The sequence below is a fragment of the Vicia villosa genome, unplaced genomic scaffold (assembly GCF_029867415.1).
Source record: "Vicia villosa cultivar HV-30 ecotype Madison, WI unplaced genomic scaffold, Vvil1.0 ctg.003020F_1_1, whole genome shotgun sequence".
NCBI classification, from domain to species: domain Eukaryota; kingdom Viridiplantae; phylum Streptophyta; class Magnoliopsida; order Fabales; family Fabaceae; genus Vicia; species Vicia villosa.
The window spans coordinates 209,690-281,778 of NW_026706094.1; the positions used below are offsets into that span (position 1 = coordinate 209,690).

General features: G+C 31.9%; 3 protein-coding genes across 3 annotated transcripts; 1 reads left to right on the forward strand and 2 right to left on the reverse strand.

Annotated features, from left to right (window-relative positions):
• Nucleotides 1–32,504: 32,504 nt before the first annotated feature.
• LOC131640264 (NAC domain-containing protein 21/22-like) lies at nucleotides 32,505–41,419 on the forward strand. The gene is made up of 3 exons (XM_058910675.1): nucleotides 32,505–32,797; nucleotides 35,424–35,689; nucleotides 40,666–41,419. The coding sequence occupies exons 1-3, from the start codon at nucleotides 32,629–32,631 to the stop codon at nucleotides 41,116–41,118; spliced, it is 888 nt and encodes a 295-aa protein (XP_058766658.1). The 5' UTR covers nucleotides 32,505–32,628; the 3' UTR covers nucleotides 41,119–41,419.
• A 12,547-nt stretch (nucleotides 41,420–53,966) lies between these two features.
• On the reverse strand, nucleotides 53,967–55,228 carry LOC131640262 (uncharacterized). Its single transcript, XM_058910672.1, has 6 exons — nucleotides 54,995–55,228; nucleotides 54,767–54,887; nucleotides 54,510–54,680; nucleotides 54,381–54,422; nucleotides 54,214–54,273; nucleotides 53,967–54,122 (listed from the first exon to the last, which is right to left on the reverse strand). Exons 1-6 carry the CDS (start codon nucleotides 55,156–55,158, stop codon nucleotides 53,967–53,969), a joined length of 714 nt encoding a protein of 237 aa, XP_058766655.1. The 5' UTR covers nucleotides 55,159–55,228.
• On the reverse strand, nucleotides 55,206–56,981 carry LOC131640263 (uncharacterized). The gene is made up of 6 exons (XM_058910673.1): nucleotides 56,856–56,981; nucleotides 56,081–56,348; nucleotides 55,906–55,996; nucleotides 55,684–55,811; nucleotides 55,488–55,578; nucleotides 55,206–55,401 (listed from the first exon to the last, which is right to left on the reverse strand). The coding sequence occupies exons 1-6, from the start codon at nucleotides 56,979–56,981 to the stop codon at nucleotides 55,206–55,208; spliced, it is 900 nt and encodes a 299-aa protein (XP_058766656.1).
• Nucleotides 56,982–72,089: the final 15,108 nt, after the last annotated feature.

The window sequence follows — 72,089 nt, forward strand, 5'->3', positions numbered from 1 at the left end:
TTTGTATGTACGGGTTGAAGAAGATATCATATGAAGGTTCGTCATCTTGTAAGTTCAAGTTAGTCATATGTGCAGGAGGTTCGTACACATGACCTGGAGGCACCGATATGTCCTGCTCGTCTTCAGATTCTTCATTGACCATGTCGTCAACTTCAGTTTCCTGTTCATCTTCTTCTTCGTCTATAACATCCACCTCTACTTGCTTGTCGACGGGTGGGACAATAACTTGTGACTGAATAATATGTGATTGTTGTATATCGACCTGAATGGTAACATACAGCTCGATGGATTCATACCCAGAATATTCGTGATTAGCAAACATGTTTTGGAGGTCTTCGTCATTTTGAACCTCAACCTGGTAAAACTTAACCGGTTGTTGTCACGAAAAAAAGGATATTGGTAGAAAATTTGTGCAATATGACCCATTGCAATCTTCGCCTCTAATCTCTTACGAAAGTATGAAAAATTGGCTTTTCTGCTTAATAAAAATGTAACAACTTCAGTGTTTCTCATCAGAAAACCTGCTGTTTCACATATGTATTCTCACCGTTTAGATGGGCATTGACTATGTATTGGGGTAGGGATGTCTTTGTTTTGGATAAGTGGTTGGCTGTGTGTGTTGGATTGTAAAGAGATATTGGCCTTCTTAAGTAGCCTAAGAGAGTACTTGTAATACGATGGGAGAACTGACTTTTTAAATATGCGGATAGCTATAGTCGCCACCGAATTTTATTTTATCCAATTAGGAAAGACAAAAAGAACAGGAAAGACCTTTGAAAGATTTTGAGTTCGAGGGGTAGGTTATACAAATGGAGGGTGTAAGCACCCTTTGTATCCATGGTTATCCATGGGCTCTTAATTGCCTAGCTCACTTTGTTTGTTTGAAATGTTTGAAAGTGTAATGTGTGTTTAGAAAAACAGTTTGTAAAGAGCTTTAACTTTGTAATGATCTTCGTACGGATGTATACAAAGTGTAGTCTTTGGAAATTGTTTTGAAAAGGAGGTATGAAAAGTAGTTTTGAATTTATTTGAATTGAGCAAGCAATTAAGAGTAACATACCCTAAGTGTGGGTCTTTCTTGTTCTTAAAGTCTTTCGTTTAAGGGAAAGATACTATCCACACCATTAGTTAATGGGAAGTCCTTTCATTGGATGTATTTGGGACATCGAGGGTCATCGTATAGTCATAGGGCTATCCATACCATAAAGAGGGTAGGAAGTCTATGCATTGGATGAGAATAGTCATAAAGGCAACAAGTAAGGATACCTTAGGCAAGATCATTTATATCGTAGGCAACATCAAAGGGACCATGATCTTTATGATGATTTTTGAATCGAAGGCAATAGGCTAAGGTATCCCTATATTCGATGGACTTGACTATTTAATCGAAAGGAAGCATAAGAGAGATTACCTTAAAGGTGAGTGTGTGAAACAGAGTGATTGATTTATTTAATCCTAAAAATTAGGGTTATTCTAAGTTGATTTTAGTTTTGTCATACAATCCTATTAATCATACATTTAAAGAGTTATATCAGTAGAAAATAAAGGCAGAAAGTAAAGTCCTACGCTATTACAAGGCTATCATTATTTAATCGAGGGACAAGATCATTTATATCGTAGGCAACATCGGAGGGACTATGATTTTTATGATGATTTTTGAATCGAAGGCAATAGGCTAAGGTACCCCTACATTCGAGGGACTTGACTATTTAATCGAAAGGAAGCATAAGAGAGATTACCTTAAAGGTGAGTGTGTGAAACAGAGTGATTGATTTATTTAATCTTGAAATTTAGGGTTATTCTAAGTTGATTTTAGTCTTGCCATACAATCCTATTAATCATACATTTAAACAGTTATATCTGCAAAAAATAAAGGCAGAAAGTAAAGTCCTACGCTATTACAAGGCTTCGGGGAGGGGGATTACATAACCAAAAATGGGGAGTGCGGAAAGTAAAAACCCTAGTTAAAACTAGGGTTAATATCTATTTTCACCCCTGCCATATGGGGTGTATTTGAAAAAACCCCCTGCAAAAAAAAAAGTTGCAATTATTACCTTAACAAATTTTAAAAATTTCAACTTAGACCTTTAGCCAGCCACATCATCAAAAAATCTGATGTGTCAACTTTTTTTAATTTATTATTATTATTTTAATTTCGTGGCAGGCTAACGTGGCATTATTATTATTTTTTATCTAATTTAATTCCACGTGGCATTTTTATTATTATTATTATATTGTTTAGTTTTTAAAATGTTAAATATCAAAGTTTTTTTTAATTTATTATTATTATTTTAATTTCGTGGCAGGCTAACGTGGCATTATTATTATTTTTTATTTAATTTAATTTCACGTGGCATTATTATTATTATTATTATTATTATTATTATTATTATTATATTGTTTAGTTTTTAAAATGTTAAATATCAAAGTTTAAAAAACTGGTCCCATGGATTGTTGAACCCAAGAACTAGGGGTGACAAAACGGGCCGGGGTCCGCCAGGCCGCCCGCGCACCCGCCAAAAATTGGCGGGTTGGGTTGGGATTTTAGGCTCACCGCTCGCCAAAGCCCGTCCCGCCAAAACCCGCCGCCCGCCATACCCGCCCCGCCAAAGCCCGCCGCTCGTCAAAACCCGCTCCTCCTCCAAAATTCACTCTTTTTTTAGTTAATTCTAGTAATTGCAATTCTTGATGGTTTATTTTATACATTTATTTATAAATATATGTAATATTTTTTAGAGTAAATTTGTTAAAAAATTACTTTTATAAAAAATTGTTTTAAAAAATAAGAGAAAAGTTTAATTAAAAGGTAAAAAAGCATATTAATCTATTAAAAAAAATAAATAAAAATAGGCGGGTAAGCCCGCCGCCCGCCATCTTGGCGGGGCGGACATGATTTTGATGCTCATTTTACTTGGCGGGCATGCCCGCCCCGCTCGTTTTTTGGCGGGCATAAGGCGGGGCGGGCGGCGGGCTGGGCGGGCGGCTCGTTTTGCCACCCCTACCAAGAACCATAGCATCTATGTCCAACACATTACCACAGCGCTGGGCTTCACATTATGTCATAGAATTGACTTAGCTATTTTCTTGTTAACGTTTCATTATTAGTTTTGATTTAATTACTATTTTCACTATTATTTAATATTAATATTATTATTTAATAATTAATAGGTAATATTGTTAATTAATATTACTAAATTATAAAATAATGATTAATATTTATTTTACTGTTAAAGTTAATTAAATTATAAATTAAATTAAATTAATATAAAATAATATTAATTAATAACGTTAATAGTAAATTAAATTAAATATAAATATTAATATAAATTGTTTAAATTAAATTAATTAACTTAAATATAACGTTAATAGTAAAATAATATTAAATAAATTAAATTAAACTAATATTAATTAGAAAATATAAACTAAATTAACTTAATATAAACAAATATTAATTAATAACGTTAACAGTAAAATAAATTAAATTAAATTAGATATAAACATTTATATAAAATATTTAAATTAAATTTATTAAGTTAAATATAATGTTAAAAGTAAAATAACATTAATTAAATTAAATTACATATAAACATTAATATAACCATTAAATTTAATTAAACTAATATTAATTAGAAAATCTAAACTAAATTAAAATAATATAATTAAATATTAATTAATAATGTTAACCGTAGAATATAAACTAAAATAGTATTAATTATAAAATATAAATTAAATTAAACTAAATTAAATTAATATAAACTAATATTAATTAAAATTAGTTATTTTTGTTTATATTTTATATTTTAATTAAGTTAAACAGTAAAATAAATATTAATTATTATTTTATAATTTAACTAATATTATTTAATAACATTAACATTAACTCATAAATATTAACTAATAACTAATAATTATTAGCTAATAATATTAATATTAATTAATAATGTAAACATTAAGTATTAATTTTAATAACGTAAACAATAGTTAGTAAATATTTTCTAAGGGAATTATGCATCATAAAACAAGTTGCAGCGCAGTGGTTTAGTGGGAGAGATGTATGCTACTTCTTTGGTTCAACACCCCTTGGGATCAATTTTTAAACTTTGATATTTAACATGAACTAAACAATATAATAATAATAAAAATGTCACGTGAAATTAAATTAAATAAAAATGTCACGTGAAATTAAATTAAATAAAAAATAATAATAATGCCACGTAAGCCTGCCACGAAATTAAAATAATAATAATAAATTAAAAAAAAGTTGCCACATCAGATTTTTTGATGATGTGGCTGGCTAAAGGTCTAAGTTGAAATTTTTAAAATTTGTTAAGGTAATAATTGCAACTTTTTTTTTTGCAGGGGAGTTTTTCAAATACACCCCATATGGCAGAGATGAAAATAGGTATTAACCCTTAAAACTATTACAAGGCTTTTGCAGTTACATAATGAGATTGCTTGAAATAAAATGCAGAAAATAAATCCTAATTTAATCTATTACAAACCCCATATGGCAGAGATGAAAATAGGTATTAACCCTTAAAACTATTACAAGGCTTTTGCAGTTACATAATGAGATTGCTTGAAATAAAATGCAGAAAATAAATCCTAATTTAATCTATTACAAACCAGGATACAGCTACAAAATAATAAAATAAAGTCGAGAAATATATGAGAATTAGGAGAGAAGAGGGGTGGAATTAAGGTTTGAAGAGAAAGAGAATTAGGGTTAAGAGTTTTAAGGTTAATAATTAAAATTAACCTAATTGACTAAATTAACCAAATTAATTAAATCAAACCTAATTAACTAAATTAGTTAATCCTATTTAAATTAGTTAAGACCTAATCGTCTAATTAATTAAAATCCTAAAATTAGTCTAAATCTTAATTTATAAAATTATTCTAAATGATAAAATCAAATTAAAAGAGAAATCAATATTTTTGTGTTTTTTTTTTTTGATTTTTAATGAAAGAAATTAAATTGAAATCCTAATTCTAAATTAATACAATTAATTAAAAATGATTATAAATGAAAAAGAGAAGATTGATTTTAAAACCTAATTCTAATGGTATAATTGTGGTTAGTAAAAAATAGTTTTTTTTAAAAGGGATAAAAGAAATAAAAGGAAAGAAGAAAGAAAAAGAAAATATAGAAAAAAATTAAAGAATACAACGTCAGATCTGGTGTGAAGAGCCCATGAGGGTCTATGGTGGGCTGGCGTTTTTTGTCCTTTAGATTTGACTTCGTGTGAATCCATTGGCTGGTAGACAATGGTATACCATGGTCACGCGTGAGGCACATGCGTCGGATCTGTGAACAAACCATAACATACGTTTATTAAAAAATAAAGCGTCAAGGGTAGGGTTCGAACCCAGGCCCTAACGCTTATCACCAAAACTCCTTCGCCAACCGCAATGCACATGATAGTTGAAAATAAACGCAAATAAAATCATAATTAGGGAAACTGAATATTTGAAATTTGGGAAGCGCGCGCATCACTGTTCACCGTCCCCATTCTTTTGGTTTTCTGCAAATAACTATTACCCACGGTTTTTGCCGTAGGCATAGAATTTTACCCACGGTTTTCACGCGTGGCTATAGTGCACCATTGATCAAACCTGCAAATCCTTATGAGAAAACAACAAGCAATAGCCTAGATCAAACATAATTAACCTTGCGAACCTAGTGGGACCATTAATTTGGTCTGAAATCGTTTATAGTCGAAATTCCCAAAAATCACAAACATGAACCCTAACAATGGTGTATCACCATTCACGTACCAAACCTTGCAATTGACAATTCAAAAACACTCCACACAATCATATGAACATATATGTATGCTTAAAAGTCATTTAAATCGCGTGAATTAACAGAGATGTGTTTGAGGAAAATTGTGCAAACCATGAGTCCAAAAGGAGCGTTTCTGCACGTTCTGATTGACGGAATGAATGTGGTTACGCTCAGAAAACGTCAAGGAATCGATTGGGATGCTTCTATTGACCTGAATTGAGCTGAATCTTGATCTGCAACTCAACTTTGTTCCAAGGTTTTCTTAACTTTGATTAGGGTTCTCCTTCAAAATTTTCGTGCCCAATGCATCGGTTCAAGATGTGTTTATATAGCCAAATGATTTAGTTCAACAAATTGAATCCAATCTTGTTAATTTGTGTTGATTGGAATTTGATTGAAAGAGATTTGAAAATCACATAGAAACTTTCTATTTTTGCATCCAATCATGCCAATCATATTCCAATCATTCTCCTTAACCTTTAAGATCAATATTTGATTGATTTTGATTGTGAAAATCAGATCATGCGCCTCACTCTCCTTACTTGGCATTTACTTGATTTATTTTGATTTAATTTGAATATGAAATAATGAAATAATGAAAGGATGGGCTTGGAGGTCGTGGACCATATTAGAAACAAGTTTCAAGCATAAAAAGCTAGGCCCATTTGAAGAAATTCCAAGATTGTACAATCTTTGCTTCAAGCACTTTCTAAAAATTGGTCAACTTCAAACATGCATAACTCTCTCAATTTCTATGGTATGGAAGTGTTCTAGGACTTTTTGGGAAGCCCCAGATGTCTTCTACAAGCCACTATGGAACCTTTTTGGCATTTGGAGATTTTATCTTGAAGATATGGCCCCTGACAAAAAACAGCTTCTTGTGAACTTATAGAAAGACCTGTAATGTTTTGGCTCCCATCTTTCAAATGGTGCATTTCTTGAGCTTGGGCCCAACATCAAAGTTGTAGAGGATGAAATTTTCTTGAGAGTAGGCTTTGGTTGGACAATTTCTGATAAACCATGTGATAGTTATGACCAGTCAAAATTTAGTTGACTTTTAGTTCAAAAACCCTAATTTGGAAACTTTGACTTTTGTGACTTTGGAGCTTTTCTTGATGAATCATGAAATGTTCAACTGGAAAGAAAGTTTTGACATTTAATTTTAATTTTTAAAATCCAACTAGAAATAAAATGGTCAATTGAGACAGATTGTCATTCAATTTCTTTAATATCAGCATATGTGAAGTAAGCAAAATATTCAAATATTAAATTTGGTTTATTTTCAACTGCCTCCTATTTAAACTTATTTATTGCAATGTTAATTTAATAGTTTTATGGTTGAAATGTAAACTCCTATAATATACACATATTCATTTATGATTTTCCAGCAAGAAGAAACCTCCAAACATTTGTTTCTCGACTGGAGCTGTTCTATCAACCTTTGGCGTTGGTTATCTTCCAACTTCTTATCTTACATCTCGTCCAATTCTTTGTTTTGGGATTCTCGTTCATGTGATAACTTCTTAACAATGAGCTTGTCCATCTCTTTCATTTGCAATTTTTTACTCTTTCTCGATGTACTAAAGAATAATCCCAGGCTGATGCCTTATCCAACACCGTGTACACGTCCACCATGATTCGTTGTTCTAATTGCTTCTATTGATATATCTTGTCGTAATTGTGGAACAAAGGAACCTTGACTGGCCATATCAACTAAGAAATCATACATAACATGAATAAGATATCATTAACTAAGTGATTTAAATTACACATTACAAATCCTACACACAACAAAACTTACATTTAATGTTCTAATTAACAAACGTATCTATATACAATCTTCTCAGCGACTGCATGTGAGGCATCTCAAGTGAACTCTCCACTTGGTATTTTTAAGCCCTTTTCCAATTCTCATGTCGTAATGGTAGGGATGAGTTGCGGTCAAAACTTATTGAGGCCTCATATCCTAGTTGTTGATTTTTCATTAATAAATATTCCTCAATTTTTTTGTAACCCCCACGAGACAATCTATCAGGGTATTTATGTTTTTTTCCTTGTTTAACTTTCCGGATTTACTTTTAATATATTATAAACATAGTGAAAATATTAATTTACATGGTTGTATCTAAAAAGCATAAGTATAAAATGATTTTTCAAAAAATAAGATTACTACTAACCAAGAAATCAGTAGAACTATGAGACTTAAAAAACTTCTCCCAAAAATATTTCTTAATAAAATTATATTTCACAATTGAATGCTCAAGATCATACTTAGATTTCATAATGTAATCTCACGTGAGGCATGACTTCAAGCCGCTCCAATACTCACCTGCATAAGAGGTTAACTTTTTCTTCAACTTATCATCATCAGTAAACTCAAAAGTTTACTTTAGTTACATTGATAAGTATGTATTAGTAATTAAAAAAATACTATCAAATCATGTATGTTAAAACTAATACATTAATGTTTGTCCATATTATTTCTTTCAAATATTGTGATACCTTGGTCCTATCATTTATCAAAATACTCATTTTGTTATGTCAAATGAACGAAATATAACTCCTAAAAAGGGAAGCATTCATATCATAATAAGTCCAAGTTTTATTATTAAACTTGATCGATAATCTATCACCCGAGTTGTGAACTTTGGTTAATTTAGTCATCATTGTAGTACCTCTATATTTTCTTTTTTTTTGGTTCCCTCTATAGTAGAACACTCATTTGTATGAGTGTTGCTAGATGAATAGTTCAGCTATATTCAAAACAACCATATAATAAAAAAAACACCATAACATTAGATCAATCCACTACTAAAAATATGACATTCCCATAAAAGATTTTACATCAGGTATAAAAATATATGATGTGAAAAATATTTGTCAAACAATTTTACATCAGGTATTTGTTTTCAATGATATAAAAAGTATAAGAAAAAATATACGGTGGCATAATTGTAAATAAAACTGAATTCTTTTATAAGGGATTTTACATTGGTTATATATATCAACCGATGGGAAAAGTAGCACAGTAGGCCTTTACATCGGGCCAGTCTAAAACCGATGGGAAATGTTACAGGATTTTTTCATAAAGGAAATTTTTTAGAAGGGATTTTACACGCAGCCCTAGTTCACGTTTGTTAACCACATGCCACTTTCATTTCTCTTCCCCGCATGTATCCCTGATTGCTATCACCCTCTCTCTAGAACATTCGCCTCTCCTCTCGCTCGTCTGTCTCTTAATCGATCTCCCGCCTTCTCATCCTCCGCCGTTAATGCCGCACGGTCCACCGTCAATCAATGGAGCCACGGTGTTCTTTGGAGGTCGCCTTTCTCCCTTCGCCCTCAGATCAGAGTTGTCTCTCCTTTCATTGATATGAAAACAATGAAAAGGATCGTGGATCAGAGCTGTCGCTCCACGGTATTCCGAACAAAAACAATGTCTTCTGGAACGGTAGAGGGGATTCAGGGCCAACCCTTGGAGGTTATGGTGGTTTCTTGCGCGAAATTGAAGGATACTGAATGGATTTCAAGACAAGATCCCTACGTTTGCCTTGAATACGCTTCTTTTGATTTATTTATTTGGCTTGTAGTTCTCTTGAACTTTTTATTATTAAGTTTGATCTGTTATGTTTGAGCTTATCCATTTAATTTTTGGAGCAGGCTAACATACGTTTTCGATATCCTCGAAACCCTATTATTGGCGACAAATTTAGCATTAGACATGGGCAGAAAGGTGTTTGCTCTCAATTGTGGCCAGACATTGACATGCCATTTTCTGGAATTACTGGAATGTGCCCAGATCTCATTATAAATCCTCATGCATTTCCTTCTAGAATTACGATTGCTATGCTTTTGGAATCTGTTGCGGCTAAGGTACTATAACTTGTAGAAAGTAATGAAGAAAAGATGTTCATATTTTATTTTGTTTTGTACTATAGGACTGTTCATATATGCTAAAATATAGTTAAGTGTTGCCCTTGAATTTAGTGCTGATGATAAGCAGAAATAAATACAGATCAATTCTTGTCTGAATAAAATAAAGAAAAATAAAGAAAAATAAAGAATTAAATATTATTGAACCATGGGTGATGCATATATTATCTTTCCTGATTCTGCTACGTGCCCTCTCTAAGTTGGTGCATAGTCATGTCCAACTTGTTTATTAACCACCCAAAGTTAGGCCTAACTATGTCTATGTCAGTGTGTTTCTAACCATGGTTAAGGAATTTAGTATGTTAATATTATATCAATTTCATATGTTGTATCTAAGCCCAAGTTGGTTTCGCAGATGAACTTGGTGATTTATTGTTAGCAAATGTAATTTTGGTGTTGTCTTCAGAAGCTACAACTCATCTTCTCGTGGATGCATGTTGGTATTTCAAGTGCCCAGAAGGACTTAAATGGTTGGATATTTGTTGTTTTGTTATTTTGTAGTAGTCCACCGTGTGTAAACTTTCTTATAATTTTGTACACTTGTGTATCCTAGATTAATACTTTTGTAAATCAACTATTCATTTTGAAGAATATATATATGCATCCTAGTTATTTGGTGCAATGAAATTATCTTTCACTGGTTAGAAAAATGTGAAAATAGTGACCTAAATATGGTATGTGTGATGTGGGAAAAATGTGAAAAATAGCGACATAACTTTGGTCTGTGTGGTATTGGAAACATGAAAAATTAGGTACAAAAAAAATTACAGCAAAAATAGGAAAAACACCTGGAATTTGCTTAAAAGTAGAAAACATTTTACATCGGGCCATCGAGGAAACAGATGTAAAAACACATATATTACATCGGCCAACTGGAGAAACCGATGTAAAAACTATATATTACATCGGTCTGTCAAATTAACCGATGTAAAATATGGCATTTTTTAAAAAAAATTGAAATATTTTTCACATTAGACATCTGAATTCAACCAATGTGGTATGTTAATTTTTCAAATCGGGTCGTGGCCCGATGTAAAATGTCTCTGATTTACTACATTGCTTGGATTTACATCGGACCCAGACCTGATGTAAAAAGTATTTTTCGCCCGATGTAAAAAGTACTTTTCGCCCGATGTAAAAATTATTTTCTGCACTAGTGATCTTAACAACAACAACAATAACAAAATTGTCCTCAATCATTCATGCAACAACATAACTTAAAAACCTTCACTCAACCTTATATAAATCAATAACAACAACAATAAACCTTAAATAACTCAATAACAACAACAAAAACACTAAACCTTCATTATCTAAGAACAACAAAACTACAACATCTCAATAACCCAAAACCATCAATAAATTAAAAGCATCGACAACACTAAATTTAACCACCATTTTACTCAATAATAACAATAACAACAATAAACATATCAATAAAATTCTCTCTAACAACAACAAATAAACCTTTAGGATTTAGGCCCTAAACATCAACAAAATAATCACAACATAACTCAATAAAACAAATAACATAACTTCATTAATATTCTCACCAACAATAACAAATAATATAATCATAACATATCTCAACAAAACAAATAAGATAAACTATTCACCAATATTCTCACCAACAACAATAATAAATAAGCCTTTAGGAGTTAGGCACTAAACATCATTAACAACAACAAAATCACAATATATCTCAATAAAATTATTGTTACATGCATGGTAGATATATTTCAAGTACTAGAAACATGGTGAAGAATTCAAAGAGTTAAATCGTGCGAGTTTTGTCCTTCCTTCTTATAAGTATCATTCATGTTCCCCCTTCGAGTTTTTCCTGTGTATTTCATTGCTTTGTATGTTTACTTAAGATATATTGATGGATTTTTTTCCATGTTTACTGAAGAACTCGGTCAAAGTGATATTGATGGTAAAGAAATGATGGTGAACAACAAGGAACAAGTTGGAGATGAAACGACATGACGGTTCTCTTTGTTAATAGAAATGAAAAACTTGTTATGGTTTAAATGGTTTCCTAAGAGTTGAATGTGTTTTTTGTTTTGCAACTAAATGGAACCTCAATAGACACGACAAACTAAGATGTGTTTCTTGAGTAAGAATATAACATTTCACCATGGTCAGATAAACCAACTGCGGTGATGTCCCATTTATTTTATTTAATTTTATCAAAGCATCAATTTTTAACCATTTAAAAATTTAAAAAAGGAAAAGATATCACCACAGTTGGAATATCCAACCATAGTGGAATATTTACGTAGTGTTTCTTGGCTCAAGGTCAAATTTTGGATACAACGAATCAATTTTTTTCCATTGCAAAAAATGAGTTACATGGCAAATTATTCCATTGCATTTTCTTTCATTTGCAATCCATGTAATATTCTTTGAATCATTTACATTAGCAAACAATCTCTTGGACCTTGAATTTATTGGTAGGTACCACAACAGTTTGGCAGGAGGACTTTTCTTGCTTACAATGTCATCATCATCAACACCATTATCCTTCACCTTGTAGCAAACTCCCCACACTTCGAGCACTGGTTCAGTTATTTATACTCTTTCTTGTATAATTTAAAATCATTATAGCATGTATGTATTTTTATATAATTGAAACTCATTAGACACAATATCTTCTTGGCCTCATAATAAGGTTCTATAATGTATTACCGTCTATAAGAATTTCTTTCAACAATTCAAGCAATTCTTTGAAACTTTTATCCGTCCAACCACTTTTTACATTTATATTGAACAGTCTTAACACCACTAACAATCGTGTAAAATTTGTGCACCCCTTATTTAACGGCTCGTTCTTGTAAATATATAAAGTATCACACACATTGGATTTCGTAAAAGTATCTTCTCCAATTTCATGGATCATATCTTCAAGTCGATCATCCATATGTACATAAACTTCATTTATATGTGACATCGTAGTTTGGTTTCTATCCACTTCACCATACCATATTCATATTTATAATGTTGACTAATTCCATCATAACATAGTGATTGAATATTACTTTCTTTTAAATAAAATTTTTAATCCCCCATATAGAAAAAGGACAATATATAAAAGATTCCATTATTGCTCGGAAGTTTTCTTTTTATGAATTCAAGAAATTCAACCACTCTTTTCTCATACACTAGACTTAATCTATTAGCTTTCATCCAACAACGATCCATAATACTTTCTGAAATTAAAATCAAAATCCTTGTAAAGCTATGTATCTTGAATCAAACATTGATAAGTCCAAAACTTTGTTAAATCACATTATAAAAACAAAATATTTTTAATCCACTAATTAAAACTTTTATTACAACCACAAAGACTCATAGTCAATGTCTTTTTGATAATTCTAACTATAACCTAGTTTCTCAAGGAACTAAATTAGAGTTTACAAACCCGTGAATATGTTTACAAAGTTGCTTAAAAAATATGATACACACACACACTATGAAATACAAACTTTACACTTTGGAAACATTATTCAATGAAAATTTCAAAGAGTAGAGATGAATATGTTTCTCTCAAAGATGATTCTTGCTTTTTCTCTATTCTTTCTTCAATTTTTCACACTTGCAAATTTTATCTTTCCAAACTTCCAAGACCTCTTTATATAGATGGTGAAAAGATTCATTGGAGGGTGAAGTTTGAAATCCTTAAAATATAGTTGTTATGATTTGTCTTGCTCATGTAGTGGTGGTGAGGATGAAGTTAGTAGCGATAACAATAGTATAAAAGTACAGTCCTTTTTCCTGCAAATCAAGGTAGTGGAAAGGATGTCAGTGTATTTGTCATGTGTATTTGTCCTTTTGGAGCGATTGATTTTGATGCTTTTAATGTTGTATATTCAAGAATATTTCTTTCACTCATTCCTCTAATCATTGGCTTCTTGTATAAAGGGTTTTGAAGCTTGATCATAGTTTCAGAGCCTTTCTTCATCTTGTCATTATCTTCTAGTCAGAGGCTTCAAATGAAAGTTTGTTGAAGCTTGAGTAGTGTTAGGGTCTGTTTGCTTCAGAACTTCAGATTATGCAAATCTTTAAATTCTGTTAAGATCAAACTTCAAATGTGCTTTGTTCAGAGTCCTTAGGCTTCAGAGTCTTTCCTGGGCACACTTCAGAGTCTTAAGATATAAGAGTCATGATATAATATAGTCTAACTCATTGTCCTTCAGAATAGATTCTTGTAGATGCTTTAACTTAATAACCTAGATGCTTGACTTTCATTTAAGCACACCTTTTGATATTTCTTAATTCATCTTCAGTTCAGAGTCTACTTGCTTCAGATTTTGTCAATCTTTAAATTCTGCCAATCTTCAGATTCTACCAATCTTCGGATTCTACAAAGATCGGACTTCAGATGTTCTTTATTCAGAGTCTAATTCGTGCATACTTGACATCTCTAGAATCACAATTTGATTTCTTTTAATCTTCACACTTAACAACATATTTAGAGTACAAAATTGTTCTCCATACAAAATAAATTTTGTTATCATCAAAACTCAAAGATAGTTGCAAAACCAAACTTGTTCTGGCAATCTCCCTCCTTTTGATGATGCCAAATTCATGTATTCTGATGAACAATTTTTACTTTGATACGCAAAACATAAAATATTAGATTTAGGTTTGTAAGATCCCTCTGAGTTTTATAATCAAAACGTAAAACATCAGAGTGAGGTTTGTAAGCTCCCCCTGAGTTTTATACTTCTCAAAATTATTCTTAGTTTCTTCAGAGTTAGGTTTTTAAAATTCAAAGTATGAGACTAAAATAATTTTGAAAACCAAGAACCATAATTATCATGATAATAAAATTCCACTTGGTTATCAAAATGTTTTAGAGCTTCGTTATTATCAAAATAAAATCTGATTTTTCCTAGTTGGTAAATGTACCACAAAATAATAGTATAGAATGCTTGGGATCTATTATGGAGATAAAGATATATCAAAATCATTATGTTTCTCCCCCTTTGTCAGCAATAAAAAAGAATAAGATAAGAGAATATTGAAGATAAAGACAAAGAACGTTTTCATTGATGATATTAAAAACGAATTACAACAAAAACAACAAATAACACATTGAGTTTTGGAGGATACAGGAAGAGAAACTATCCAGCATATTCAAACTTATGACTCCAGTCTTCTTCCACGTCCTCAGTTAAACCTGCTCTTTTTACCTGCTTAACTCCTCATCTAAGAGAAAAGTTTAGAACGAACTCTTCCATAAGGTATGAGGAATGTCACTTCCTCGCTAGAGGTCATGATCATTTCCTTTAAGAAGTTAAATATGGTAAGAGGGGTATTAAATTTGGCTTTGAAAATAAGATAGTATAAGGAATGCTTGTCATCTGAAGTAAGCATTTCCAATTCGCTTTCTCTTAGACGGAGATTTGACACCAAAAGTTGATGCCATACTTTTGCAATCGGAATAAGAGTAGAGGTATTGTTGATCTTAATATAGTTGGCAAAGATGCTGAGAAGGAGGGTAGAGAAAACACTATAGAACCTATATTGTTCAACACAATCACCTTTCTCTCCAAACCTTATTGCCTGAGCAATAAGTGATGAAATAATGGAGATAAAGAAATCTCTTGCTAAAGAAGAGCTTTTTTGGATGGAAAGTGCTAAAGTGAAGTGGAATAACCATGGTGACAGAAACTCTGTTTTTTTTCACAGGATGGCTAAGATAAAAATGGCTAGAAACATGACTTCCTTTTTAAGAGATGGAGATACCCTGATCACTGATCCAACTAAGATGGTAGAGCATTCATTAAACTATTTTACTAACATTTTTAGTTTTGCAGATGATGTTCAAAGCTCTGATATTATTAATATTATTCCAACTTTGGTGAGTGATTCCATGAATGCCATCCTTACTTCCATACCTTCTACCAAGGAGATCAAAGTTGCATTTTTTAACCTCAAAAGGATATTGCACCAAGTCCTGATGGATTTAGAGGTGTCTTCTCCCAAACTTACTAAAATATTATATAAGTTGATGTATACAATGCAATCTAGCAATTATTTAAAGTTGGGTGGCTTCTCCCCAATTACAATGCAAATATAATCAGTATTATTCCATATACAAGTGAAGTTGACTCCATGGACAACTTCAGGCCTATTGCTCTAGTAAATGTTAAGCTCAAGCTTATTTCCAAGATTTTAGCAGATAGGTAAGCCAAGATTATGCCTTTTTTAGTGTCCTATAAACAAAAAGGCTTTATTCAAGGTAAATAAATCAAGGACTGCCTATGCCTTGCTTCTGAGGTTGGTATAATCTCCCTAACAAAAATACTCATGGTGGCAATATGGCTCTTAAATTAGATATCTCAAAGGCTTTTGATACTTTGAATTGGAGTTTCTTATTAAACTCTTACGTAAGTTTGGTTTCAATTCGAATTTCCGCAATTGGATCAGAACCATCCTAGATCCTTCCAAGATGTGTGTTGCCTTCAGTGGATATCTTCATGGTTTCTCCTCTTGCAAGAGAGGGGTTAGACAAGGGGACCCCCTATCTCCCCTCCTATTTTGTCTTGCAGATGAAGTTCTTAGTAGCTACCTCTCCAATTTGATCATCATTGGCAAGTTAGTTTCAATCAGATAGACCACATATGTTTGTTTTCCAACTCACGTTCGTTATAAAAATGACATCATTGTCTTCTACAAAAGTAATACTTCCAACATCCTAGCTCACAAGTATCTATTCCTGTTTTACTATAGAGCTTTTGGTCAGGTCATATATTCCTCAAAGTAAACTATTATTCTGGGACCAATGTCTACCATAAAGGGCTAATTATTTCTCTCAACGTACTAGTTTCACTAGAGGTAATTTACCTTTTAACTTTTTGGGGGTTCCAATTTTCAAAGGCAAAGTCAAGATAGATCATCTGTAGACCCTAGTCGATAATGTGGTTTCAAAGTTATCATTTTTAAAGTTTCAACCCTTTATTATGCTGGTAGACCATGAGGGCCGACTATTATTGGTTGACCATGGAATATGACTGTTTAAACTATGTAAATAAGTGCAACAAATGCCAAATCTATGATGACAAAGTACATGTACCACCAACTCTTCTGAAGGTTTTGACAAAACCATGGTCATTCTTTATGTGGGGAATTAATAAAATTGGACTCATTGAACCAAAGACTTCAAACATACATTGTTCATCTTGGTCGCTATTGATAACTTCACCAAATGGGTTGAGGTCGCTTCTTACGCCAATGTGACAAGACAAATAATTTTTCAGATTCATGAAAAGAGAGATAAGTTGTCATTATGGACTCCCAAGTAAGATCATCACTAACAATTCCACCAACTTGAATAACAAAATGATAAAGGAGTTATGCGAGAGCTTCAAAATCGAGCACCATAACTCGTCTCCATATCGTCTAAAGATGAATGGATATGTAGAAGCAGCCAATAATAACATCAAAAAGATCCTACAAAATATGTTGTAAACCTACAAAGACTGACATGAAATGTTCCCCTTTGCGTTACACGCTATAGAATGATAATTTGTGAAGGTTCAAAGAAACACAAGAAATGAGGGGTTGAATTGGATTTCTAGATTTAAAGCTTTTTCTATAAACTCAAATACAAACAACACAAAGCTAACAATGATCCATAACACAAGTATTTTATCCAGGTTCATCATTAACTAGGCTACCTCCAGTTCATCCACCAAAGTGATTTTGCCTTATCACAAGGACTTAATCCACTAATCAATTATTTTATTACAAAGGCAAAGACTGCCTGTCAATGCCTTCTCAAGGATGTTGACTAACCTTAGTCCCTCAAGGAAATCAACTCAAAGACTACCCGTCAATGTCTTCTCGAGTATTCTGACTAAACACTTAGTCACTCATGGAATTTAACTAACTTGTTAAAGTTACAATGGTTGTGTTTACAAAATGCTTCTTAAAACCTGAAGAAGATTGGTCTGATGAGGATGATAAATCTGCTCTTGGTAACTCCAAGGTTTTGAATGCTCTATTTAATGGAGTAGACAAGAGTTTTTTCAAGTTAATCAACACTTGTACTAGCCAAGGATGTTTGGTAAATCCTCAGAACAAATTATGAAGCAACATCCAAAGTGAAGATGTATAGACTTCAGCTTCTCACTTCCAAATTTGAGAATTTGAAGATGAAATATGATGAGACTATCTAGCAATACCATATGAAGATTCTTGAAATTGCAAATGGATCTAGTGCCTTGGGAGAGAAAATGTCAGAAGAAAAACTTGTAAGAAAAATTCTTAGGTTTCTACCTAGGAAATTTGACATGAAGGTGACAACCATTGAAGAAGCTCATGACATCAGCACTATGAGGGTTGATGAGCTTGTTGGCTCACTTCAAACTTTTGAATTGGATATTAGTGACAAGTCTGAGAAAAAGAACAAAGGCACGCCCTTTGTATCCAGTACTAAAGATGAAATAGGTCAAACTGATCTAGATAATGAGGATTGTCCAATACCATTGTATTAGTTGGAACTAAATTCAATAGAGTTCTCAAGAGAATGGATTGAAGAGGAAGACCAGATGTTAAGAACATCTCATCTGACATCAGGAAATATAATGATTCTCATAACAATATCAGACCTGAAGAAAAGTCCAATAAAAGAAAAGGCATTCAAGTGAAGGATTTCGTCACATTAGACCAGAATGTCTAACCTATCTAAAGAATTAGAAAATGGACTTTACTATATCATGGTCTGATGATAATGAGTCGAAAGATGAGTCTACTAATGAAACTGGCAAACTGGTGATGACTCTTTCTAGCAGATGGGCAGATGAAGTAGAATCATGTGATGAGATGATCTCTATAAAGACCTGGATGTGTCCTACAATGATAGATCATTGCTGATTTGGAGAATGAAAAGAAGAAATTTCTATACAATGTTTCTCATCTTCAAAAAGAGGTAACTTTCTTAAATTCCAAGCGTGACAACTTGACAAACTCTTTAAAAAAGACGAACAATGGAACTGGAATGATACAAGAGGCTGAAGACACAAAAGTCAAATATCACTCTGATATTTAACAAAAGAAAAAGCCTACAGAAAAGTTCTTTCCAGTTGAAAAGAAAATAATGATCAACATGTCAAACCATATGTTCCAACATATTGGCAGACTAAATGAAGCTCCAAATTTCAACTCCTTAACTTGGAGATGTCATTACTATGGTGAGTATGGTCACATTAAACCTTTATGTTACAAATTTATTGGAGACCAAAAATCTTCAGCTTATTTTAAGGCTGGTAAAGTCATAGAGGAACACACCAATATAACACCAATATATTTTTTCCAGTTCGATTAAAATTGATTTATGTCTTACGGAGGGAAAGAATGATACAACAGGAACACACCAACATATATTCTACTATAAAAAATTTATACAAGTGTTTCAAAATTACAAGAAATTAGTTTCTCATTTTCTCCAAGAACAATCCCTAATAAATACCTTTAATTTTTTTCACACACCCAAAAAAAAAAAGTCCTTAAGTCAAGAAAGAAAATTTAGACCATTTTCCTAATCTTTGCCCTATCAACTAATGAAAGGAAAGACTCGGAAATAAAAATCCATGGTCACTAACAAGAACTGTCTGTCTATCCAATCAACAAAAAAAATTATATATCAAACAGACAAAATTACACCATCTGTCTTATAATAAACGTCTTATTTACACTTTTTTTTTATTTCTCAAAATAAATGTCTCTTTAAAATACTAATACAATATTTATTATTTTTTTCCACTGCTATACCTTTAATTATTAATTTTCACGTTTTTCAACTACTTCTCTATCTATAGTCACAATTGACAAAAAAATTAGACACCGACTCAATCAAAACCAGTCGAGAGACAAGAAATCTCACTAAAATCAATATTGACTTCATTATTATAGAAATTCTTTCCAAAAAAAAAAAAAAAACATGTAAAAACTATCACAAGAATACCAACACTTTAAGAGGAGGCCAGACTACGGCAAATAAAAAGAATGGTAAAATTCTCAGCTGAAAGAGGAAAAAATAAAAAAGACCTTCTATCTTTAGTAGAAAAAATGAAAACACACACAACAATTAACAAAGTAATGTTACCTTCAAGCTTTGTTGATAATACTATTTTTTTTTTTTTTTGTGTAAGCAAAATAATACTATTATTTTGCTAGCCCTAGCTATCTAATTATCGTTACTCCATTGGTCCCAATGGTTGGTTTCAACTACACAATCACTGTTTCTCCGACAGTGCCATATTACACGATTAATGATCAACTTCTCATTCAATAAAACTGTCTCATCATCTATGCCACGTACTTGTATAATTTAATTCAAATATGGGTCCTCTAAAGTACCCTTCTTGTAATAGCAAATTAATTTTAAAGGCCCACACTAATCATTTATTCATGGAAAACGACCAATTTTACACATAAAATCACCAATGTTGTAAAATTCATACCATGTTTGTTTACAAATAACTGTTTTTCTATAGTACATAATTAGATAAGCTCACTTTAGAGACATAATCATAAAAGACATAGATTTCACATATTTTTAAATTGCATATTTAATATATATTATAAAAAACTCATGTCTTTCGTCGGTTAGATTTATAGTTATGAGTTAGGTGAAATTTTGATTTTATTATAATATTACGAATTTAATAATTTAAGTCACCCACAATTTATATATGCATCAAGATTAATAGTGTTGATATCAAGGGAGTGTATTAAAAAACTCAAATTTCATATATCGATCATTCGGATCATCCACCGTTTATATCCACACATCAAATTTAATAGTGTTTGGACGTGAGAGGGCGTTATGAGAAAAATTTAAATCACACATTTAATTCACAATGATGTATTCTTCAATACTTCTTCCATTTTAAAATAACTGTCGTTTAAAATTTTTGCACACAAATTAAATAATATAATAATATTATCATAAAACATTGCACTTTTATTAAATTAATTAATTTAGTAAATATATTAAAAGTAGTATAAAAATAATAATTAAATGACAGAATTAAAAAAATAATAATTATTTTTAAATTGAAAAGTGAAAATAACATTTATTTTATAACAAATTTTATTTGCTAAACAACAATTATTTTAAAATAGAGGGAATAAGTTAGTTTTATAAAGATTTATTTAAATCAAACTTTTTAATTCTTTCGTACATAACTTCATTATGTGTATGAGTTAGCTAATGTTTAGTGTAAGTGTAATTAAATGGTGTACATTAATTCAATTATTGTGGGCAATCATCACGTGTTGTCTTCATATACAGTGGAGCAAAAGCTAGAATTGCAGTGGATAATCTATTGTTAGATGCACCCTTTCCTAATTATTATAACTTGGACAAATATCAATTTTGTCCTCATCTACATTATTATTGCCCTGCTTGCATCCCTTATCACCCAGCCATAAACAAAAAGCAAACAAATTAGATATACATATATAATACAAAAACAATTTTAGATGTTAGTGATATATTAATTATTATATTTTATAATAAAAGAATAATTGTAAGAGTATATGAGTATTCCAACACATATGCAAAAATCCATAATAGACAGGCTCTTTTGCTGATCACATCTAAAACTTTTGGTAATTAATATTGGAGTACATCTTTTATTTCTTTAATATGTTTATTTACTATTAAAAAATCAAAAAGAACACAATAAAATACAAAAGAATTTTATTAGGGGGTGGTTTTTTCTCGACAAATTTTACGAAAAAAATTTATTTTTAAAGAAAAATTGTTTAAAAGAGTTTATTGTTGATTTTATTGCGATTTCATCTTTTATGTGTGGAGGATCATTTGAATCGGTTTTTCGTCTATTTATTACATGTGAGTTAGCGTTATTAACTTTGTACATAATCTTTTAAGTGGCTATGTTGAAAGGTAGTTCTATCTAATGGTCATAGTATGTTGTTTGAGTTTTTCATCTCTTTAGGTGATATGGTTAAGTTTAGGAGTCATTTTGCAATGATTTGACTCGTTGTTGTCTGATTCATTTGAAGTGTACATATGATCCATTTGAAGTGTACATAATTATGGTATCTTTAAGGGTAGTTTTACAATTGTGAATGATCCATTTGAAGTGTACATAATTATGGTATCTTTAATGATAGTTTTACAATTGTGAATGAAGTGGATGAGAAAAGTGTATTTTTTGCGTTGATTTGGTTTCTAAGTAGATCAAATGTGCACTACTACAAAATGTACATTTCATAATGAAGAATTACCTCACTAACTAATTCACCGGGGTAAAATTTATTCCATCAGTAGGATTCTTTTCATTGTAATATTTAAGTCACTCTTCTCCGCGGTCAAAACTTTGGGGAGAAGTTCCTCAAAAACACGCTTCAAATCGCAACACCAACATTTTGTTTTTTATTCATTTTTAGCCATTTTCCTCCGGTTGTGATTTCCAACTGGAAAAAAACTACACTAGTAATGGATTCAAATTCCAGCACCAACAATTTTGTTTTTTTATTTGTTTTTATTCCACTTTTTACCACAATTGAAATTCTAACCGCGGTGAAAAGTAAGCCACCTTTTCCCATGATGGAGAATTCCAATCGTGAGAAAAATGCACCGGTTATGGGTTCCAATTCCAACACCAACAATTTTTTTAAAATTTATTTATTAGTCATTTTCAATTACAAATGTGGTGAAAAGTGGAACTTTCCTATTTTTTAATTATATATTAAAAATAAGTCACATTTTTTAAGATATATAACTCTGTACGTTCATTCTCTTTGGCCTTAGACGAATTTCATCTTCCATTTATGAAATTCTATTTCTTCACTAAACCAAACTCGAAAACAACATTTCTTCTATAAACAAAAATCGAAAAAACATCATTAATTTCATTAACGAGTTTCAGAATTCTATCATCTCTTATCCAACTCGAACAAGACAGGGAAAACATGGATTCAACTTTACAATGTTAGTTGTTATTGTGTTATGTAAAATATTTAATGTTGTTGTCGCTGAGATTTAATGTTAAACGATATATTGTTTTTGTTTTTATTGTTATTGTTGTTGTTTGTTTGTTGTTGTTGTTTTTATGTTGAGATTTAAAATTTAACGATTCTATTGATTTAGTTTTGTTATTGTTGTTGCTGAGATTTTTTTATATTTAATGATTGTATAGATTTAATTTTGTTGTTGTTGTTGTCGTTATTGTTGAGGTTTAATGTTTAACGATTCTGTTGATTTTGTTTTCTTCTTGTTGCTGTGTTAGAAATATTTAATGGAAATTTCTCTATAGACCTCCCAACCTTCTAGTCCACCTCTGGTGAAAAACCCAAACTACCCCTGACTTCGGAAGTTCATTTCCGAAATGCAAGAAAAAGGCGTTTTTGGAGATGCATCTCCGAAAGCGTCTTTTTTTTTGAAAAAATTGTCTTATTTCGGAAGTTCATTTCCGAAAACAGCATTTCGGAAGTTCACTTCCGAAATACTGCGCGTTCTGCAAATTTATTAAAACACTCCCCCTCCCCCATTCATTTACCCTAACTCAAATCAAAAACAAGCAAAGGCGAAAATTTGTGCAAACAGAATTCCAAGGCTGCATCAAGGCTCCAATCACACTGCTAAACAACATTCAAAAGCCCTCAATCCTAACACTTTGTAAGTTTTGAAATTTTTAGATTCATTATTCAAATGCATGTTATTTAGGGTTTTAATTGCATAAATGATATATGGTTAGGTTGTTAGTAGTATTTAGGTTGTTTAGAAGCATTTTGATTTGGTTTGAAGTTTGGTTTAGGGGTCTGCCATGGAAGTTGCAGAAAACTCCATCGCAGGGGTGTTTCGGAAGTTCATTTCCGAAAACACCTCCATCCCAGTTTTCGGAAATGAACTTCCGAAATGTATCAGAAGTTCAAATTTTTTTGTTTTTTATTGTCTCGCATATTAATCGATTTCAATTGTTTATAGAAACATGTCAGACAACCAACCAGCACGCATCAGACAGGGAAGGGAGACCAAGCCTGCGTCGGCTAGAGAGGGTAGGGAGTGTCCGTTTTAATTTGCAAGTACTTTATTTTTAACGCATTTGTTTATTGTGCCTGTTTCTTTGAAGTTTGTGTGCATGCGTTCTGACTTCTTTGACGGCGTGTCGCTGATTTCCAACGTCTTTGTTCTTTAATGACTTGTCTGTTTCCCAAGCGTTTTTGTCCCCTTTCTTCTTTTATAAAAGGAGGTCTCATGGACCTTTCTTTCTTCATTTTTACGCAGGAATTGGTGGCGCTAAGGGAAGAAAGGGTTCTTCAAAGAAGGAGGTGAAGGAGGTGAAGGAGGTGAAGGAGAAGAAGAAGGTTTTGACTGGTTCTGCTTCTCGTCCCCTTGGGGTCCATTGCTCGGACGTGCAGGCTCAGTCTTCAGGCGTGATCAACGCTGATGGTTCTGAGACTGAGTGGGATGAGGATTGGTATAATTATCTTCATTCGGAGGAGTTCGCTCGTCGGGAAGAATAACGTGTTTTTGCTTTGTTTGATGTGTATTTTGTAACGCTCGTCGGGCAGAATAACGTGTCTTTGTTTTGTTTTGTTTTGATTTCGGATTGTATCTTTCGCATAGTGTTTTTGGATTGGATTTATCATCTTAGTATTTTCAGTTTATCTGTTGCTTATTTTTATTTGGCGTTTGCGTTTAATTAAAATGCGAGACAGTTTAAGAAAAAACATAAAAAAAACACAGTTTCTGCATAATTCGGAAGTTCATTTCCGAATTCACCCCCATGAGGTGTTTTCGGAAGTTCATCTCCGAAGACACCCCCCATGAGGTGTTTTCGGAGATGCACTTCCGAATTGTGGAAATTTTTTTTAAAAAAAAACGCTTCGGAAGTTCATTTCCGAAGCAGGGGTATTTTGGGATTTTCGCTGGGGGTGACCCCGTAGGGAGGTGGCTAAAGAAATTTTCTATTTAATATTCTATGTTATGAAAGAAGTTCTCTATGTTGTCAGGCAAAGCATGTGACAAAGATGAAAAATTGAGCTGACTGACTTTTCACCACAGTTGAAAGTTTCAATAGTGGTGAAAATTTGGGCTGACTAACTTTTCACCGCAATTAGAACTTCCAACCATGAAAAAAGGGGGATGAGTGACATTTTACTGCGGTTAGAATTTTCAACTATTATTATTATTATTATTATTATTATTATTATTATTATTATTATTATTATTATTATTATTATTATTATTTCGAAATCATATAATAGAAGGACCAAATTAAAGAGCCCATATGAAAGACAATTAACTAGGTTACCCCACAATGAACAATACATGCATGATTTTCTAGCTCTCATTCTTGTGATGGAGGAAGGAACAGATGGGACTTGCAATTTTATGATTGCCATTAAATTCTACTTCCAGCTACTATAATTATTTCATCTGTTTTGTTTAGAGCTGTCCATGTTCAACTTCCCCTCACGTGCTTCCCCAACACAATCTAATTCCTACTACTACCACTTCCTTTCATTTATTAATTTATCCAAAAACAAAATCTAATTAACACTTAATTAATTATTATAACTAAAACTTAATTGTACCAAAGTAAAACATAAAAGTAGATGAAACAAAAACTGCCACATGTCCATTGGAAATTGAATTAATGTATATGCATGAGATTTTGGTATGATTTACAAGTAAGAATTTATATTCAATGTATCCTAAGATTAAGTTATAAAATGAACTAATTAATGTGTACATCGATGGTAAACTAAAGCTATGAAAGATTTGGACTAGTTCTAATGAGGTTTTATAGCTAGCTCAACATTTTGGACAAACAATTCTCCTAAAAGAAAGCTATGCTTTGTATCAAAGATATTTGATGTTGATTGATCAATCAATGTCGGTAGTAAAGTAAATTTTATCATTATACAAGATTATTATTGCTACACATGTACATTGGATTTGGAACTTTATTGGATTTATTTATCTAAAGAATTTTATTTCAACGTCTAGACTTTAATATTATAGAGGTTAAGAAATCTAATGTAACACCTTTTATTTATTTATGAAAATGGTCAATAGAAAAAAAAAAAGAGTAAATAAGGTTGATTCGATGGAAAAATTAATAATTGAATATTAAAGAGGTTAAGAACTTAACTTTATTAAGAGTATAATATTAGCAAATTAACAATATTAATATTGAATATTTTTAAAATAAAAACTATAAAATTATAATTGTTTCAAATTAAATATTCTTATTCAATAAAAATATGGAAAAGAGAGGAATCTACCCGAGACTCATCTATTGGACCGAACACCCCTGCATATCCTTTAATTTGACCATAATACCCCTTATAGTTAAGAAATACAATTTTCATTATTGACAGAATATATTATTTTCAGAATTTTTTTAAAATTTTAGACTTTTACCAAAGATTTTGAAATTTATATTAAATATTTAAAAGCAAGTGTTATTTTTTAAATTTAATTTACGCATTTATACTGGCAATTTTGTTAAACCATGTTTTTTACCAAATTTTTAAAATCACCTATACCGACATTATAGATTTATATTGCAAATCACCTATACCGACATTATAGATTTATATTGCAATTTAGAAATGTCGGATAAAATCTAAAATTTTGCTTTCATTTTTACCGACACTTCAAAAATATACAATATGCATGTATATATTTATATCAATATTTTAAAAATTGTCGGTAAAAATGTATATATGCATACCGATAGTTTCTAAAATAACGATATAAAGACATATAAACATATGGTATATTTATAAGTTCTCGGTATATGCAGGGGTGCGACTGAATATTTTAAAAATTCAATAGGTCATTTTTTTATTTCTTTTGGAGTTTTTTTTATTTGTAGTGAGGAGAAGAGGAAGAGACAACAAGATTATTCCTAGTTTGAGCAAGAGAGCAGTTGTAGAGAGCACCGATTGAGGTGGCGAAGAGCAGTTGTATACTAGGGTGGGTTGAGCAGTCTCCATTAGTTCTCAAGTATGGAGATTGAGCATTTCCGCGGGCCACGTCATCTCCAACGTAGATGAAGTAGAATTGGACATGACAAAGATGATGATGCCAAGCCATATGTTGACATTGTTGATGATGTTGAGTCAACAGTTTAAGATGATATCGAGGTTCCTCATCAGGTTGTTACGGAGGTTCCGGGTCTTGCTGATACGGAGATGCTGACTCATGTTAATACATAGTCATTTGTTAACACTGAGGGAAGGTTCCCCGGAGGGTCCAATGATCGTACCTTGTTCATTGGGTTTGTTGATCATGTGGCATTAAGGTTATGTAAGAGATAAGTATAAATATTTTATTTTAAGTTGTTTTTATTTATTATTGATTAATTGAATATAACTAACTATTTATGCTTTATTTGTTACATAATCGCGCTCCTTTGAGGGTGCCCATCCATGGGTCAAAGTTGGAGAAATTCTCTGAAATGTATGTGTTTGATGAGGTCAGGACGATTATTGTTGATGTTGGCTTGCTTTCATTGGTTGATTGTTCGCTCACCATGCTCGACACTCTGTTTTTGTTCCCTTTTGTTGAGCGATGGTAAAGATATATCCTTTTTTCATCTTCCATCTGGTGAGTTAATGATTACTCGGGATGATGTCTCCAGCCTTTTCCATGCCCCTCTTACAGGTAACTTATTCATTGTTCCGCTAATGAATCAAAGAATTTCTTTAGAACTCTAGAGACATACCTGTGAGTTACATGGGGGTTGATCTTGGATGAGTTTTGGGCTAACAAGGGTGCTCACTTTCATCTCTCTTGGCTTCAGGTTATGTATCAGGATCTGGTGGAGTACTCCGTATATGCGATAATTGTTAGGGTATACATTGTAACGCCCCGAATTTAATTAATTATTTAATTAAATTATTAAGGATTTATTCGTTGGAATTAGTTGAAGTTGGGATTTATCGGTATTATTCAAAAGGCGTAATTTGGATTAATATGTTGATTTGAGCAGTTAAGTTATGGTCAGATTAATAAGTTGGATTAGTCAGAGATGTATAATTGCGAGTTAGTATTGTTAAAGTTATGGATCAATGGTAAATATGGAATATTATTGGAAATAATATTCGGTTATGTTGTGTGGTTAATTATTTATGTGTGTTATTCGGATTAATTGATTAATTAAAGAGATATTATGAATTGGGCCTAAGTGGAAGGAATATAACACAATGGATGGGTTATGGGTTAAGCCCATTAGTGAGAAAAGATAGTAAGAGTTAGGGTTTTAGAAATTAAACCTCATAACTCATTTTGTGGAAAAGAAGAGAAAGAAGAGAAAGAAGAGAAAGAAGAGAAAGAAGAGAGGAAGAGAAGAAAGTATGGCATGAAGAGGAAGAGCTCCATTGAAGGAAGTGAAGATTTTGCTAAGGTAATGGTGGGGTTCTTACCTTCTAAGGGTTGGCATGATGATGTATATGGTGGGTTAGATTGTATGTTATTCTCCATGGAAGTTGTGTGTAGAGATGTTAGGGTTTATGAATAAATGTGTAAATTGATGATTTGAAATGTGTTTAATTGATGTTCAATGATGTTATGATGTTGGAAGATCCATAATATGTGTTGTATTTGTGTTTATAGCATGTATTCTATTGTTGTTCATGATGGTTGGTGTTTTCAGCTTGATTGGGTTGAGTTTAGGGGTTTTGGGATGAAATTCGTATGCTGTTTTCGTGTTTTGGGGGTTTCTGAAATTGCCAGTTCGCGCCGCGAACCTCTGTTGGCGCCGCGAACTGCTTGGCAGAAAGTTAGGAATTTTTGAATTCGCTCAGTTCGCGCCGCGAACCCTGTTGGCGCCGCGAACCCTGTTTTGCAGAACTTTTTCTAAACTTTGAAATGATGTAACTTTTGATTCGTAACTCCGTTTTAGACGCCGTTCGAAGCGTTAGAAAGCTAACGCAATGAACTATATCATGATGAAATAAAATGATTCATAGGATCTATTCTCCTATTATGTTTATTGGGATTAAGTGATGAACTATGTTGTGTTAACATGTGAAGTATGTTCTTTGCTATGAATCAATGTAACCATGTTGCGGTATAACTTGACGTATGTTTTCCTTATGACGATACAATGATATTGATATGATGATATGCAACTCCCTTATGATGAGATAATGATGCTTTATAAAGAATTAAGAATGAATATGCTTTCATTAAGTAGTTGAATTAACCGTGTTACATTGTTACTTGAATTGTGTAATGTGATGTTTGTTGTTAATATGTGTTATTTGAACGTTCTTGTGGAGAATGATTATGTGATGACTTAATTATGATGTGGTTGTTTTAATAACATGCATGTATGTGAATATGTGTTATGGCTTGATGATATGGGAATAACATGTATTGTTATGATACGTTGTAATAGTCCATATTGTATACCGTAATGAATTGATAAGGATGTGCACAAATGCATTGGCAATTGTTTACTACAAGTTTAATGAGATCTTGAATTGGTAATTACTATGAGTATGATTATAATTGAATGATAACATGTTACTTGAATTGTATATATGTAATACGTGAATTGGTGTTGATCGATAATAACATTGTCGGCATGATATGTGATATGATATTTATAATGAGTATGAATGATTACATACTAGTTGTTGTAACATGTTGATGTTTATTGTTGTTGTGTGCAATATGTGGAATTTGTCGTTGTTGTTGTAGACCCTATGGTCATTGTTGATAATTTGTATTATGTTGATAAGAATGAAGTTGAATAGATGTTGTATGTTGATATGATGTGATGACGTGATTGAGATGTGGTAAAATACTATGATACGGTTATTGCCATAGAACCTTGGCATTGAGTTGATGTTGTTTAGTTGATATGGTTATGTTGTTTAAGTTGATTATGTCGTTCAAGTTGATTATGTCGTTTAAGTTGATTAAGTGGTTTAAGTTGTGTTTGTGGATGTGCATCATTTGAGTCGCATCCATTGCATTGTTTAAGACGACCCTTGTGGCAATTGTTTGAGACGACCCTTGTGGCAAATGTTTGAGACGGCCCTTGTGGCAAATGTTTGAGACGGCCCAATGGCAAACTGTTTGAGACGGGAGTTTTACTCCAATGGTACCACATGCATATGCATAAGTTTGAGTCACATTCGAGTCGCATTTGAATTGTATTTGAATTGTGTTTGGATTGTTGAGATGACGAGGTGTTTGTTGTGACGTGATAATGATATGTTTGTTGTGACGTATTTGATATCACACTTGTATATTTGAATATGTGATTAATGACATCGTTGCCGTTTTGAAAGTCGTATTATATTGATAAGTTGTTTTGCGGTGAAACTAGTTGCAAGATGTTATGTGATGCGAAGTGGTGAAATTATGTATGATCTATATCTCCTATATTATTTATCATGCATTCCTTTATATTGTAAGATATCTCACCCCTTTGCTGATATTTCCCCTACCATGGGAAATGGGCAGGTACTCAAGATTAGTCGTGGAGGTCCGAGGTTATTTGTGTGAAGTCTTTATGTTGCTTTATGGCAAGTCGAGTTGGTGTCCATTGCTCTGATACGTAGCACTCGGGGGGGATTAGTTATTATTACTTGATTAATGTATTCCATGATGACACTTGTGTTAAGTTGAATAATAAAGATGTTTATAAGTTTAAGTTGTAAGTGGTGAATGAAGTTTTGTTCCGAATGCTATGTATCTTTATTAAATGCAATATAAGTATGTTTGTTTGGTTAAGTCGAATTGTGACATCCCATCTTTGATGAATAATTTTAAATGCACTCTGATTTTCGCTTATAATTGCGGGGTAGATTTGGGGTGTTACATACATGTTGCATCTTGTAGTATGTACAATCTTAGCGGATAAATATATATCAGGTATACATGGATGACAGATACATATCCCTGGTGGTTGACATTGTCAGTAGTGAATCGACATAGATTTTATTAGTTTGTTCAATATTTATTGTGGTTGACATTATTTTGGATTTGCAAAGATTTATTTGTAAATTATTTACACTTAATCTAAATATTACATCAGATGAAAATTAGCATCACATTATTGCGGGATGAACATAACTTAACATGTACATTGCTTGACATAACTTAAAAAGAAAATAACATGAACATAACTTAAACATTACTAGATGATTAAGTACGTTTCAACATCTTGATAATATCGTCGACATATTTTGCAACTGTCTCACACAACTCGATCTGATCCTTTGTTTCGTATCAATGATATCACTCCACATAACACTTAAATTTGCATCACTCTTAAACTAAAATTTGTTGAACTTCACTTTTTTTATTATCAATTGATAGTGAACGATATACGATCTTAATCATTATTTTGAGTAGCACAAGAGATTATCCAGTTTGAATTTCAGAACATCGAGAGGGATATTCTTTGTTAGCCTAACATCAATAAGAGGTTATACGTTGTTGCAATAGACAAATGTGAATGTCAAAATTAGGAGGCATATTTATACAAGTTTTAAACTTTTATGAACTACACAAAATTATAGGTGTATTCACAAACCTTCAAAAGAGTTACAATCATTTAGAAATGATTACTGAATTTTTAAGTGTGTAGGGAAATATGAGGTATACCAAATTTTTTTAACCATATAATAAATATTTTGATATGTACAACATATTTCAATTAATTAGATAAAAACCTATGTGCGGATAAAAATCTACCAGATTTTTTGGGACTGAAATAAAATTATACAAAATATGGTTAGTAAAAAAATGAGAGGAGTACTTTTTATATTATAAAAATATATTAGAGTGTCCGGTACAATTGAGATGATTCTAGATAAAAAAAATTTCAAATAATTATTGTATACTGCTTGCGTACTTTCAAAAACATTTATTAAAATTATACTTTAATTATATTTTAAATATAATAAATAAAATATTTTAAAAAAATTAATATTAATAAATTTAATTAGTACTATATTATAAAATCGATGAACATTGAGTAGGTATTTTTTGATTAAGATCATATTATTTGAAACAATTTTTTAAAAAATATTAAAATTTACCAATCTATAGAGGTTTTACTAATATAAAAAACATTAAAATTAAATTAACTATTTATATAAAATATAAAGAGAGTGCACTGACAGTGTAAACAAACTTTACACATACATCCAATCAAAATTGTTACACTTGTCATGTTGTATTAGTTTTTTTAATTGAAATTATGTTTTAATTGGATACATAATTGTGATTGGTTGACAGTGTAAAAATATTTTACACTGTCAGTGCATATCCCTTTTTCTCTTATATAAATATAATTAATTTTTTTAAGCACTTTAATTCTTTTTAAATAAAATAGAGTACACAAATCCCTAATTTAAGATGTATAATTAGAAGCCATGAATGAGAGACCATAGTTAATTGAAGTGAAAATTCAACAAGTCTTAAAACTTAAAACTTAGAAGGCATGAATGAGAGACCATAGTTAATTGTTAAGCAATCCAAGTTGAGTCCAAAAGCTTAAGAATGTTTTTTTAATATTAAAAAAAAAGGCTATTTAGTTATCTTTAGATAATCTCCTCAAAATAATGGAAGAAAAGACACATTTTAATAATAAAAAGTGAAAAAAAAGGAGCATTTTGGAGGGTTTGTATCTTTCTTACACATAGTTCTCCCCTTATTTGTTGAAAAAGGTTTCTTGTAACTTTGGTTTATCTTGAAACTTGCTACTATAACTAACCATTTTACACAAGCATAAACATATATTGTACTAGTAATTAAAATGTGAACCTCTCTTTATCTTCCTAACTATATATAAATACAAGGTACCAACCTTTCTGCCTACACCTTAATATTTCCAAACCTTCAATTATTATATACACATTATCCACACAAAAAATATTCATTCAACATGGGTTTGAGAGACATAGGAGCTTCACTTCCTCCTGGTTTTCGTTTTTATCCAAGTGATCAAGAATTGGTTTGTCACTATCTTTACAAAAAGATCACAAATCAACAAATTCTTAGCCATTCTTTGCTTGATATTGATCTTCACATATGTGAACCATGGCAACTTCCTGGTAAATTTTTTTATTCATTTTCTCAATCTCCTTCATATATACCTTCATCTTATTTATATAATTTTAATTTTTTTTTCATTAAATTTCTTGAAGATCTATTTTGTTTGTCATATGATCTTTTCCCTTTTGTTGTTTTCCTTTTGTTTGTGTCCTTGTTACAAGAAATAAAAAACATAAGTTATTGTTTCTTCATAAACCTTTATTGTGTTTGTGTTGTCTTCTCCTTCATGAATACTCTGAATCTCTATAGATAAATAAAATAATAAAAAAAAATTTAATTTTAATAATGAATTTATGTATAAGATACATGCTTCATTAATTGATCTAGATTTTCTCGTATAATTGTTTTTGCCTTTTGTATATAGTTGTCTTGTACTATAATACATTAATGAAGCTGCAAATTAATGATGTTTTTTGAGTTCAACTCTCTACACGGTTTCTTCTCTGTCTTTTTCCTTTTATCTCATCAATTTTCTTTTTCCAGTTTAAACGGATTTAAAAAGCATTCAATTTATGAAGATAATATTTATCCTCTTCTAGTAAAATACAAATTATATGACAACAAAGATTTACTTTATTTTAATTCAAATACATCAATACATTACATAAATTATATTATAAAAGATTCTTCTTTTTGCACTACTAACGAATCAAAATCTACCCTTTCAAAAAAAAAAAAAAAAAAAAAAAAAACGAATCAAAATCTACAATCACTATACACCATACAGTATTATTCTCATACCACAATATATATATACTCCCTCCGGTCTCAATTATAAGCAAACATTTAATTTTTAGATTCATTCAACAATCAATGTATTTAGTCTAATAATAGACTAAATACATTGATTGTTGAATGAATCTAAAAATTAAATTTTTGCTTATAAATGAGACCAGAGGGAGTATATATATATATATATATATATATATATATATATATATATATATATATATATATATATATATATGTATATGTATATGTGTGTATATATCCAATCATGGGTCAGAAATAAATAATTTTTTTTTTGGTTTATCAGTTGATTGTTTTGTGATTTAATTTTGTGAGTGGTTGGGGATATAAATGAATTCTGTTGAGATTTATTTTTAATGATATGTTTGAGAGTTCCTTCAATTTTACGTTTAAGATATATAAATTTTTGGCAACTATTATTATTTAATTGAACAAAGTTGACAAAGTAATACATTTTCATCAAGCAATCATAACTGTTGTCTTTAACAGAATTGTATTATTATACAAAAAAAAATTACGTGTATAAATAAATATACATACCCCTGAATTTTAACTTTGGTTGATATGACTCTCTATCTATATGATTATGACTAATTATCATTTACTATTTTTTTAGATATGTCACTGTTACTGTCTCCCCTCATGATTAAATATATGAAAAGTTAATTTTTATACACAAAAAGACCTATGTATGATTTTTTTTATCTAAAGATTAATTAGTTCTTGTTGATTTAAAGGTAAAATTATAAACCAACATTAATAGTATTTTTTTATTGTTTGGACTGAATTTTATTTTGTTTTATGAAATTATGAAGGCAAGTTCTTATGTTTGAGTCGGTTGTTTTAGAAAAATAAAAATTGTTTTAAATGAATATTAATACTGTTTTTTCTTTTTGAGATAGAAATATATTTTTTATTCAATTTTTTGTTTTTTAATCATTATTAATACATTACTTTCAAAGCATAATATTTTATTAATAATTAATAAAGATAATTTAATTAAGATATTACTATTTTATTCTTTATAATATAAAACTTTTCAAAAAAAAATCATTCTAGAATATATGGAGTCCTTTATTCTTTATTATAAATAAATTTTAAATTGAATAACTAATATATCTATTTTATATAAAGATTAGATACACTGGTAATTTAATTAATATGAAAAATCAAATTTTTTATAGTAATAAATGAATTGAATATGCTATAGTCAGAGTCGATTTTGAAGATGTTGAAAGTGGTTTACCGCAAGAGGCCTTTCACAATTAAGTTATAGATAAATAGATAAATAGAATATTTATTTATTTTGTCATAGATAAATTATTGCTAACTATAGTTTAAAGTGTAACAAACCTATATAAAACCTTCAAAAACTGGAGAAAACTTTGATTAGAATCATCTTAAATTTTTAAAGATTATGTATAAAAAATTCAATTTAATTACACTTTAACTATAACAAAATGAATAAAAATTCTATTTAGACGTATTTTAACTGTGAAAACATATAGAGAAAATCATTTAACTAGGATTTAATTACAATTTAATTGTAACAAAATTTTAAATCATATACAATACTCCACATTATACCTCAGTGTAATTTTAAAACTTGAAAAATTACTAGAACTCAACTGTGGTTGATGTCATGAAACACGATGTTGGTGTCATCTTTGTCTGGCAAAATTTGGAAACCTGAAAAAAATCGATGTCATAATGATCAAGATGACATGTGATTCAAACACAATTATTACTTCTAAAAATGAATTACTACTATTATACTACCTCACCTTATAGTCACGTGCTGTCAATATACAGTTATTGGAATTTATTTATTACACTGAAACTGACCCATCACGTGGTTGATATATATGCATGCAGAGGTGGCAAAGCTTAATGCAAATGAATGGTACTTTTTTAGCTTTCGAGACCGTAAATATGCTACTGGATTTAGAACAAACAGAGCAACTATATCTGGCTATTGGAAAGCAACTGGGAAAGATCGTGTTGTGTTGGATCCAATGAGTGAAGAGGTTGTAGGGATGAGGAAGACATTGGTTTTCTATAGGAATAGAGCTCCAAATGGAATCAAGACAGGATGGATTATGCATGAGTTTAGGTTGGAGACACCACACATGCCTCCTAAGGTTTGTTTTCTATCATATCTATCAATCTAACCTTGTTTTTTCTTAATGTCGCCAAGATGTCGTGAATTTGAACATGCGCCTCTGTATGTGATGTCTCGGTATAACTACTATTTGAATTGATTTAACGGAATATCTTAAAATAATTTCTACATTTAATATCTCTATATAACTACTAATTAAATTGTCTTAACGTCTTAACAGATCAATTTAAAAAAAGAACATTTATAAAGTTTCACATTGATTACGTAGAACTAAAAATATTCTATAAATGTTAAAACAAAGAATTTTTAAAATTTTAATGGTACTAAGTACGACATTGGATTTTTTATTTATTTATAATATTGGTTATGCAATTGGATATGCACGAGATACATTTAAGGGACATTTTATATGTTAGGTGATGTTATATTCTAATGTCCAATTTGACTCATGCATATCTAAATTGAGAGGGAGGTTTATGCATACATAATATAAATTGGGTTCATGGCTAGAGCGTGGAGAGTTGTGTCCTGATATTCAAGTAATAAAATTATTTAACATATGTACGTAATGGGGTATGGTGAATAGAATAGGTAACTTAAATAAAAATTAATAAGTGAAGAAAACTGCATAAAGTAATAAAATATTTAATTTATTGTATGTATAGAGAGAAAAAATATATAAAAACAATGTATGAAAAGCTTGTATTAACACCATTATTTTAAAGGTAAATTCTTAATTCTCATGAGTTTTAGCTGGATATAAGTATTTTTAACCAAAATTTATTTAATTTATTTTAAAATAAACTAATATAAAAAATAATATGCTGTTCAATGATTAGATGGATAATAGGTATCGGACTGTCCACCTTTTTTTAATATGGTCGGAAAAGTAACAAAGAGCATAAGAATGCTCAGAAAAATATAACTATCAAACCAAACATCTAGGGGGAACAAAAAGTGGCCCAAAAAATTCTGAAGCCTATCCTAATCCTCATACTAAAATAGATCTATGGAGAGAGCAAACTGAAAGAATGATGGCAAGAACACCTACACAAAACCAAAAATAAAGGCCATATAGCCACCCACTAAACCCAAACCTACTAGCCACTTAAGTGGGCCTCTCTCCCAATTTACAAGAGACATGAAAAAATCAATCAGAAGCATGTACATGAATCCACTTCCATGTTAAACTAATAATCATAGACACCCATTATTAACTTCAAGCTTTCCCTACCAAAAATAACTTTGTTCCACATGTTCTAAATAATCATGACCATAGAATGTTAGATCGAGATCGAGCCCAAAGACGCCTGTTTTTCAATACTAAAACTCTGAAACATCTGGAAAAAACCCTTATAATCGAGTGTGTTGAGGCCTCAGCTGCTCAATCTACTTAAAAAAGCTACACCATATGGAAGAAGCAATCTCACACAAAACAAAAAGATGGTTCACCGCTTCGCACCTTAGAAGATTCTGCAATGTCGAAAGCCTATTTTGAATGAGCTGCCAAGAGAACACCACTGCTTTAGATGACACTCAATTATCTTCCAAATCCTAGATAACCATAACACCATACTCTCAAACTTATCTTCCTTGGCCTCAAACAAAGCGAAAAGGTTATTATAACTAGAACTAACCGAGAAACCCCTAACTTGGTATAGCTTTCACACTCATGTGTAACCTCGACCATGGTTAACAACCCTCTGGAAAAGAGCAAGCAACCCATCAAGAAGCTCATCCTCCTCCAAGACAAAGAGGATTCACTTCCACCAAAAATTCTAAACCCTAACATCCCTTTCCCAAGCACCCAAGGAACTCACAACATGAGACTTTTACTCCGAGATAAGAAAAAACATCTCGTAGGAAACACGTGTAAGGATAGTCCCCACCTAGACATCATGCCACAACTTTGTCTTCTAGCGGATACCCTAGAAAAGAAACACTTTCCACCAATGAGACACCCTCTGAAGGCGCCCCACCAATCCTTCAAAGAACCAAACCCCCGAGGCCCATACATTTTCTTACTAATTTCTCTCTAGAGCAAAGACAAATCCAAAAGAACTCTCCACTTTCACTTACATAACAAAGCAAGATTAACAAAGATCATTCACTCCCAATCCACCTGCCATTTTTGGCTTTACACATATCATCCCACTTCACCTAATACTTTCTATAGAACCCCCACCCTCCCTAAAGAAATTGCCTTTGCAAACTAACCAACTTATTCCACATTAATTAACATTGGCATCTTTATAAAAGACAGTAAGAACACAAGCAATGTGAGTTACATCTTTTATACATTCAATATTTTATTGATTTATAGGTGATGTGTGACTTACCACTCACACTAGATTCCAACAATATAGTCCTCACCAAGTCGGACCATTTTAACACTAACACTTGAATTCAACAATCTCTCTTGCAAATGTGAGCCTGCCATCTGCTATAGTCCCACCAAGACGAACCACTTTACCACCCACACTTGAATTCAACAACCTCTCTTGCGAATATGAGCCTCTAACTTGCTATAGTACCACTAAGCTAACCCACTTTACCAATCACACTTAAATTCAACAATATCTCCCTTGAAAATGTGGGCCTCTCACCTATTATAGTCCCAAATAAGATGAGCAAATTTACCACTAACACTTGAATTCAACAATCTCCTTTTTGAATATGAGCCTCCAACCTACTATAATCCCAGTAAGTCGGATCCCTTTATCACTCACACTTGAATTTATCAATCTCCATTACAAATGTGAGCTTCTCACCTGCTATAGTCTCCACCAAGCGGATCAACTCTACCATTCATACTTGAATCCAACATACTTTCTTGTAAATCTGAGTCTCCCATCTGCTATAAGGACGCCAAGTTTATAACCAATTTTCCATTCACACTTGAATTCAACAATCTCCCTTATAAATGTGAGTCTCTCACCTCTTATAATCCCACAAATTGAATATAATATATGATATCATTTGTTGGAGAATTCAGAGGAAGAAAGGGCAACAATGTAACCAATGCTCTAAGATCAAAAGTCAAAGAGATACAACATCTCAATCCAAAGTCTTAAAACATTATGTATATCAAAAATATTTTTATAAATATAATATTTTATCCATTTATAGATAATGTGAGATTTAATTACTCATATTTAAACTGACAATTTCAACCACTAGTGTGAGTTTTCACTTCCTATAATAAAATTCAATGCATAATTTATATGAGTTATCTCTCTTTATATATCAAACATTTCCTCATTTATGAGTGGTGTGTGACCTGATCACTTATAATTAACCTAACAATGTCTTTCACAAATAAGTTTACACCTCCTACAGCATAATCCAACTAAAATTCAGAATACTCAATTCTTATATAGCCAAGTTTTTTTTTTTCATTTATAGGTGTTAGGAGATTTATTCCTCGCATTTAGACTCAAATATAAAAGTTGGAAAAAGAACTTTTCAAAGCATAAAATCTACGAAATTTGATTCATTTAATAAATTATGAGTGATAGGGGTAGCTTGTGGCCGAGACAACGAGGATAGAGTGATATAAGAATATTATGAGTTGTAGTTAATGTCAATAACAAAAATAACAACTAATTAACATTTGTCATTTTAAAAAGATACGTTATTTTATAATAGCCTCTTTGTCACAAACTATAATCACTCATCGACAAATGTCTCTAAATATATATTATATTTTATATTATAGTTTAAATTTATTTTATTTATTTTCCAATTAGAATTTTGACTCATATTATTATTATTTTTAGAATATAAAAAAATCAATATTAAACACAACAGTAAATAAAATTAGTTTCATTCACACACTACCAAATTTTTATAGAAGGAGTATTTATATTTATATATAGAAAAGGTATAAAATTAATTTATGCAATGTGATTAGGTAAAGTAGTGGGGAATATATATGTATCTCACTACTATACATTGTAGGATATGATATGACCAAACAAGTTATAGCATATATTCTCCCAAAAATGGACATGACATATTTTCCGAATTTTCTGTTCACTATATAAATAGCATAATCTAGACTTAACCCACTTTGCCATTAGAATGAGAGAGGGATAGAATTAACCCTGCTTGTTAATTAAGACGAATTGGCTTAAGGTATAGTAAAACAAATAGTTTAGAAGTTCGTTTTTGAAAGATTCTGAAGTGAAATATTTTGTAAAGTTGCATCTATATTTTTGAAATGAGTTTGACATTTTATAAAAAATAAAATAAAACTAATATACTATAGCATATAAAATTATATATTTTTTTAAAATTTTAAAATTATCAAACACATTTTAATATATAAACATAATCTTCTAAAGTCTACACTTTCAAAATTATCTGAAAACCAACTTTCAAACATATTCTAAGTTTAAGAGTTTAGAGGGAAAGGGAGAGGAGGGATTTAAAAAAATAGAAGGATCGAGTGAAAATTATTGAATAATTTTGGTTGGGAGAATTTGCTTTTATTCATAACAGCGAAAATTCCCTAATATGGGAAATTCAACATTTATATATTGAAGAAGAGCTTTGGAGGGTTTACATAAATTTTTAAAATATCTTTTATGTTGTTAAAGTATTTGAAAAATTAAAAATATAAACACTCTTTTATCATTCTATAAATAATCTTTTTTTTTTAAATGTCAAATATTTTTTTATAAATTTATTTTCGGAAGTCTTTTCCTCCCCTCCCCTCCAAACTTCCCGTTAAAAAGATAACAATAGTCTTTTTCAATTTAATTTGTATGTTTAAATCAAAATTTGAAAATACAGGGTGAGTGTAGTAATTCTTCTGGTATGGAATAGTTGAATTAAATAAATATAGATTTTATTCTAAAATTCAATCTTAAGTGCTGGTAAAAAAAAATTGATGAGTGTATTCTTAGTTTGAAGATAAAGTTGATTTACAAGTATATTTTCTTGTTGAGGTGTATTTATGTTAATTAGGTCAATCTTTTGTTGATATAACAGGAGGACTGGGTATTGTGTAGAGTCTTTCACAAAAGCAAAGAAGACAACAATTCAAAACTGAACACACAAGAATTCATATATGAGACAACACCTCCATCCCTAACATTGATGTCATCATCTCCAACAAATTACCAAACCATCCCTACTGGCTATAACAGAATTGATTCTTTTTCTTCCTCCATGACAACACTTCATCATTTAAATCCAAACCAAAACAATAATTCTTCCATCATCAATAATCTCTTTCAATATTCTCCTCATACAAATAATAATAATAATCATAGTACCATTACTCAAATTAGTTCCAAATGTGATGATGAATATGGATTCTTGTGGAACATGGATTTGGAAGAAAATAGCTTAGAAGATGGTGTGGCTTCAAACATGGACGCAATAAGATTCGAGGTTGATAATAATAATACTACTACTAATAATAATATGGTTTTACTATAAGGATGTGTTATAGTATATGTACATTTATAAGGTTCTTTATTATCTCATAAATTATTTAAAAAATATTCATTTATTTATGAATGTATGTATGTATTTATGGTGTTTGGCTTGAAGAGGCAAAGACACACGCTGGATTGGGATTTGATGTTTCAAGATTGGTTATATTTATGTAATAAGAGGATAATATATAGTGTGGCCAATTAGGTTTTCCTAAGTATATTATTTCTGTAAGTCAATAATAATATCATTTGTATTGTCGAATATTTACAATAGTAAATGTTTATATATTGTGTTATTTTCATCATTATTTCATTGCCTAAAATAAAGCATTATTCCATTCGGTACAGTAGTCATAAATATGTGCATGAAGTAGCAGGGACAGGCATGTTGTAAGATCCCCTTGTGAGACTAAAATTTCACATGGCAAGTGAGTTGTTTAGATTATTATTTATGGCAAAAAGTTGAAACAGTTTTACAACCATGAGTTAGCGCTACTACAAAACGCCATACAACAACGTCAAGGTTACAACAGATTCATATACACTGTTGTAATAGGTTAAAATTTTTGAATCCAGTGAATATTAGAAGTATAAACAGTTATTTAATGACGGTTTCCCTAACAAATTATGTGTAGCAAGCTTCGATTTCCAGCAATTACTTTTTATTTTTTAGAGTACATTATGCGTGTGTCACTTAAGTTCATTATTTAAAACATAAATTGAAAATGATTTAATAACGGTGGACTCAACCAACCGTTGTTAGAGGACTTAAATTTCCACTACAGTTGCGTTGTCCAACCGCAATTAAAGGGTTTTCTGATAAATTAAAACTAAACTTATTCATTTCTTTCATAAGACGCCTTAGGCGAACAAGCGAACCAGAGACGACAGCAGTGGCGTAAGATTCATTTGTAGCTCAAATCTTCACCCTCTTCATTCATTTGAATCGCAAATCTTCAACATCTTCATTCCTTGTGTGCATAAGATTCTTTAGCTTCGAAGTACACTACTCTTCATCTTCGGGTTTCATTCCTTTTTTCTAGGTTTATGTTGCTTTCTTCATATTTCGTTCATGTTGTATATGCTCAAGTCAATATGAGAGTACATGTTTCATATGCTTTAGGTTTAGATTTGCATATGCATATGCTTTAGTTTTTGGATTAGATTTTGGTGTGGCATTCACATTATTATTTGTGTATAAATTTCAAAAATTGTTATGGTCCGATTTATGAGAAAAGAGTTCTATGAATTCCTTGAATACGCTGATAAAAATCTTCCTGACAATAAAGGTATCACTACAAGAAAATTAGGATTTTACGACACAAAAACTACGACAGTTACTTGATAGCCATCGTGATTCGCATATAGAGACAATTGTTACGACGGTTAACACAACTGTCTTTGTTTTTTTTTAAATTAATAAAAACTTGCGATGGTTATCAATAAACCGCCCTAAATGAAAGTCTACGAAGATCAAATAACCGTCCTAAAACAGTTATCACGACGGTATATCAACAGTCGCCCCTACACATTATATCCACGGCCGTGAACCAACTGTCGCGCCCCTAAAATCCATCAAAGGTCACGATGGTATTATTCTTATGCGAAAACAAAACAACAAAAATATAATAAAAAATGTTTTTTGTTTAATTTGGTAAAGTAGAATTAGAATAAAGTAATAGATAGAGTAGTGACGAACCCCAAACCCACTCTATTCCAGAAATTTCATGTCCATCTTTCCCTCATAACCCCAAGCGACATCTTCATATTCTTCCTCTTCGCCAAATCCTAACCCTAATTCACAACATAGAATTTCAAATATTGCGTCTTCTCTTTCCCCTCAACTCAACCATGCTCTCGAATCTCTTCGGATCTTTGATTATCACTAATACCCTAACATTTCTCTGTTATTGACCGCTAGGGTTTGCCGCCTCTCACTTCACTGCAGTTGTTTACGTTCGTTCAATTCTCCAACTTCACTTCACTTCCGTTCGCGTCTCCATCGTGTTAGACATCTCCATTATCAAAAATCAAGGTAGGGACTATGGTTCTTCAATTCCAAAATTGGGAAAAAAATATGTCTCTTTTCATGTATCTTTTTATATTGTTATGTGTTTGTTAAGTAATTGCATTTTAGTTCAACTTTATGGGTTGTTTATGCTGTTGGGGTACTTTAAATTAAAATTTTAAGTAATTGAATTTTAGTTGAACTTTGAATTTTGTTGACTGGTGTTGGTTGCTTTCAAAACATGGATAGGAATAGAAGTCATTTTCCTTAGAGGACAGGAAAATTATTGTGAAATTTAGCAAGTCTAATAATAAGCCAATGAATTTCTTGTAATAATCATTTTGTATACAGTTACTTGTAGAATTAATTATTTTGTCTATAGTTACTTGCATAACTAATTAGTTGTGCCACTGAGTATGAATTATACTATCAATTAGTATAAATAAGCTTTAGGACACATTTTATTTGAAATTTTATGCCACTGTTTGTGAATTTTTACTTGAAATAATCATTTATTATAATTGATTGGTTTATGAATGGTTATTGTCTCATGAATAGTGATTATTATTGATATAAAATTTTACAAATAAAATTTTATCTCACTCTTTGTCGTCATCAAATTTGATTTATCAACAAGCTTTTAGGTTGTTATATTTTTTTTCTTTATTTAGTTCAATGTCAAAAACTAATGTTTGTATTCAAGAAAGAAAAAATGAAGGTTATAGATATTCTGGTAAAAGATGTGAATTTTTGTTGTTATACTGTTTTTTTTTTATAAATTCATCATTTAGCAGGGGTTATAACCCCACGTAGGTTGTTTTAAACCACCACAATTAGCATTAGAAATGAAACAACAAATTAAATTCACGGCGGTTTGAACCGTCACAATCTACAATGAAAACAAAATCAAACAGAAATTCACGACGGTTTGAACCGTCGCAATCAACAATTAAAACAAAAATCAAATGGAAATTCACGACGGATCGTAACTGTCATAATATTCAGTTTACGTAAGTTCCTTACCTATCGTGAGTAAGAGCGGCGGATCGTCACGAAACAGTCTGGGGACACACGTTTCTGCGATAATACAACAACCGTTGTACATAGTAAATTGTGGCAGTTTTAACCCTCGTAATCTGCCAAAATAACCGTTGCAATCTTTCAATTTTCTTGAAGTGTATCTTTTATTGACCTTGTATTGTTTGCACGAATATAAATAAAGGTACAAAGGAAGAAATATTTCATCACCTTTGTTGTGATGGTATATGTCAAAATTATATAATGTGGACGTGGCATGGTGAGGTTGATAAAGAGGGAAGTCGGGCTTCACAAAGTCAAATAGTGGATGAAGATGAATATATGGATGATCGACTAGAGGATATGTTCCGTGATATTGCGGAATCTTCTTTCAAGAATGCTCATATTTATGATACTTTATGTAGTGATAAAGACACCCCATTATATAAGGGATGCACAATTTTACACGATTGTCGGCGGTGTTAAATTTGTTTAATTTGAAGGGGAAAAATGGATGGTTGGATAAAAGTTTCACGGAATTACTTGATTTGCTAAAGCAAATGTTACCAGAAGATAACAAATAGTCGGATCGTTGCTATGTGGCCAAGAATATATTGTGTCCAATGGTTTGGAGTATATCAAAATACATGCTTACCCTAATGATTGCATATTATATAGGAAAGAGTGTGAAGACTTGTATCAATGTCTGAAATATGGTGTGTCGCGTTGAGCCAACAAACCTTAGGCTTGGACTTTACACCGATAGAATGAACCCCTTTGTTAATCTCAGCAATAATCATTCTTCATGGCCTATTCTTCTCACTATTTACAACCTATCTCCTTGGTTGTGCATGAAGCGCAAATATACATTGTTAAGTATGATGATTTTTGGACCATTACAACCTGGTAAAGACATAAATGTTTATCTAAGTTCATTAATTGAAGATTTACGACTCTTGTGGGATGAAGGCGTTGAAATTGATGATGCATATTCTGAGGAAAAATTTAAGATGCGACGTTAATTGTGTTATTTAATAAATTAACACAAATATAATTTATTTGATTAAATATTATTTAACTAAATAAATCAGAATTGAAATTTAATTAAATTAAATATGATTTAATATAATTAATATTTTATTTTATTTAATTAAAATATTTTAATTAAATATAATAATATTTTATTTTTATAAAATAGTTTAATTAAGATTGGGCTTCTTTTGGAAAAGTCCAAAATAAAAGTACTAAGATTTTATTCGCTCTCTATAAATAGAAGAACTTTTTCCTCTATCAATCTTAATTGTCAATTTTTTCAGAAGACAGCTAACACCGCGTTCCATTTTATACTTGTGTAGACTACGTACGTAGAGACATCAGTATCTTCTTTCGTTCGCGATTAAATATAAATCACGCTTCAAGAGGTGTTTTTTGAATCCTTATTTTGATGTTTGACTTATGATTAATGATTTAATCAAGATTCATTCATCAGGATTGTCCCACTAAGTGGATCAAAGTTTTGAAAAGCCCTATTAAATTTCCTTCACATAATAACTTGTAGGCATGATATATTCCATAAGAGCTTTACCCACCATAATTTTTGCAAAGAATCCAAAGTATGTATCAGAAAAACTCCTATTAGACTTGGAATTCAAGATTTTCACACGCATTAAAAATCTAGAGTTTGAAGATCTTTCAAGCAATGATGTATTTATCTTTTTCAGCAATTGATATAAACATATTGTGTTTTCTCATTAAGGATCTCTTCTACATCAAAATATTAAGGTTCATTATAAGACACATTAACCCCAAATTCATCACCAATCATATAATTTATTAGATTAAATTGTTTCTCATCTTCCATATATGATTGACTACTTGAAGCATGTGTGTTAATCTTTGGTTCAATATTTGATAGTTATTCTCCATTAGTTGTCAAAACCCAATGATTTTCCATAAACCTATTCTCTCTCTCTCTCTCTCTCTCTCTCTCTAAGTTGTTTCACTTCTTTGGGGCCACTAATGATATGGTTACAACTAAAACTTTAAGACGAACACTGTACTCCTCCTTTGCTTCAACAATATTCTTGGGAAAATCCAAATGTGATAAACCATTTACCTCATTCCTTATAATATGGTTTCAACCTTGTTAGTTCTGTATTTTTAGGATTGGCAGAATTTTGTAAAACAAATAATAGCAGCATGTATGAAAGGAAAGGTAGGACAAATATGCTACTTAAACAGGTACAAAAGATGTCCTACAAGATGTCGTAACATGTTAGGTTGAATTCTTTCAACATTTGGAACAACATGTCATATAAAGAAGCACAAGACATCACGCCTGCTGAGTTGGAAGATTCAGTCTGTTTTAAATGATGCAGAATATTCAGAGAATAATATGCAAATTTATAAAGGCGCAAAATTAAAGGCCGAGAGAATCAAGAGGAATATTGAAGACTTTCTATAATTGGAAACAATTAAGAAAGATTTGGTTGAAGACCTATTTTCTAGCAGAAGATGTTACTGATTTATAATAGAAAATATGTTGCAATTAGAAGCCCAAGTCCAGTTAGGAATAAGTTATAAATAGAAGCATTGTAACCTTGATAAAGTAAGACAATCGAGTATTAAAAGATGTAATTATTAGGGTTTGTCAAGGTAAACCTCCCGGGTTGTGGGAAGATTACCATGTGTACCTTGAAGCCTGTAGGTAAGAGGTGTAGTGTTCTTGAAGGAAGTTTTTAAGTAAATTCAAGATAGAAGTTTGAAGAATGTAATCAATAGAAGGAGAGTGCTAAGTCGTTGATACAGTTCCTGGGATTGGAAACTGTTCAACACCATTGTGGTGGTTGGGAGTGAGCAGAGGTTCTCTTGTCTTAGATGGGGATCTAAGATAAAGATTGCATTGGGCAGTGACTAGGTAAACTGGAGGTTGTTTATCTGTAAACCGGAGGTTGTTTATATAAAATAGTACTACTTATATTGGATCTTCTTCCTGGCTTGGTATGCCCCCAGAGTAGGCGTGTTTGTCACCGAATTGGGTAAACAATTACTTGTGTTGTTTTTTGTTCTTCAGTCTGCTATGTTTATACCTTGCTGCGCTAAATGTTGGATCAAATGTCTTAACATGTCTTATGACATCTGAAGTCTGACCTACCAGAATTTCAAACTTCCTTCTTCCTAGATACGTTATATCGAGCACCCAATTGCAAATATGCGGGGAAGAAAGATTATTGTGTGTTTTGAAACTGCATGTCCCTAATACATTCAGGGGGAGAACCACAATACACTTATTTTGTTCTTTATCTTATCGCTTTAGTGTTTTGTTTATTGAGTCTCGATCTATTTTTATCATGTGTAAATCAATTGTTGTATTTAAGTTTGATCATTATACGTTTAGTCAATTGCGTGATTCAGTGGAATAAGAACCATATGTGTGTTATTGGTTTAAGTTAGTTGGAATCAGGATGCTCTGTGATTCGAGTAAAAAATTGTACCTGATTCAAATCTGACAACTCTGATTCACCTCTTCTTCATTTTATTCAAATCAGACATTACATCTGACTCAAATCAGTCCAGTTTTCACATTTCTCATTTTGGCTCTATATAAATTGATTTGAATCATACTTTTCACTTGATTTAAATCACATGCCTTCTGACTCGAATCATACTTTGTACTTGATTCGAATCAGACGAGAAATGGGTAAAAATCTTTATATTTTCTTATTCCACTTCACTGACTCATTTTACTAAAATCATGAGATGTTCTTGACTCGAATCTAACTAACTGTTTCCATCCACTTTTATATTTAATCTCAAGCATATATAAATTCATTTTGTCATCTCATTTCTAAAAGACATCTTTAGCAAGTTTCATAATTTTCATTATGATTTTTGTGAAATCAAAACCCTCTTGTTTTTTAAAGTTCAAAAACTCTTGCAAACAAATTTCTTTCATCTTCAACCTCTAGTTTTGATTTCAGGTCTTGATGAGAGATTTGTAATTGATCGATGGAGAAGATGTCTTGAAACTAATTGTTCTTGAAGGTTTGGTTAAGATTTTGAGGAAGCTTGCTAGATTGAGGTCGTTGTCATTGGTGCTAACAAAATATATTGCAAAGAAGGGGTTCTTCTCTCCAAGTGACCTTAGTAATGACTATGTGGAAGGCTACGAACAAGGTGGAGTTCTTCTCAAATCCTTAAGATCATCGCTCAAGAAAGTGGTGGGATCAAGGGGTGATTTCCACACACGAAGACGGTGAGCAGATTGGTGAAGCTTGAAGATTCAAGAAGCGTGAATCAAGTGAAGATTGCACAAGAGGGTTTGGCATGACGTTGTATACAAGTCAAGATCTAGTTAGTAGATTTATTTTTCTCAACGTTGTTATGGACTAGTGATTGTATAAACTCTTGCAATATTTGTCAAAATAAAAAGGAATAAAATAGGTTCCAATCGGAAACCATTGAAGAGTGGAGTAGGCAAAACGAGAACAAACGCCAAACCACTTTATATCTCGGTGTACTCTCTCTCTCTCTCTCTCTCTCTCTCTCTCTCACACACACACACACACACTTTTGTATTTAATTTTCGTAGGATATTGCATGGTTAGGTTTTTAATTCTTAGCATAGTTTATCGCTTATTCAATTGGTAGCAATTTATGTAAGGTTAAATTTTGTTAGAATCGGTGCCTAATTGAGCTAGTGGTGATTAAATTTTGAAAAACTATTAAGGTTAGAATCCATTGATATTGAATAGTTGTATAAACACAACTGAATCGATTAATTACCCTTTGCGTGCTATAATAAACCATCGTTGGTATTTGTGAATTGAATAAGTGTTAACGTGATCAAATTCCAATAAAAGTACAATCTTTCAATTTTTGTTTCAAACCTTTCGCGTGCACTTTTTTAAAACCTCTAATAATTCATTTTGAAGAATTGGTCTAATAAATATTTTAAATGTTCTATTCTCCCCCCTCTAAACAGTTTCATTGATCCATATTCTAAACCAACAATTAACATCAAAAATTAGTTTTTTAATTGTATCTAATCAATTCCAAAATTTTAAAAATATAACTAACGATGGCTATTTAAAGAAAAGGTATAATAGAATACTTGTTTTTAAAGGGAGCTGCTATTAGTAAGTTTTATTAGAAACTATATTAAAAAGAGGAGTAATTTAGATATTGAGTTGGAAAATTGGAATAGTGTAGTAAAAGTTTCCCATATCTTCTACTCAAAAATCAATCAATTCAGCCAATCCCTTCTATAAAAGAAAACATCATAATAATCTGTATATGATATGCACATTTTCGTATTAACATGCTCTGGCCCATGTGTAGAAACTATGAATACTGGCATCTAATATTTTTCTCAATATATACAGCTTGTATTTAGATTATTGGTAGGGTAGATGTCTTAATCGTCAAACAAAAATGTTATAAAACGAATAATTAAGCATAGTACATTCGAAGCATGCATGCAAAAGAATCCAAAAGTTTGATGAATGATGCTTTGAGTCATCATTGTTGACCTATGCTACCTCCGCTGCCCCTCCAATCGTTCTCAACTGGAATCTTTTGTCTAGTCATGCATTTTAATAGGCATGCATGGATTTGACGTATAATTTGATATTCCTAACCTATGGTAGTATATTGTATACGTGTAATTTGCATTTAGTGAAATGCATACATGGAAAACATTGATTGGATATGACAAGTTGAAAAAGACATGCAATTTGACACGATGCAAGTGTACATAAATCTTATATAAAATAAAATAAAACAAATCTGCAATTTGACACGATGCAAGTGTACATAAATCTTATATAAAACTAGTAACAAACCCGTACGTTTGCACGGGTTCTAGTATGGCACGCGCATTTGTTTTACATGTATAATTTGTTTATAAGATATATATTTTTTTAAGATGGATTTTGGTTTATATTACATAAAAAAATTAAATAAAAAACACTTCATATCCAAGAAATTAAATATTCGTTGAAATACATATGTTAAAAAGAGTTCTAATATATATTTTGGAAGAGTAAATATTGAGTCCAAAAAAAGCATGATTGATTATGATGAAAGGGCAGATATTATCCCATGATTTTTTTGAAAATGAGCATTTTTATATAAAAAACTGTAAAAAAATAAAATAAAGCAACTTTATAAATTAGCAATTGTATAATAGTTAGAGTTTATTTTAAATGTAAAGAAATTATAATGATAGCACAAGTCTATAGATGGAGAGGAAGATTAAAAAGAAACAATAATTAAAAAATAGAATTATTAATAAAAATGAATATTAATGAGCATTATCAAAACCATGTCTAAATCAAATTAAAATAATATTGTAAGCTGTCCATAAACAGAATAAATATATATTTATAAAAAGTTATTAACCATAAGTATGGAATGGCCCACATATCGAAAAAAATTTGAAACAGACTGTGTGTAATGGAAAGGACGCAATATTAAATGTATTTGGAAACTGAACGATTGACATACTTGGAAAACTGAATTCTCTAGAGCAAACATAAATACTCCACCCCTGTCTCTAGGTATTTGTTGCAGATAAAATCACCCCCACAAACCATCGGAAGTCATCGAAGTACATCTGTGGCAAACAATGGAAGGAAGCTCACTCAAACGATCCCCAACAACCGGTTCAAGGTAATATCATCTTAGATTATTGTCGTCATTCATTTGAATCGTATTCGTTATTATATGGTCGTAGATTCAGATACACCGCCTTAAACCAATCTCTTATCCAAAACGTTAAAGTAACAGAAGATACCTGGTTTTATTTATCCTTGCATGTATTTGTAGTGGCCATAGGATTGTATTAACCTTTTTGTAATTTGCTTTCCGTGCATGTATATTGATGTACCCTCAAATATCGGATCTGACATTAGATAACAGATTAGGTTGAAAAATGTTATATGTAATGATTAAAGATGATGCGGCTTGTCGATCAACAGAAAAATTGTGTTTGTGCAGATGTCAGGAAGAACTTGTTGAAATGCAGCCCATTTCGAAACGCACTCGGAGGTGTGTACTCCCCCGAATGTTGGAAGAGATACGTGCTGTGAAAAAAGAAAGCATGGATGCGATTGAAGAAATCGAGGAAGAACTTCATGGTGGAACAGCAAGACATGATTTGGAGCGTGAACAGATTGCAGTAGGCTGTAAGAAAGGGAAAGGGAAACAACCGGCACCAGTCATTGCTGCCGGGCATGGAAGAAAAACCTATCATGCAGCTGTTTACCGTGCTTCATTTCAACCCTCTGCATCCAAAAGGTAATTGTTTCTTCCTATTTAATGGTTATAACCAACATGTTTAGTATAAAAGTATAATTTTTGCTACTACTTAGTCTTTAAATAAGCATATTTATTTGTTGGTACATTGTGTTGCAGAAGAAAATCTTATTCAGGGTCAGGCAAACAAAATGGTGAGGCAGCCACCGTTGCAATGACCAATGATGGCGCAGCAATGCGGTGTGAAGTCAAGAAGGAAGCCCCTTATTCTGGAAGTTGTGGTAATGGTGAAAGGCGAACACGGGAAAAAAAGGATCACGGAACCACCAACGCCTCAAGGTAAATGTGTTGTATAATATTTTAGACATAGGTAAAAAGGAGGACATTTTCATGACTGATATTTCTTATTGAATCGGCGTAGGAATGGAGGAGCTGAAACATATCCGGAGAAGGTGAAAAGGAAGGAAAAAGTTGTTGGACACAGTGTGCAAAAGTCTGCCATGAAGCAGAAAGACAAAGCGAAAGTCAAATTTTCCCGCAAGTGTGTCAATTGTTCTAGTTCTGTTAGGTATAAAATGACTGCTTATGGAATAAGCTGGTTTGATCAGGAGATATGAATATATCGACCGTTAAGTTAAAGTGTGTTAATGGATCATGCTATAATCTGTGTTTAATTTTTGTAGGAAATCCACTGCAGAAACAATGGCTGTGAAAGAGGAATGCTGGACCCGAGTCGTTGAAAATCCTGTTAAGCTGAGAAACAATGTGTTGGTAAGTTATTCTGCGACAAATAACATTAAAAATAAGAATTGATTATAGAAAGTAGGCATCTAAAATTCGAGTTTCATGTTCTGTTTCAGCATATTCCAAGAGATGTGATTCGTGCATGTATATCCGGGAAGATTCCAAGAATTGTCTTGATTGATCGCAACACTGGCGTTCCGTACTACTGCGAGATGGTAAAGAGGGCAGGTACTATAGATAGGTATTTATTCGGTGGATGGTATGACTTTTGTAAAGAGCGCAACCTACAGAAGGGAGACACATTGCGGTTCTCCATTAAATATCCTCCGGTGGACTCGATATTGGTGACCGTAGAGCGTGGAAGAGCCTAGGGAAAGACCTGTTAAGACATATGTGATGATGTTCGTGTTTGAGTGGTTCTTACAACAGGTTGTTTGTTGATGGGAAAATTCTCTTTGTTTAGGTGATTAGAAACATTGTTCCTGGTGAACAATATTTCTCTCCTCCTTTTTCTAGCAACAGAAGCAGCATGGGAAGATTGCCCTGATTCAATGCAAGTAGTAAAAGCATTTCCGGTGGATAAAAGTCGGTTACCCATGGAACTATCACAGTCGTGTGAATGTGTTTGGTAGCTCATGGCGGATGAACCTGGCTGTACGAAGACGGTTTGTGGTTTCCCGATCATATTTTTACGCAAGCTTCGCCTATGACATAATATAAGTTTTCTCCGCCGTCTCGCATTTTTCGCAGTTGCATTAGTTGATGAAGTGGTGTTTGCTTCCATGTTAAAGAAGCAAGCAGATAATGTGATAAATCAGACTTAGTGAGTTCAAGGAGGAGCTAATGATTCAATTGGATATGTGAGTTGAAAAGTTGCATGGTCCTGTTTGAAAGAGTAAATAAAAAAAAGGAGGCAAAGTGAAAATTTCAAATTTCCCGCAAAATGTCGATAACTCCAGTAATTGTATGTTTTAAAATATATATGTGTATTGTTTGAGTGTAATTCAAACAATGATATCCAATAAAGTGCTGCAGCACATCCATGAGTCCTTTCACGAAACAATGAGTGTTAAGATGTAGACATGTTGCATTGTGAACAGTGATTGGAAAGGGAAAAAGTAGTTGTCATGACAACTTTCTGAGTGTATAGGATGTGGCAGACAGCTTTCTTGTGTTGAATAAAAAGAGGTGTGTATTACAAAAAGAAACAACAAAAAGAGGAAAAGAAACTACAAAAAGCATGTGTGATTTTTGTTCAGACTTTTGGAAAGGTGATGTTGATATGTTCAGTCTGTTATTAAAGTAGATATTTAATTAATAAATCTATGAAAAAAGGTTTGATAGTGTTATTTTCGTATTAATAATTATATTTAGTTAAACATGAAAGTAACTTGGAAGAATTCAAAGAGTGCCATATTATAATAGAATATGATTTGTTTTTGCACTGTTATTTAAGTTATTCTGAAGCAAATTGCTTATTAACATTTGAAAAGAATAGTTGGTGTCATATATGAGTTATTATCACATTTATGCGGGAAAGTGGGTGACATATAATAAGCAACCAAAAAATTAATAAGAAATTATTCAATCTGCCAAAACGGAATATATTTAATAAAATGCTACAAACAACATTTGTAACCTTAGTATTACATCATACATGCTGGAATAACATCATACATACTGGAATAACATCATAAGTTCACCAAAATTAAGTCATCTCTTAACCAAAACTTAACAACAAAAAGACTCGTAATATGAGACGTTCAGAAGTAGCCAAAACAGAAACGTCATGCTTGCGTTGCTTCAAAACAGTAGCGGCAAGACTAATTCTTTTTCTCCACCTTGATGATCTTCTTCAATTTGGTCGAAGACAGTTCACCGTCACAAACAGACGTCGACTCGCTGGAACCACCATGAATATGTCTTTTTGCAGTGGGAGTTAGAGGCTCTGGGTTGTGTTTGGATGTTATCTCTAAGTCCTGTAAACATAACAACAAAAATTTAGTTACAGCCACGTATAGGACAGCAACTTATATAACAAATCCTGTTCTGGTTTTTGAAAGTATTCACCGTTGGAATGTCACAATCATCTGCAGCATAAGTTTTGGCCTCATCGACGCTCTCTTTAATCTTCAGGAAAAAAAAACAGATGATGTAAATTGTTTAAAAAAGTAACTATCACACAACAGAATTAGCAATATTTATGCATTTATAAAGAGCAGTATTGGAGCATATACCTGCGGTGGGGGCAGTGTTATAGAGGGTTCAGAATTCACAACCTTTAACATATAAACAGAATTAGTTCATTTGTTTAGTCATAGATGATGTAAATTTGAATAAGTTATTAGCTGTGATCTCAGTGATACCTGTGTATCCCCCCATTGCGCCTTCAATTGATCTACATACCCATCGTCTTTGACAAACATTATAACTGAGGCGCTGTCCCAACTGGGCTGCCATTTAACCCTCAAAGCAAGATTCAAGTGCAACATAGCATCAAGATCTAATGGGAATTCTAATGGATCTGTGATACCAGCCTACAAAAAAGAAATAAAACATTGTATTAATGCTCAGGCAGACCAGCCTACTACTCAACAAATGAATATCTTAAGATGTAAAATACCTTTATCATTCTATCCCGCATATGAGCAGCAGAAACGTCCAAGATTTCGGTACATTCTCTATCCCAAAAAATGAACTTGCAAGAAGTATTCAAATAGAAACCTTCCACTTCAATCTTATACCTAGTTTTGTTTTATTGGATTAGAAACAAATGTAAAAAAAACAATAACGATAAAAATCAATATCGAGGTGGTATGAAATTTTCACAAAGGTCCCAAACGTATCGTACTTATAGATCTCCGCCTCAGTAAAATGTCCATTATCACATTTGTACGGAGGTTTGTCACCGCGAGCCGTTTTCGTGCATTCATGACAGCACCGATAGTACCATCCATGGGAAGACGCAATGAGTTTCCTTGTTTTTGCAACGGTAGCACAGAAAGCAATCTGCATTAACAAATGAATATGTATTAAGAAAGCATACACATCCTTAAATAGCTTCAACGATATAATTCAGAATTGCGTAACGGCACCTCGCGGATTTTCTTCATCTCACTTAGTGGCACAGCAACAGCCCCTCTGAGTAACTTCTGCATCTGACTTTGTCCGACATTATCATTTGTCGATGTGCGGGAGTATTGTTGAGACTGAGAGGTGAGTTGTGTGGAAACGACAGGCAACGAATCCTTTGGGAATCTGCATGACAAAATCAGAATCAATATAGGACATGAGATGAATAAAAAATGAGATGACTTTAAACACAAATAGGGAAACGAAACCACCTGTTAAGGAAGTCCTTGACAGTCGGCAAATCTGCATTGATCAGAAGCTTAGTAACATGGAATGTGTTGGTAACAGAGAGAGGGTAATGGCCTACAATAAAAATTAACAATACAAACAAATTAAGTAACAGAATCAAAAATAACAATGCAATAAAAGAAAACGTTGCGTGTTTTTTCCACGAAAAAAACAACATACCAGCTTCTTTAACTTTTGCATACTGAATCATAATAACAACTGGCCCAGTTGTCGCAGAGTTGTCCTCGTTAAACTTAAAAAACTGTTTAGCATAGTCTTCCCAGAGGGTACAATTAATGGTGTTGTTGCTGGAATACATATCAGATGTTGTCATTATAAGACATGATACAGATGAAAAAAGTCCAAAGTAAGAAGCCAACAGAAGATAGTTGAACGACATACCTTGCATCTCGTAATAGGAAATTAGCCTGAAATTTTTTCCCACCTATTTGCGTCTGTTGATACCCAATACTCTCAAGCATACCAATAACATCTGACGGATTATTGAAAACGAAGAACATAAGTAATCAAGCTACTACATAATGCAAAAGGAATGTGTATCGCGATGCAGTTTTACCAATGAGGACATTCTTCTGAAAGTTCCCGTTAATGATATCAGCGAAACTGGTGAATGGACGTGGTTTGGGGGGTATGTCGTGTTTGTCAACATCACCAACAGCAGTTCCTCCAGTAAATTTGACTAAGAACTTGTGGGAGCTTGGTTTGAAAACTAAGTTATTAGGCTGCACAGAAAAATTTGACACAGTATAAGTCCGGTCCACCTCAAACTTCTCAGTGTATGCGGCCATGCATGCAGTTGGAACAATGACGTGGATATCAGAACCCTGGAAATATACAAAAGGTTAAATGAAGAACACAAACTCGTAGATGGAAATATCACAGACCATGTAAATTAGTATCAAAAGCTTAAAAACATGAACATGTACAATATAGGAATCCAACATGCAGTAACATTAAATGCTTCAAAACCATAAAAAAGGAACAGAGTTTATCAGAACCCTGGAAATATACAAAAGGTTAAATGAAGAACAAAACCTCGTAGATGGAAATATCACAGACCATGTAAATTAGTTTCAAAAGCTTAAAAACATGAAAATCTACAACATAGGAATCCAACATGCAGTAACATAACATGCTTCGAAACCATTAAAAAAGCAACAGAATTTATTAACACATGAAACAACATCAACGGTATAGACAAAACGTTCAAAAGGTAAAGATCGATGAAGCAAAACACAATATTTCCATCAACATGTGAACAATGAGACACACAAAAAGCAAGTTAAAAAACCACGTGACCATTCACACGCACAAACAGACACATCACTTACCTCTTTGTCTTGAAAGATCATTTCAAAATGCTCCTTGTTGTTGGAGACGACGTTCCATTTATGAGAAACTCTCACCGCCACTTTCCACAACTCCTTGGTGTCGTTGATGTCCTTAATTTTTTCCATCGGTCGAGCCATGCAGAGGTTGAAGATAAAAGTTGGAGAGGTTGAAAATGGATGAAGATGGAAGAAGATGGAAGGTGGAAATAAGGGATTCAAATCGCCCGTGTTTAGGAGAAAGAAGAAAAAGACTGAGGTAGATAGAAAGAGAGTTTGAAAACCTAATGAAAAGACTATGAGGAAGACTTTGAGTATGACAGAGGTTATAATTGTGGAACCAAGAAACATACAAAGCTAAAAAGTTCATTATTAAAAAGTATGGCAGAGGTTATTATATTAAAAAATTAGAAAAGGGTTTCTTTGCCTTGTTTTGTAAAACAGAATCGGTGCTTTTCAAATGGTTTTCAAAAGATGAGCAACTAAGGTGTACACTTGGCAGCTTGGGGAAGCAAAGGGGCAGAAACGTATTTTTCAGAGCAGTTAATTTTCTTATATTGTAGATAAAACAAATCTTTTGAATTCTTCAATAGTAAGGATTCAAATGTTGTATAAAACTAGTATGACAACGGGTCGGATCGGGTGCAGGTTTCATATTACCCAAATCTGCACTTGAAATCGACACCCGAACCCAAACTCAAATGTTGTTCGAGTGACAAAATAATACTCACGCCCACACCCGTTGAGTTCGAATTTTTTCACCCAAATCCGAACCCGCTACAAATTACATTTTAGCTATAATTTTTCTACAACTTTCCACATATATATATATATATATATATATATATATATATATATATAACACACACAGTGGCGGAGCCAGAAATATTATGCAGCCTAGGCAAAAAATTTTAACTACACGTTACATGTGACAATATATAAATAGTCATAAAGTGTGCTACATAAGAGAGATGAAAACTAATCTGCGAATAGTGTGCTAAATAAAATTAAGAGGTAAATGCCCTCTCCGAAACTTCTTTGCGGTGAATGTTCGAATAATATCAACATCTTTAAGTGACTTGAATATATCCTGCTCGGTGTAACATATCATCAAATCATTGAACCACACATCGTTGATCTTGTTGCACAAATTAGACTTGATAATCTTCATTGCTGAAAATGTTGTTTCAACAGATGTTGTCGACACCGACAATATCAAAGCCAACTCAACGAGTTTGTAGACTAATGGAAATACCAAATGTTTCTCAGTTTGAACCATTTGGATATTCGGAGCATACTCATGAATTTGTTTCCTACATCCTCGATCACGCACAATCTCATTTGGATTAAACTCATTGACCACATTAGGGGGTGTTTCTTCTACTTCGACTTCCGGTTGCTTAACATTCACTTTCTTAATACTTGTTCTAGGAACCAAAAACCTTCTCATCTCTGAAATTTAATAATTCAATAAAAAAAAATTTTAAATAAATAATTTGTAACACACAAATTAACGAGACCGAATAATAAAATAAAATAAATAAATTGTAACACCAAAATTAAAAGAGAATTCTAAAAAAAATATATATATAATAAGAAAAAGAATTAAACTATTTTAGATTCTAAAAAAAACAATAAAATATTTTATTATAATATATAATATGTCAATGTCAAGTAATTTATATTACCATTGCAGTATAGTACCAGGGCGGTTCTTTGTCAAGTAATTGGCAATGACCTAATTAACCATATGAAAATGAAATTGAATCTATATTGTAAATTTCAATTGAGGTACGAACTACGGCGTGCAGAACTATAAATAGGTACTACCAGTCTATTACTAACAATATGAATTAATCTATATAATATAATAATAATATATTGTTATAATAATAATAATATAATATATAAGTAATTGGATTGGGCCTACCTGGACCATTGGGTATTCATCAGTTTTAATTTTCACACCTTTATTTATATTAATTTTACTCATGGTTTCATTTAAAAATCGACTATTAAATTAGAGGAAATACAAAGAAATTAGGGGTTGAGCCCGGGCGCGTGCTCGGGCTCGCTGGGCTATAGAACCATATATGAGGAGGGATATTCTTACTCTAAGAGTAAGTTACTAAGACTTACTCCACATCTGTACCATTAATTTTTTTCATCTAATGGTTAAAAATAATAAGTAATTAAATATGGAGAGAGAAAATTAATACTCATTAATTCTAACCATTAGATTGAAAAGAATTAATGGTCAAGATGTGGAGTAAGTTATTATAACTTACTCCTTATCTTGACCATTTATTCTTTTCAATCTAATGGTTGAAAATAATAAGTAACTAAATGTGGAGAGAGAAAATTATTACTTATTATTCTTAACCATTAGATTGAAAAAAATTAATGGTCAAGATGTTGAGTAAGTTATAATAACTTACTCTTGGAGTAAATATAACCCCCTCATATATATATATATATATATATATATATATATATATATATATATATATATATATATATATATATATATATATATATATATATATATATACATATATATATATATATATATATATATATATAAGCGGATATATATAAGCGGGTTTGATTTCGGATTTCGGATGCGGATTTCACACTACCTAAACCCGCACCCGAAATATCGGGTGGCACCCGAACCCGAACTCAAACCCAATCAACTCGGATTTTCACCCGTTGACTCAGATTCGGATGCGGGTGGGCCCCGCGGGTTCGGGTCTACTTGTCATCCCTATATAAAACAACTGGTATAGAAAATTAAATAAACAAAAAATATATAACAATAAGCGCTAACAGAAAAACAACACGTTTAACAAAATCATGTTAAGAAACTGCATCAACGTGAAAGCTAGTATTTAATACTTCTGAAAATCACATTGGAATATGCATTGAAACGCAAGAAAGAGAGTGTAAACGCAAATCCAAACAGACGCATAGTTTGTAGTTTGGTCAATAGTATCAATTTTTATTAATATAGTTTGGTCAAGAGTATCTGCCTTTAAAACTATACTCCCTCCGTCTTCTTATTTGAACTTTGCGCGGTTCTTAAGAAAATGATTAAATGTGTTGATTTTAATGATAAAATTAATATCATTTACTAAAGTACCCTTATTTATTATAGGTAGTGGAGTTATTAAAAAAACGTGAAAGTTAGAAAAAGTGGAAATGAGACACTTATTATGAGACAGATGGAGTAACATAATTATAATATTTTTTTGATGGATTAGAGTATACAAGTAATATACGTGATACAAGGACTCAATTCATAATAATATTTTTGAAGTTTGAACAGTACAGTATAGTCTAACCCTCCCCCCACTCTCAGTCGTCTCTCTATAAGAAATAGTTGAGTCTAACAAACATTTGGGTCGAACATAAAACCACAAGCTCGCTATCTCTCTTCAATGTCTATATATATATATATATATATATATATATATATATATATATATATATATATATATATAACTCATATTTAATAATCTTCACTTTGACAAATATCAAACCCTTATGAAGACTTCCTACAATACAATCACATCCTGACAATTAGGGAAGTGCGCCTCCTATTTATCATTGAGAAACAAGTAATAAGTCCAATCAAAGCTTGAACTTGTCACTGATGACTCGCTTGGTCAATATGTCAGTGACATTCTATGAAGTATGAACATTTTCTAGTAATATTTGTACAAATCCAAATAATTCTCTGATCTTGTAAAACCTCACATGAATATGCTTGGTCTTGGCATAATACATCTGATTCTTTTCCAGATAAATGACAATTTGGCTGCAACTGAATTCTACCTTACTCAAAACCAAATTCTCTCACTAATCTTGTAGGCCAAAAAGCTTATTTGGTAGCTTCGGTTTCCGTTGTGTACTTTACTTCAGTTATCAATATGGCCAATATGGATTGAATAAAAGAGGATTTGAAAAAGATTTTTGTGTGTGTTATTGCCTTGTTACTTCGAGACTTACTCTTGCACAATTTAATTGATCACTCTGTCGCGGCTGACTAAATTAATGAAGTCGCCACCATCTTTTATTTGTTCCTAAGGAACATGAGAAATAACGGGAAAACTAGAAGGAAATGGATAAGAAGGTCATCACGATCGAATAAAGGTTCAGGATTCAATTAAGTGAGGGAAAGGTGTTAGGCACCTCTCATCTGCCTTGTACTCAATGAAAACCTTCTCTAGATTTTGGGTTAAGGGTGTGTTTACTATTATTTCCTGCATAATTTATATTTACAAATGTTAGTGGACTCGCTAAAGCTTCGCAATCTTATGCCTACGTATCTTCATCAAGAGATAGAATTAGAGTCTACGTATTTCGTAGGTGTTTGGTTAGTTGTTTTTATGGAATGACATGAGGTCGCCTTCGAGCAATAGGCATATGCTTGCTCACACAATGGAGACTTGCGGATTATTCCTAGTTCGCATTTAAGGGTCGGATCAATTTCTTTTTGAAAAGAAGTCTTGATTTGAATTATGTTGGTAAAAAAGTACAATTTGATGGATTATCTATTTTACATAACTAAGGAAAATTATTTTTGTTCTATTTTTTTAAATTGAAAATAGATTTGATAAAACGCACATATTTTTTTTTTCTTTTTGAATATCTGAAATTAAACAAAAAAGAAAATAATTTTGGTGATTTTATGATTTAATTATAAAAAAAAACTAAAACTAATTTAAACTAATCTCTAATTAAATTAAGGCCTAATCAAACTAAAATAAACCTAAGAAACAAATTAGAATTAGAAAAGTAACTAAAATGGATAAAATAAACAAATAAAAACAAATAATTTCAATAAATAAAAACAATAAAAGAGACAAGGAGGGTGCAAATTGTTTAGGAGGGTGAAAATTGTTTAGAACCAGCAAAATAATAGGGTGTGAAATAAAAAAAGCAAAAAAATTCCCAAAACCCATTAAAAAGTAACCCTAGGTCACATATGAAACCAAAAACCCTAGGAGCAGCCGCCATCCTCCCATAGTCATTTATATTTTTTGGCTCAATGAGGGCTTGACATGTGGCAACTTGGAAACAAAGAAAAAAATCACATAGGACCAATGGATACTATGGAGATAAAGAAAAAAAATCAGTAAAAAACCATACAAATAATGGTGGTTGCCACCTCCTGCCTCCCCTTCAAAAATCACTCTTTGTGGCCTAATGAGGGGCTGGCCCATGGCATATTGTCAAAATAGAAAATGATTTTTTACATGGAACCGATCGATCTATGTAACAACAAAGGACCGAAAGACCAAAATCAAGTCAATTAACATAACAACAAAAATCGCACGCAAGTTAGAGATAAGATGGTAAAGGAAAAAAAAGACCAACCTACGAGGAGGAGATTGTCCCCGGTAAGTGAATAGTAAAAAAATAGCTTTTTTTTCTCTCTATGTCACTTAATTCGACCTTCTCTTGCTTCTTCTTGCTCACTCTTGCTTCCTTTTTTTGCAAAAAATAAAAAATAAAATTGATGATGGATGATTTTTAGGGTTCTAGTTGCTATTGTTCTTCAGTGTGAAGAGCAATAACTTTTTTATACTGAATTTGTACTAGAAATAATGTTGTGTCTACCTAAGTATTCGTACTTCATTGTTGTACTTACTCAATTTTTATATGCTAGCAGCTTGCTTGAGGACAAGCAAAGGCTCAAGTGTAAAGGAGTTTGACAACCACAAAACATATTGTCATACCCTAAAATTTGCCTTCCACATTCCATCCACAATGACTCAAAGCTCAAGGGTTTCATCAAGGCATTCTCTTAAGCAAGGATCCCCATGGTTCACTATGTTTCAAGACACCTCTATGTCAAAAGTCAAAACCCAATCCCAAAGTGTGCTCATTCAATGGCTCAGATGATCCACAGTCAACTAGGTTGACCTAAAAGTCAACCATGGTAAAAGTACAGTCAAAGCTCCTGACTTTTGGTCAACATCAAGTATGGGAGATTATATCCATCATTTGATCAAGGGTTGATCATGATTCATCAATAAAAACTCAGAAATGAACAAATTCAAAAGGTTCAAATTAGGGTTTTTATAGGAGAAAGTCAACTCAACTTTTACTGGCCATAACTTTCACATGGAACATCATAAATTCCCCACTCAAAGCCTATTTGAAAGGAAATTGGATTCTCTACAACTTTGTCTCTCACAAGCCAAGGCCAGAAATGCTTCATTTGGGAGATATAGTACAAAAGATTATAGGTCCTTTTAAAAAAGTCAACCAAAGACAGTTTTTTGTCAAAGGGCACATCATCAAGATAAAGTCCCCAAATGAAAAATATGTTACAAAGTGGCTTATAGAGGACATCTTGAGGTTTCCAAAAAGTCCTAGAACTCCTTCATATCCTAAAAATTGAGAGAGATATGCCTTGTCAAAGTTGGGTAATTTTGGAGGCAAAATATGAAATAAAAGAGGTTCAAATTGGAATTTTTACAAATGGGCCTATCTTTTTAAGACTTAATCTTGGTCCACAAGCTACCTATGTTATCCAAACCATGTGCCACGAATTATAGCCTTTTATTTGATTTATATAATTTTATTTCATTTTAAAAAAATGATTTAAAGTGATATATTTGAAAGAAAAAACCAAAGGTTGGATTTAGGAAATTATATTGACCAATTCCAATCACATTTATGACAAATTGGCAATATAATTTCGTGACATATTGATTGGAAAAAGATTAATACAAGATTTGACAAAAATAGAAAGTTTCCATTCAAGTTTCAAATCAAATTTCCAAGCTTGGCAAGATTTGATTCAAAGGGCCATTGGATTGTTTTGTTGACCTAATTTGTTCCCCTATAAATACATGACACAAAGCAAACGAAGGGAAGTTGAACATTCTGGGCAGAGAGTCACATTCAAGAACTCAAAAATTCACCAAGAACTTGAATTCGGTTTTGGAGAATTAGGGACTTTCAAGGGATTTTAAGGATTGCAAAAGGTTCCTCGAAGGTTTCTGAAGGTGTTTGGATCTTTACTCTGCATCAGCACCCCCAGATTAACCTCCATTAAGCCAAGGTATGTTACTCTGAACTTAGGATCGATTAGGGTAATTCATGCATTCTCATAGGGTTTTAATTGCATATTCTGGTTTGTCTTAATGTTATGAACGTTTCTGGGTGGTTCTATTTGAGTTTGCATGGTTTAAACAAGAATCACCATGGATGTCCGAATTAGGGTTCTTGAACTTTGAGTTAGGGTTTTTTGATGGGGGTAAAATTAGGGGAAATTAAGGGTATAATTAGATTCAGGGGATTAAGACGAAGTGGATAGGGGGGTCGCGAAACATTGATTCACATGCAAGTGCTATTCGTTATTATCCAGGTGAATTTGCTACAAACACAGTTGTAGCAAAATCGTAGCAAAAATTACAGGCCTTTTGGGGACGATGATGATGTTTCCCTGTGCTACTGGCCGGTTTAAAATCTGCGCGCGCGTTTCCATTTGTTTTCTTGCTTTTTATATATTTTATATTGAAAGCGTTTTTTAAACGCGTGAGCACCATAGTTGAGATGGCAAGGGCGTTGGTTGAGTCTGGGGGTGTGGGTTCGATCCCCCACTCCCACAAATATTTTTTCTGAAATTTCAATCTCTGATTACATGCTGCGCAACCATATGATTCACCATGCACCCTCATGATCTGACCCTAGAATTCTCATTAAGTTAGATCAAACGCCCCAGATCTGTTCCCTATACCATAAGCCCTCAAAACTGCCACATTGAATAAAAACCCTTAAGTTTTATTATTTTATTTTTAATTACTCAAATATTAATTTAATTAACCTTTTAATAATTAGGAATTTATAAATCTAAAATCCTTTTTATTAAGTTAAAATATTATAAATGTTAAAAGTTAATTTATTATTCGTTCCGATTAAATCTATTAATCGTGATGGGTAATAATCGATTTCTTGAATATTTGATTTAATTAAAATAAAAATAAGTTTTATTTGGCTAAAGGGTTTCAACCATCTTATTGGTTGCGATGATTAGTCTATTTTTCTCTAAAAATTCATTATTATTTATAATCGAATCTATCGATTACGAGGGATAATGATAGCAATTAAATAATAAATTCTAAAAAATACATTTTATTTGTTATTAGTAATAATCGAACCTATCGATTAGAATTTGTAACAATACCTTACTAATCTATTAATGATGGTGATCAAACCTATTGATCATTGCGATTAATAGGGCATACTAAATCAGGGTTGTACGCCAAATCTTAAAACACTTTTTTTCAAAACCACGAATATCAAACTACGGATTATCATAACTACGATAAGGAAATTCAAAAAGTCTTCAAACCACTTCATATCAAATTCTAAGGCGTACAACCCTTTTCCCGAACTACGTTGACTCTGATTCTCCCTAAGGAGATACGTAGGCACTTGGCAACAAGGCGAGTCCCCCTCCTCCAAACTCTAATCATTGTTCAAATATTTACCTTTAACCCTATTAACTTTCTGTCACCTTTCTTTATTTTAGCCATAAACCTTAACCTTATAATGCAAACCTTAGGAAAGGGTTGAGGGTGCCTAACACCTTCCCTCGACCTGAATATAGTATCTTACCTCGATCTCTATAACTTCGAGGGGTTTCCTATTCGCCCTGGTAGGATAGGTGGCGACTCTAAATAAATTTAATTTTTAGGGCAGGTTGCTACACATATCACTTTTCCAACTCGATTCACGTGGCATTTTATGTTATTATGTATCCTTTTACTGTGTTATAATGGTATTTTGTGTTTATTTCAAGTATTTAACAGGTAAGAGCTTTACATGCAAGAAAACGTGATAAAACGGCAAAAAATAGAAGAAAATACCAAGATTTTATTGTCATAGCGTTCTCCATGGCGCTTGCCATGACGTGGTAGCAAGGGCGCCATCAGAAAAGACAAAGAAAAGGAAAACGAGGAAGATGAGGTTGGAACTCATGGCAGGAAGCTTGCCATGAGCATGGCGTCCGCTATGAACCTCAAAAGCCCAAAAAAGGCCACTTACACACGTTCCAGCCCATGAGTCCAATCAAATCATGAGAGACAGTTTTCCATGGGCCATGGCGTCCGCCATTGACCTTAAATGATGAAAAATTGCAACGCTTCCAGATTTTTCTCCACTTTCTCCTGCACGATTTCAAGCACCAAGTACCAGTTGTAACACTATATAATAGGGCCTTAGAATTTAGTTTTCAGAGTGCAAGATGTTTAGAGTTAATTTTAAGCATAAATTTCACTTAGGTATTCAGTTAATTTCTCACACTGAGGAACTGCTGCAAGTTAGAATTCAAATATCATAATTTCCATTCTGTATTCAAATTGTTTGCACCTTATTTTTTCGGAATAATTTTTCTGGAATTTATTTCCAGAATTTTATGTACCAGCTAGAATCTGTTATCTCTTCTTTCACATATTAGTTGCAGGTTTTGTATTACTTTCAATATTTACTGTTTTTCCTTCATACTAAATGCATGTGCCTTTTCTATTATTATATATTATTATAAGCAACATGTCTATGAATGAATTAATTATATCTTACTATTTTTGTTTAAACTTTACCATGTCTAGCTAATTCCGCATTACAAGAATATGAGAACCGTCGTGCTGACGGTGTTCTAATTAATCATTGAAATTATATTTAATATGGGACTGTTTTTGGTTTGATTTTAATTTCAGTTTTGAACTCTAAAAGTACTGTGAAAACAATACCATAGAGATATTAGTTCAGATTCAAAAGAGCAAACGGATATCTAACTTAAGGAATTAAATCAATTTTCGATTAATAAAACTATGAAAACACTTTATTAATAGATTAGGGAAAATTATCTTTTAAAAAGTAGTGGTTTTAAAGACATAATCGGACGCGCGAAAGTGGATGTTTATGCGCTTAAAACTCGATACACTGCGAGCGAACGCTGACAGCACCTTTAAACTAATTTTTCTCCCTCAAATAACTTTTCAATTAATTAAAAATAATTAATTTCCAAAAAGAATATTTGCACTGTAACATATATTATCACAAAAGCAGACAAAATAGAGTATAAGTTTAACTCGATTTCGGCTATGTGAAAACAAAGAGATCCTTAAAAATTAATTCTTTTTCCTTGAAAAAAATATTGTCTTGTATGAAGTATAATTTAACAGTGTCCAGAGCACCAACGGTCGATAAGAACCATGTTCTGGTATCCCATTCTCAATTAATTTTAAAATTAATTAGTTTTCTTTTTCCTTTCTTAAACAATTAATAATCCCTTCATCTTATCTAAACATAGTAACAATAGATAATTATAGGGTCATGCTAACATGTGCCCTAAGGGCACATATTAAGGATATTATAATTAAAAAATGTTAAATGTAATTAAATGCAATAAAGTTATATTTAAAATTTCGATACATTGAATGCACACATTTCAATAAAATATTACTATAAATAATTCATTAACTTGTGCCCTTGGGGCACATATTAGCTTTTTCCATAATTATATGTTTGATTATTGGTCTTTGTGAGTTCGACATTTTTTATACTACCACAATATTTTTGTGCACTTGCGGAGCAGGACGTATCAGGTAATTAACATGTGTTTTTTAGTAGTGACTTTATTTTTCTTTAAGACTTTCTATTTCTTTCAATAAATTTTTTATTCTATTTGAAGAAAAGAAATAGTAGTTTTATAAATAGGGGTTAATAGTAATTCTCTCTCCTGTAATGTTAGTGAATTTTGTTTTTCCCCCTCTCTACCTTTTGGCAACGGTTTTTTCAAAAAAAACGTTGCCAAAACCTGCCTTTGGCAACAGTGGGAGGGTAAACCAAAACACACTTATATTACAGGGGGTAAACTACTATTAACCCTATAAATAGAGACAAAATGTTTGTATTTAGTTTTTTTTATTTTATTTCTTGCCATTGAAGTTACCATCTTCTTCGTGATTTTCCATGATGTTTGATTTTTTTCTCATCCAAAAATTTCATATCATTGTCATCCTAGACTAAGTAAATTTTCTTAACTTCTTGTGAGATTTCTTGAACTTTAATTTTTTTTCCAATGGCTCTCTCGCCTTAACTCTTTATCTTTATATCATTAATTACTCTCTTTCATCATCTCCCTTTTCCATAACTCAAACCTCTTTCCGACCAAAAGCACTCTCTCTCCTCATCACAAAACACGTTTCTTCCTCTACACCTCAATACATAACTTAAATCAAACAAAGAACACCATTTGTCCCCATCAAACTAAGTAACTAACTCTTTATCTTGGTGGTGGTTACTTTTGGGTAAATTAAAGTGTGAAAAGGGAAACTATGTCTCATCCATCCCAAAATCAACCCTTTGCTCCTCATCTCAATGCTCACTCTTGGGTTCACATGGTTGTAGCGGTGAAAAAATATTTTGTTATTCACCAAGTAACAATAACACGTGTGTCCATATACGGTGACATTCATTATGTAGTTTCAATTAAATCCACAAATGGATTGTATTCCAGTAGAGTTGTTTCTGTTCCTAACTTTCTCTTCATTTGTGGTTCAAAAGTTGTACAAAATGGTCTTGCTAAAGGTGTAACAAAAGTTTCATTTCCTTCACAATTTTCATCAACTTTGAGCTTGAAAAATAAATATTCAATTTGCTTAAACTCTTCAATTAGTTCAAATGGTGTTTTTTTCTTTGACGATGGACCTTATAAATCGAACAATGATGTATTAAAGTTCTCACTTTTACACCTCTTATTACAAGTCCTGTTAGCATTTCTCCAAGTTCTTTCTTAGGCATCTAAATCTCATGAAAGCACAAAGTCATTTTCAGTGACAACACCTAATGTACTAAATAGTACAAACACACATCTATTCAACTTGTAGAATGTGATGAGAGGACATGAAAAGCTTGGCATTGCAACTCATCTAATTTGAAATAGTAAACATTAGCCATTGAATAATAAAAATAAAAAAACCTCTAGATTCCAAATATTTAATAATCAACTAGTTTAAAATGGCTTGCAGAACAAAGCCTTTATGCAAGAACCTACATTAGCTGCTTAAAAATGTTTCTATCTAATGTCTCAGGAAAATCAAGGCAGCAATACTAGAGAAATGAAGATAGTTCCTTTTCGGCTAAATGTGTAAAATATAAGATAAGGGATAACAAAAGTACTTAGACATCTATGGATATTTATTTTGATTTTATAAAGTATTACTAAATCATTGTTAGTTTAAAATACGGTGGTAGAAACTATTGAGTGTCGAACTCAAAGAACGATAATTTTATTGATTTTAATTTTATATTCAGTTGAACAAAGGAGTCTAATTTACTTGGTTGAATATCTATACTAATAACTAAAATTATCTACTGTTAGATTTAATAGATAATAAAATATATTAGAGATGAGACTTATTTGGATACAATAAAAAGAACGGAATGGAATGAAGTGGAGCAGGATGGAACATAGTGAAACGGAGTGGAATGGAATAAATATGTCATTTTATTGTTTGGGTAATTCATGATGGAATAGAGCAAATTTGTCATTCCGTCCAAATCAGAGGATACAAAAAATGATGGAAAGTGATGGAACGCATTCTATCTGATAGCGCTCCATTTCATCTGTTTTTAGTCAATCCAAACGATGGAACTTAACCATATTTCATTCCATTACGCTTCATTTCATTCCGCTCCATTCCATCCTATTCCATCAATCCAAACATACCCTAAATTAATTTGCTGTTGAAATCTAATATACTGTATGATTGGTTATTGATTCCATGTGTTATTTATTCCTAATTTTGTAGTGAATAGATCTCTATGCTTTGATTGCGAGTTTGCAGGGGAGGGGAGGGGAAGACTTCTAAAAACGAAATTTTAAAAAAATATAGAAAAATATTTGACATTTTTTAAAAAAATAATTTTGTTTATAATAATAAAAGAGTCATTATCATTACTATATATTTAATTTTCAGAATATTATAACAACCTAAAAGATATTTGGAAAATTTATGTAAGCCCTCTAAAACCCTCTAAAATCTAGGGATGGCAAGCAGACCCAAACTCGTGGGATCCACCCGCACCCGAATTCGAGTCAACGGATGAAAACCCGAGTTGACTGGGTTTGGGTGTCACCCGATATTTCGGGTGCGGGTTTTGGTAGTGTGAAATCTGCACCCGAAACCACACCCGCTTATACTTGAAATTATATAAGTCCCCCTAAATATATATATATATATATATATATATATATATATATATATATATATATATATATATATAATTCTACGTTGAATTTTAATGTTGTTGTTGTTGTATTTTATGCCCTTACATATATTTTAATTTTATGGTATTTTTCCACCCGTTTGAATTTATGGAAACTTCACTGTTGTTGTTGTTGTTGTTGTATTTTATGTGTTTTGCTGCGGGTTTGGGTGGAAAAACCCGAACCCAACAGGTGTGGGCATGAGTGTTATTTTACCATCTGAATAACCTTTGAGTTTAGGTTCGGGTTTGGGTGGTGATTTCGGGTGCGGATTTGGGTAGTGTCAAACCCGCACCCGACCCTACCCGTTGCTATTCTTACCAAAACCCTCATTCAATACAATTTTTTAGTTTCCCCATTTTAGGGAGTTTTTAGTGTTATAAATAAAATCAAACCTTCCAAAACCCTCCTACCCAAAATCTTTTTATTCTTTTCACTCAATCCTTCATATTTTTCAAAGTCCTCCTCTATCTTCCCATCCAAACTCGCAAACAAAGCCTTAAGATCATTAATGAATTATATATAGAATTAAAATTTTCATTAACGTGAACAATGTACTTTCAAGGTCCCTCTATTTTGATATTTCTTAATCTTTCCGTTTATTCTTAAAAAAAAAAAAACTCTAGCTTTAGTCTTCTATTTAACATTTTATGGTTTTTTTTGTCTCTCTTCATATTTGAGTAGTTGACACCTTATTTTATGACTTGGAATTAACTTGATAGTGTCCATATGCCACATACAACTTTAATAATAATAATATAAATGATTATATTTAAAAAATAAAATAAATATTATAGGAAAATTCTAATTTTTTTGAAAAATTAATAAAAAATATTTGGTTAGCATTCCTGCTCTAGTTCTCCTCTCTCTCATTCATATTTCTCTTGTGTATAATTTGGGATACTTGATTGTTTCTTTGATTGTTAAAGTTGCAGTTTGTCCTAGAATTATGTTGCTCTTTGGTGCACTTAGCTTGTTGGATATCTGCTGCTATTATCCATAACCTGTTTCATCGCCTCCATCACAGGTGTGTCTTTGTTCTCATAGATAAGTATTTTTCTGGTTATCCATAATATATCCGTCAAGTTTATGAATATGTTGAGTATGCTTTTCTGCATAGTTAGAATGTTATTTTTGTCCATTCTATGAAGTAGTTTGTTCCTTTTTCCAAAAACTTCATTTTCAATTAAGAGCCAAACCAGATTTTTCTAGCCCATCTGCAACCCATGAAATAGTGATAAGTAGTCTCAATCTTAGAGTTGCATTTGGGAAAAAATGTCCTAGTAACCCGTAGTATTTAGGTTGTGTGTTGTAGGTATTATGTTTCTTAGAAGCCTTCATATAAGATACTTTTGCCTAGGGGTGACATTTCTATTCCAAACATTCTGCCATATTTTTGTCTCTCTGTTTCTATCAGAGCTCTCTATATTATTATTCTTGTTCCATTTAGTTATGCAATAATATCCAGATTTGACATTTTAGTGGCCATCTTTCTTGGTCATCCACCCTATCCAATCCTCTTCCTCCAAGTTGTAGAGAGTGATACTTAGGATTGACTCTTTGTCTCTAGTGTTAAAGGTGTTGTTTATAGTTTTGATGTTCCAATTGTAACACCCTTCTAAACCCCGCGGCAATTTAAATAAATTTATTCAGAGTACATGAAAATAAGGGTGCCACAATTCAAAATTTAATTAACATCGTTCAGTCATGTCATGCATTCACTGAGGCAATTCTCATTAATTAAAACAATTCATGTCAACACAGCGAAATTAAATCAAACAATTAAGTTTAACATCTTCCAAACTAATCCTTCAAACATCAAAACATAACTAGAGTTATAAAACATAAACTCTAAACATCGCGTCCCCAGTGTTACAACTATCAGAGCATGACACCTGACGCTAACTAAACAACTGACTCATGAGCTAATCCTCACCGAGTCG

Bases quoted from the DNA above. Each gene is read 5' to 3' on its own strand.
- LOC131640262 (XM_058910672.1), bottom strand. From the start codon at position 55,158: ATGCAGATTGCTTTCTGTGCTACCGTTGCAAAAACAAGGAAACTCATT. The intron at 54,888-54,994 runs GTACGATACGTT...AAACAAAACTAG, and splicing joins ACTGAGGCGGAGATCTATAA to GTATAAGATTGAAGTGGAAG. The intron at 54,681-54,766 runs GTATTTTACATC...TCTTTTTTGTAG, and splicing joins TGCGGGATAGAATGATAAAG to GCTGGTATCACAGATCCATT.
- LOC131640263 (XM_058910673.1), bottom strand. From the start codon at position 56,981: ATGGAAAAAATTAAGGACATCAACGACACCAAGGAGTTGTGGAAAGTG. The intron at 56,349-56,855 runs GTAAGTGATGTG...GTATATTTCCAG, and splicing joins TGATCTTTCAAGACAAAGAG to GGTTCTGATATCCACGTCAT. The intron at 55,812-55,905 runs GTATGTCGTTCA...TATGTATTCCAG, and splicing joins TTCCTATTACGAGATGCAAG to CAACAACACCATTAATTGTA.
- LOC131640264 (XM_058910675.1), top strand. From the start codon at position 32,629: ATGGGTTTGAGAGACATAGGAGCTTCACTTCCTCCTGGTTTTCGTTTT. The intron at 32,798-35,423 runs GTAAATTTTTTT...ATATGCATGCAG, and splicing joins TGAACCATGGCAACTTCCTG to AGGTGGCAAAGCTTAATGCA. The intron at 35,690-40,665 runs GTTTGTTTTCTA...TTGATATAACAG, and splicing joins CACCACACATGCCTCCTAAG to GAGGACTGGGTATTGTGTAG.